This window comes from Malaclemys terrapin, chromosome 13 (genome assembly GCF_027887155.1).
Source record: "Malaclemys terrapin pileata isolate rMalTer1 chromosome 13, rMalTer1.hap1, whole genome shotgun sequence".
NCBI lineage: Eukaryota > Metazoa > Chordata > Testudines > Emydidae > Malaclemys > Malaclemys terrapin.
In genome coordinates, this window is record NC_071517.1 from 41,877,887 (window position 1) to 41,947,914 (window position 70,028).

Genomic DNA, 70,028 nt, shown 5'->3' on the forward strand with positions numbered 1-70,028 from the left:
ACTGGTCTGTGGCTGTCCTGACTGCCAATATCAAAATTAAGGCCACCTGACTTCTGAATGAGAGCGTCCACACAGGGGTTTAAAGTCCTGGAATTCATGTGCATTAACTTCACACCTTTAACATCACACCATGCAGACAAGCCCTGGAGAAGGAAAGGGAAGGGAATAAGAGAAATTGGTGAGGGGGGCTTGGGGTTGATTGCTATTTCTTTTAGTTTTAAAAGATTTAATTTGTTTTCCATGACACCTCCACACATGGGCGCAGACATTCAGATGCAGCGCCTGGCACAGGAGCAGAAGACACACCATCAGCATCAGAGTTTTCAGCCCATGAACAATAATGGGTCATTTAACATCAGAGTCAGCAGCATAGTCTGTGTCTATAAGAAAATGGGTGTTTTTCCCATGGGGTAACTAACCTGCATTAGCGAGCCCCCTGCGAAAACATAAACGAAAGGGTGAGGTCAGCACACTGCGTCCCCCGGCCTGACCAATGCGAAGGACACATAGAACAATTCATTTAAAAAAATTTTTGACTTTGGCCGTACAAATCAGTACATGTGTCAGAATGAAGAACATCCCTGAAGTGGATCACAACAAAAATTGTCAAACATAGGCCATTAGAAGTATAAACAATGTGGGAGAAAAATCCACATCAATGCATGCACTAAATGAAGTCATAGGAAAGTCAATTGGGCATTTCAGAGTGTGCCGGATGGGGGGTTACTTAGAGAAATATGGTTTTAAAATCAATTTTCAATTGCAAGTGGGGGAAGGAAATCATATGTTCCCAGAAATGTAAAATGGCATCAGCTGTTACAGGATTGTACAACCATTTTAGATGTATGGATCCGTTGGAAGGGGGAGCAGTAAACCTACGTAGCTAGTACACCCCAAAGGCTCAGACACAAAAAGGTAATAAAAAAAACCAAAAATTTATTTCTTTATTTCAATTCTAGACTTTTGGGTGCATAACTCATGGGATTTGAATTCTTGGGGTTGACAATCTATCTTGGGGATATATATCTGTCCTTAGTATAAAAAAAAAAACAACAACAACACAGAAATTTATTTTTGAGAAGTATTTTATACGAGACACTCTAAGGCCCTTAGGAACTGAGTTTTAAAATGATTGAGGCCACTAGTCACATATTTAAAAATATCTAGGTGCCTTCAACCTTGAAACTTCTGTCTGTTAGTGAATATTTGGGAACCAAGATCTACACACAAATGGAACATGAGGTAAAAACACCACAAAGACAAAAAACAGTTGGCTAAAGCAAAGGAAATTGAAGGAGTTTTGAGACCAGCCCATGAAATCAGTCAGCACTGTGCTCAAATTACACCATTGCAATAGAAACAGGAACTGTTACAGTGTCACCGTGAGATGCGATTTCTGAAGCTACTCGCAACTATTCATATTTCCCATGATGATTTGCTATTACAAATATAAATTCCATGGCAGAATGACATCCCTCCGCACAACGCTAATGAAGTTGAAGATGAAGAGCTCAGAGTAATAAAAATAATGTTTTTATAAGGAACTAATGTACAGGAGTGAAACTGCCCAGACTGGATTCCAAGAGGAGTGAAACTCAGGGGAACAGGGACAGTGGCTGGGACACACGGATGAAGCGCTGGGCGGCTTTACGCAGACACAGGAACTGAGACCCGGATTCTTTAAACACTCGAAGCAGGTGTGACAGTGAGATCTTTGTGGGGGGGACTGTAAATATTTCACTGGATCAAGTCTCCTTTAGCAGCTCAGTAACAACTTATACAGGGGGAGAGCGGCTCTGTCCGGGCTCTGCGATGCACTGGGCCTTTAAGGACACGGCCCTGGGAAATGGGAGCTGAGATCCTGGGAAAGGGGGGAGGAAAAGCCCCAATGCCCTATTTTTGCAACCACTGCAGCTGGCTCAGCTCATCAGGGGGGAACTTTTATCTCCTCTGCCCCTCTCTATTCCTGGGTTTCCCCGTCCGGCCTGCCTGGCAGGGCCTGTATCCCGGTTCTCCTCCCTCAGTTCCCCCACATGCCGCTGTCCCAGCCCCCAGCACTGCCCTGGCTGGCGCTCCCTGCCCCGCACACACCTGGAGCTGGCGGCAGCTTTCCTGGGCCCAAGGAGGGGAATCGCAGCCAGCTAGGCTGGGATGATTTACTTGGGAATTGGTCCTGCTTTGAGCAGGGGGTTGGACTAGATGACCTCCTGAGGTCCCTTCCAACTCTGATATTCTATGATTCTATGGAGCAGCCTGGGGCCAAACCTCCCCCTGCAGCCCGGGGGTGACGGGGGGCGGGTGTCTCGCTTACCTTCCCTCCGAGTGGGTCCCCCCTGGGGCAGGGGCCGGGCCGGGAAGGGGCCTGGCCGGGCTGGGGGCTCTGCCCTGGGAGAGGCTCCTGGGGAGCAGCGGGAAGGGCCCTGCTGGAGATTCCCCTCTCCCGGCTGCAGCCCGGGCTCCGGGCTCCCAGCACCAGCCGCCGGGGCTCGGGGATCTCGCCAGGAGCCTGGAGCCAGAGTCACCGCAGCGGCTGCGAGTCACTTCGTGCTGCCGGGCCTGAGCCCAGCGATCGCTCCCCCCAGAGCCGCCTCCCAGCTGCTCCTGGGTCCTAGCGATCAACCCACCGCGCTGCAGCATCTCTGGGCGCATGTTACCAGCACTTAGAGGGACCAGAGGGCAAGTGTGAAAAATCGGGACAGGGGATAGGGGGTAATAGGAGCCCATATAAGACAAAGCCCCAAATATTGGGACTGTCCCTATCCAATTGGGACATCTGGTCACCCTACCAGCACTGGTGCAAAAGTTGGAGCTGTCTGGGCTGTCTGAGCCGGACTTGTGGGAAAGAGAAGCAAAAGGAGAAAGAGCAGAAGTAAGGGGGGAAGGAAAATGATGCCTGAGGGGAAGGGTGACAGCAGAAACCCACCCTCATATCCACCAGGGTGCAGGGCCGGCCTCGGGGCCTTTTCCCTTGGCCCCGTGGGCTCCCCATCCTGCACCCCCTTGGCCACTAACCCTTGCCCCCTTCTGCACCCTAACTCCTACACTGTGCCCCAAGGCTGGGTTGCTTTAAGGGAGCTGGGCTTTGGCTTCTGTGTAGCAGTAAGGTATTGCAGAAGCTGTTTTGTTCCTGGCTTGGTGAATCTAAGGCCTGGTCTACACTAGTCTGTTATTTCGGAATTAGCCAAGTTAATTCGAAAAAAAAAAAAGATTCCGTCCACACGACCAAACCGTTTTTATTTATTTATTTAAAGGGCTCTTTAATCCGATTTCTGTACTCCACCTCGGCAAGTGGAGTAGCACTTAAATCGAGATTGCAATCCCGGGTTTTGTGGACGCAATTCAACGTTATTGGCCTCCGGGAGCTATCCCAGAATGCTCCCTTGTGACCGCTCTGGACAACACTTTCAACTCCGATGCACTAGCCAGGTGGGCAGGAAATTCATTTCCTGTTTGGTCACCATCAGCAGAGGTGATCATCAGCACAGTCCACCATCACAGGTGACCATGCAGAGTCCACCATCACAGGAGATCACGCAGTCCCGGATTCGCAGACGAGCTCCAGCATGGTCCGAATGCGAGGTCAGGAACTATTCTTAATGCTGGAGCCAATAGCCTCCCCCCACTCCCAAGGCAGGCTCCCGGACCATGACCCTGGAGAAGGTACTTCTGGTGAGTGAGAGCCTGATTGAAGCCACGCAGTGGGGTGGTGAGGGGGGGGGAAACCAGCCACGCTGGGCTGTTAGCGTTTAGTTTAAAGGTTTCATCCCTGCTCAGAGACTCATCAGAGCCACACGGTGGGTGCAGGTGTGTGTGTTGTGTGAAGCAATCATCCCAGAGAGCCCGCAGGCCCTCCTTTTATATGGCAAATCCACCAGGTATTGCTTGCTATGGGAAAGGGGGCCCAACAGTTTGAAAACATTGAAATGAATGTAGAAGAAGCATAACACCGCGTGCCCCTAGGCTGCCTGCAAGCTGAATTCTGTTGCACGGCCTTGTGTGATGGCTTACTCACACCAAAGTGTCTCCTTTGTTCTCTGAAAGGAATCTTTTAAACTACCACCCTCCGTTTTTCTCCTCCCGCAGGTGCAAATGTTTCAACGTGGCCCCTATCTACTCCGTCCCAGAGGCTGGTCCAGATTAGAAGCCGGAAAAAACGAACTCGGGACGACATGTTCGCCGAGCTCATGCAGTCCTCCCGCACTGATAGGGCTCAGCTGAATGCATGTAAGCAAACAATTGCGGAGTCCCGTAAAGCATTACAGGAACTCGAAGAGAGGCAGGACGTGTGCGATGAGAGCAGGCAGGACACTGTGGTCAAGCTCATGGGGAAGCAAACTGACTTGCTCCGTCGTATGGTGGATCTAATGGGGCAAGCGGCTCCCACCATCCCCCACATCCTTCTGTGCTGCGGAGTGTCTGGGCAGCTCTCCGGAACTCTGTCCGCCCCTGCAATCCCCATTGCTAACCTGGCTCCCAGCCCTTTAGCAAGGAACCACGGCCAATGAGACATGCAAGGGGAGGGGCCAGAGGTGCCTGGCCGCAACTCCACAGTAGAGAGGGGGATCTGCAGGCTGCAGCTCAGCCCTGGGCAGTGACTAGCCTGGCTCCAGCACTTCAGTGCTGCCCCCCACTGCACAGTCCCCCTCGGCCTAGCTCCAGCCCTTCAGTGCCACCCTCCCCCCACTGCACAGCCCCCCCTCAGCCTAGCTCCAGCCCTTGAGTGCCACCCTCCCCGCACTGCACAGCCCCGCCTCAGCCTAGCTCCAGCCCTTCAGTGCTGCCCCCCACTGCACAGCCCCCCTCAGCCTAGCTCCAGCCCTTCAGTGCTGCCCCCCACTGCACAGCCCCCCCTCAGCCTACCTCCAGCCCTTCAGTGCCTCCCCCCACTGCACAATCCCCCTCAGCCTAGCTCCAGCCCTTCAGTGCTACCTTCCCCCCACTGCACAGCCCCCCTCAGCCTAGCTCCAGCCCTTCAGTGCCCCCCACTGCACAGCCCCCCTCAGCCTAACTCCAGCCCTTCAGTGCCCCCCACTGCACAGCCCCCCTCAACCTAGCTCCAGCCCCTCAGTGCCGCTGTCAGCCCCAGGTGGGTGGGTCTCATGAGGAAGGGCCATGCACATCTGGGAGGTGCGGATAAAGGCTTGGGCTCTCCTTCCCTCCCCGCTCCCAATCCCTCAGGTGGAGACAGCGGGGCGCTGTGTCTGAACTGGTGTGTGTGTTTGGGAAACTTGGCTTGAGAGAACAAGGCTGTTGCCTGATCAGCCCCCTTTGACCAACTAATGATTGAGTTTGTCCAGCACAGTGACCCGACTGGGCAGTCCAAGACTCACGGTTCTGGGGTGCAAGGCCGGGAGTAGCGAACTGTGTGGTGTTGCTGTGCAGGTTACTTCATGGGTGGCTGGCTAGTGGCACTCAGTGCTATATACTGGGGGTGACTGAATGCTAGTGGCTGTGTGGGAGCAGAGCCTGGAGGGTCTCCTGGGACCCAGCATGGCTCTGTTGGGCTTTCATCATCCTGATCCTGAAAGACGACCTGAGCAGGGCGGGGGATCCAGCCGACACCCTCAACTCCACCAGCTTCAGCTAAATTCTGAACACACCCGGGCCGGGCCGGGCCTAGGGTTGGGCAAAGTAGGCCCATGCAAGGGCTTCACAAGGGGCTCAGGCTTCCCCTTGCTGGGGCTTCCTCTGCGGAGTCTGGCCCCTTTCCCGTGCTGGGCCAGCAGGCTTCTCCCTGCCCACTCCCTCCTCAGCTGGCCAGCTAAGGGCTCCGGCTCCACCCAACGGCCCCCTCACTCCCGGGAGCGCAGAGCTGTGCGGAGTCCCTCCCTGCCTGTGGCAGGGGCAGGACCCCATGAGACGAGCCAGAACCAGGAGCAAAAATTTGTAGCATGTGAGTGAGCAGAGCTGGGTGAGTCAGGCCCGGCAGGGGGATCGAGCAAGGCTGGGAACAGACTCTGGAGGCTGGGAAGAGGGGGGGTGGAGCTGAGCTCGGCATGGGACTTTGTGGGGCAGTGAGAAGGAGGAGGAGGAAACGGGCTGGGGATGGCTGGGAGAAAGGTGATCAGATGTCCTAATTTTATAGGGAGAGTCATGATATTTGGGACTTTCTCTTACATAGGCTCCTATTACCCCCCAGCCCTGTCTCTATTTTTCATACTTGTTATCTGGTCACCCTGCTGGGCTGGGAAGGGAAAAGAGCAAGGAGGGGGGCATCTTTGTGTGACTCAGTGAGCTAGCAGTGAATGTGCTGGGACTTCCTGGGGAGAAGGCTGGTGCCCCCGGGGACAGCAGCTGTTCCAAGCTGCCCCACACTGCACCTGCTTCTCTCCCCTCTTCTGCCCGTGCATCCTGCCCTGCCCTGCGGCAACTCCCTGCAATCTCCTTTTCACGCTGTATCCCTCTGCTCTGAAGTTTAAGCCCAGATGCCGAGGATCCCCTTTGGCCTTTTCCCTCCCCTACCCTCCCCAGCAGGGATCAGCAGCAGACGTGGCCTGGGAAGAGGGAGAGGTACACACACAACCTGACTGGGGAGGAGGGAAAGTTAAAGGAAAATAAAAGAAGGCGGTGTTTGCTTTTCCTGCCCATGATTAACAATATGCCTGTGTCAACAGGAAACTGACACTAAAACAAAAGGGGGGTGGGGGGGAGTTGTACCTGGAGCAGAAAAGCAACAATCAGGGCTGCAGAATGCAAGAGAGGGAGCGACCTCTTAGCTGGGGAAGAAGATGGACTCGCTCTTGACAAGGCTGGAGTAGCTGAACACTTTTATTTAGGGGAAAGGGACATGATTTTTTTTCTCTTGAGGATCCAAGTATCTGCAGGTCTGTCTCTCCAGCTGGAAGCAGTCTGAACGAGGGAGAGTTCTAAACAGTGTAGAGTCAAGTGGGATTTTAAAGGTCCCTTCAAGAATGCAGCACATGCTTCCTCACCTATGGGAGAGACCTTTAAAAACTGCCTTAAATCATCCTAAACAAGAGCCACTGTTCAAATCAGGCTTGGCTGTGTGCTGAGTTATACCCAGTACAGTCCCACAGAGCCGTGTGTGGCAACCAGGTATGGGCTTGTCTATGCTGCCAAGTTGCCGACAAAACTTTTGTCTTTCCTGGGTACTTTAAAAAGCTCCCCCATCCGAAAGACAAAAGTTTTGCTGCGGCAAGTGGCAGTGTGAACGCAGCTTTGTCAGCGGGAGCGCTCTCCTGCCGACAAAGCGAACGCCGCTTGCGAGGCTGGAAATATTTTGTCGGCAAAAGTGCCCACAAAGAGCATTTACACACGCCGGCTTTTAGCGACAAGGCTGTATGGACCCAGCCTTGTTGCTACAAGTCGGCGTGGTGTAGACAAGACCTCTGTAAATCAGGGCAGAAAAAAAGACGGGTGACTGAAGAGAATTCCTTTTCTTATTAAACTGCACATCCCAAGCACCTCTGTACTTTTCCGGCTTAGAGGGAAATGTTCCATTTTAGGGAGAATGAAAGGCCATTTGGGAGGTGATGGCCTAGAGCCCTGGCAGGCAAGGGCCTGGTGAGGGCTGGACTCAGCCATTGGGATCAGCTATTTCCTTTTAGTCATTCACATGGATTTTGGGTCCTGGCTGACCTGCCAGCCACCATGTGAAACGCCTCTCTGTTCCCTGTGGCCTTTTGACACACACACAGAGGAATCTCACTGCCAAGTCCCTCTCCTAGGAGGGGAGGGGGAAGGCTGCAGGGTGATCTCCCACCTCCATGCAGCCAGGGGCCAATGCTTGCCACTCCCATTCCGGAGCCTCCACGTGTATGGACTGACAAATAAAATTGACAGAATTGTAAAATATTGTGCACAGAATTTTTAATTTGTTGGTGCTGAAAGCCCTCGGGAATGTGGCGTGCTGGACAGTTGTGGGGGAGGGTGGCCTGTGAGGGGGTGCAGAGCAGTGTGGGGAGTCTGTGGGTGGGAGGCCACTGGGCATAGGGATCGATGGTGATCTCTGGGTGAGGGGCCACTGGGCATGGGGGTTGCTGGGCATAAGGGGCTGGGGGGACTTGGGCAGGGTTGTGGGGTGGCAGGCACAGGGGCAGCGCAGGGTGGGGTTGGGGGGCGCAGGTGGGAGGGAAGTGCAGGGGTTAGGATGAAGGTGGCACTGTGGAGAGGTTGGGGTGAAGGTGGCAAAATGTAGGGGTTCGGGGCACAGTGTAGGAGTTAGGGTACAAAAGGGGACAAGGGTTAGTGGCAAAAGGGGGTGCAAGATGGGGAGCCCATGGGGGCCAAGGGAAAAGGCCCCAAGGCCGGCCCTGCACCCTGGTGGATATGAGGGTGGGTTTCTGCTGTCACCCTTCCCCTCATGCATTATTTTCCTTCCCCCCTTACTTCTGCTCTTTCTCCTTTTGCTTCTCTTTCCCACAAGTCTGGCTCAGCCAGCCCAGACAGCTCCAACTTTTGCACCAGTGCTGGTAGGGTGACCAGATGTCCCAATTGAATAGGGACAGTCCCGATATTTGGGGCTTTGTCTTATATAGGTGCCTGTTACCCCCATCCCCTGTCCCGATTTTTCACACTTGCTGTCTGGTCCCTCTAAGTGCTGGTAACATGCGCCCAGAGATGCTGCAGCGCGGTGGGTTGATCGCTAGGACCCAGGAGCAGCTGGGAGGCGGCTCTGGGGGGAGCGATCGCGGGGGTCAGTCCCGGCAGCAGGAAGTGACTCGCAGCCGCTGCGGGGACTCTGGCTCCAGGCTCCTGGCGAGATCCCCGAGCCCCGGCGGCTGGTGCTGGGAGCCCGGAGCCCGGGCTGCAGCCGGGAGAGGGGAATCTCCAGCAGGGCCCTTCCCGCTGCTCCCCAGGAGCCTCTCCCAGGGCAGAGCCCCCAGCCCGGCCAGGCCCCTTCCCGGCCCGGCCCCTGCCCCAGGGGGCCCCGCTCGGAGGGAAGGTGAGAGAGACCCGCCCCCCCCCCCCGTCACCCCCGGGCTGCAGGGGGAGGTTTGGCCCCAGGCTGCTCCCAGCGGAGCTGGCTGCGAGTCCCGCCCTGGGCCCGGGAAAGCTGCCGCCAGCTCCCGGTGTGTGCGGGGCGGGGGGAGCCCGGGCCGTGCTGGGGGCTGGGACAGCGACACGTGGGGGGCAGAGGCGGGGGAGCCGGGAGGGGGGGGCAGGAGGGGATTGGGGGAGGAGCAGGGATGCGTTAGGGGACAGGTCCGGGATGGGGCTGCAGGTGCTGGGATGGGGCGATGCAGGGGGATCGGGGGAATTATGGGGCTGAGGGGAAAGAGGCTGGAATGGAGGAAAGATGTGGGGGGGTCACTGCGAGGGGATGGTGAGAGCAAGAGGAGACTGGCTGGGGAAGGGAGTGGGGAGGGGCAGGGAGAAGGCAAAGGGCAAGGAGAGGGGTGGGGAGAGACACAAAGCAGCTCCCCCACCCCGTGGCATAGGAGAGGTTGAGGAGCTGCCCCGTCCAGCAGCCAACTGGGAATGTTTTCCTGTAACTGGTCAAACAAACATGGGGGGCAGGCAGGGTGACCAGATGTCCTGATTTTATTGGGACAGTCCTGATATTTGGGGCTTTGTCTTACATAGGTGCCACCCCCTGTTCTGATTTTTCACCCTTGCTATCGAGTCAGGGGACTATCCCCTCAGGGCCCAGAAACGACACAGCAAATACCCAGCCCTCCTCCCCCCCCACCCAAAAAAATCTATTAAAGACAAACCCATGATTTTGGGGTCTGTTTCCTGAGTGTTGGAGCTGCCCAGGGTCCTGGTCTGATTTTCATGCAGGATTTAGATCTCAGCCACACCGGAGTCAGACCAGAGTCACTGCTGGTTCGGAGCCAATGGGATCAGCCTCTGCCAGACTCTCCCTCGGGGCTGCAGGGGCAGGACAGGGAGGCTCAGGCATTAGCTGCTGCCACCAAAGGGCTCCGGTTCTGGCCAAGGGGGAGGAGGAGGCGGGCGCGTGTCTCTCCCTGCTCATGTTATTACAGCCCCGGAGTGGAGCTTCCTGGTGGGTCAGATGTTGCTGCCCCCTGAATTCTGACCTGGGAGCCTAGACTGAGCCGCTGCTTCTTATGCAGCGGGGTCTGTGTGGGGGGGAACCTGCATTCACTCCCCGGGGAGGGGGACAGGCTCCAGTGTCTGGAACCAGCCCCTGGGGCAGCCCTGGGCTCTGCTCACACCCGCCCGTGAGCCGGAGTCTGCAGGTGATGGGGAGACCTGGGGGAAAGGGCTGGGGCCAGGCAGGAAACTGACGCTGCACAAAGGGCCCCTTTCAGGGACCTGCTGGTGAGCTTGTACCGGAGGGGAAGGGGGTTCCCCATGTGCTGCCCTTACAGACTTAGTCAGGATCAAACCCCTCTTAGCAGTGGCAGTGGGTGATCTAGCTAGTAAGTGCACAGGCCCACGACACTGGGGCAGTCACCAAGTCTCCCAGGGTGAGGGAAGAAGATAAAAATGGGGAGCGGAGAGACTGAAAGGGGTAGCAGGAGCAGGAAGCGGGGAGGGAGGTTCCCAGCCCTGCCCGGATCCATTCCCTGCACCCTTGGGGCAGACTGACTCTCCTGGGAACAAGGGGCGGAGCTGAGACAGGAGAAGCCAGTTGCTGACACTACATCAGGGGGGCGGGGGGGAGTTAGAGGGGCTGACACTACAGTACCAGGGGGAATTCCCCAAAATGCCTCCTTCGGTTCTGCTCTTTTTCCAGCATTTGGCTCAGAGATGCGGTTACTGGGAGGGTTTAATGGTGCCCCGGTGGGTTCAGTTCTGGCAGGAGGGGCCTGACCTGGGTGGTAATAAACTAAGTGGGTTTCTTGCCAGCGTGGCAGAGTCCAAAGTGTCTGTCTGTAGGGAGAGAGTCTGGGTGGAATCGGGGTGTGACAGGGACTCAAGCCCCTTCTGTAACCTCCCCCATCGCCCCGACAGGCTGAGGAATCACATCCACATTTCACTCCAGATCGTCCCGTTGTGCAGGAGACAGAGAAGCGAAATGGCTGTGATGGAGCCAGCTCAGGTAGGGGATTGTCAGGGAGTTGCTGGGCAGGGGGAGGGAGAGGCAGGGAGGAACAGGGTGCGATAAACATGCTGAGCAGGCCTATTGGCGGTGGGGAGGGGGGAACATTCCCCCATTTATCAAATATGAAACAATCCCCCTAGGCAGGGCTGGAAAAACTGACCAGACTCCCAGTGCTGGAGCCTGACCCCACTGGCCCGAGGCTGCTGTGAAATATGAGGGGAAGTTTCTGTGTTTCCTGTCCCTGTCCTCAGCTGAGAGCTCGGCTTCCTGTGCCAGCCTGTGGCTGGGAGGTGTGTGGTAAATGTGAAGATGCTGCCCTTCTCCATTTGCTGTGGGGGAACAAAGAGCTCTCACTTTAAAAGAGAACTGGATAAATTCATGGAGGTTATCTCCATTAATGGCTACTAGCCACGATAGGTAAGGAATGGTGTCCCTAGACTCTGTTTGTCAGAGGGTGGAGACGGATGGCAGGAGAGAGATCGCTTGATCATTACCTGTTAGTTTCACTTCCTCTGGGGCACTTGGTATTGGCCACTGTCGGGAGACAGGACACTGGGTTAGATGGACCTTTGGTCTGACCCAGTACGGCCGTTCTTATGTTCTTATGTACATTCTCTGACCCCATGAAGCCTCCTGGCTGCTCTGAGCAGAGTGCGGGTGGGAATCTGCTTCTCCGGCCCTCCCAGAGCTTCCGAGATTGTTTTCTTATTCTTTCTTCCTTTCCTGTGAATATTGGGATTGGGGCTGTGGCAGCAAGTGCTGAGTGGGGGACTCTTGTTGTTTCAGATGCCGGTGAGCTTCGAGGAGGTGGCTGTGTATTTCACCCAGGGGCAGGGGGCTCTGCTGGACCCCGCTCAGAGAGCCCTCTACAGGGACGTCATGCAGGAGAACTACGAGGCAGTGACCTCGCTGGGTAAGTGATTCCCATCCCCTCAGTTAGTCGAAACCGTGCAGCGCTTTAACAGGACAGCGTAGTCACACGTCAGCACTGGGACAGAGCTGGTAAACCACCTCCATGAGCAAGTTTCAGCGTGGTAACTTGCTATTGTAGACAAGGCCTTAATAGTGTATCTCATAAGTGTGCATCTGTACACACTGTGTGGCTAGTGCTGTTGTGCTGTTAATTTCAGACACACCAAATACATTTATATTGAGAGATGTTTTCAAGACTTGGGCTTGCTTTAATTGGAGCTCCACACTTCTTATTCCTTGCTTCAATAAGGTACCAAAAATATTGTGTCACGTGTCTGTGTAGCCCTCAAAATCTTACCCCAGGCTGACATTTCTCCTTGTAATGTCTCAATATCAGATGAATTTAAAACTCCAGTTCCAGCACCAATTGCCACCTACAATGTATTCTCTTATACCTCTTTTATTTTGTATAGTCCCATCCCCCCATGGTTGTCGCCAAGCATGTAATAGAGGTAAGGCATATGGGATACACAGCAGATGTTGTGCACTCATGTTTATTTGAGTTCTTTCCAACTGGATTGTTTGGTCCACAATAGTTGGGGCTTCAATTATTTCTCCCCTTCGATATGGGTGTTCATCTGCCATAATTCTTGGGGCAATCTTATATCCCTGAAAATATCCTCCCTCATTAATTTTCCTAAAGCAACTCAGTCTTATCATTATGGAAAAATCCACCATCATATCATATTCCCATAAGTTGAAAGCCATTGACTCATTCCATCCCACATGAATATTAGCCAGTTCTTGTTCAGGAGTCACGTCTAAGGTGACTACATCAAATCCCAAACTCCAAAAGATACAATTCAGAGTGCTCACGTTCAGACTATTTTCACCATAACTACATCAAAACATTACTCGACCTTCCTCTCTTAGTATGAACAAATATCTCCATTGCTCTTCCAAATTGGTTGTAGTATTTCCATCTCACATTTTTTCCATCTTCCCACCGTATTTTAAATTTTACCTCAAACGGTTTCTCTTCACATATGGTTTTGTTTGGTCCTGTTTTTTTCCATTCTGTCCCAGGAGTAGTCAAATGTGTTATCTCCTTTGCTCCATACCTCCATCCTAGAGGTGCTCCCATATGTATATCCACCTACCCCTAAATTCCCCCAAATATTCAAAAAATATATTTGTGAGGAAAAAAAGGTTGGGGGAGTGAGTGAGAGCATGTAGGGAGATACTGCACAGTGTTATTGTAACAATGTTTAGAACATTGTTTAAGACAGAGGTGGGCAAACTACGGCCCGCGGGAGAGTCCTGCCCGGCCCCCGAGCTCCTGGCGCAGGAGACTAGCCCCTGGCCCCACTCCTGCTGTTTCCCCTCCCCCACAGCCTCAGCTCACTCGCTCCGCTGCTGGCGCAATGCTCTGGGTGGTGGGGCTGTGAGCTCCTGGGGCAGCGCAGCTGCAGAGCCCGGCCTGACCCGGTGCTCTGTGCTGGGCGGTGGCGGCAGTGGCGTGGCCCATCTCCAGCCAGGTGGTGTGGCTGTAGCGCCGCCAACCACCGGGGCTTCAGGCAGCGCGGTAAGGGGGCAGGGGAGTTCAGTGAAATTGTCAGGGGGAGGGGGTGTGGATAGGGAGCGGGGTGGTTGAGGGAGGAAGAGGGGGTTGAATGGGGGCAGGGGTCCCGGGGGGGCAATTAGGAAGGGGGGTAGGATGGGTAGCAGAGGGCAGTCAGGGGACAGGGAGAAGGGGTGGTTGGAGTCCGTCAGGGAACCGGGGGTGGGGGTTGGATGGGGCAGGAGTCCTGGGGTTGGGGGCAGGTAGGAAGTGAGGGCCGGGCCATGACCCGCTCCCCTAACTGGCCCTCCATACAATTTACAAAACCCGATGCGGCCCTCAGGCCAGAAAGTTTGCCCGCCCCTGGTTTAAGAAGAGAAGTAAAGGGGTGGAGGAGGAGGCAGCCAAGTGGACTAAAGTTAAGCCCCTTCTCTCTTAGAAAAGCAGATTATTGCATTTGGGACATGCCCTGGGATGCAGTGGAACCCGATGTAACAATTGACACTTTAGAAAATATGTCTGAGAAATATGTACAGCTATGCAGGCCTAATGCAAGTAAAAAGCAAAGGGCTGTAGTGTGGCAGTTGTGGCAGACTGCAAAGAAGGCAATTGCATGTAAGGGGGAAATCTGTGCGGAGATACAGACATTACAAGAGAATTCTAAAACTCGCCAAGAAAATTTGGAGCGGGAAGTGAGGCCGCACAGCTAATGCAAACTCAAATAGAACAAATGGGGAAACAAAATAGGGAATTGGAAAAAAAAATGGTGGGTTGGGAAAAGATTCAGGCCGACAAAGATAAATGGGAAAATCAAGTGGTAGGGATGAAACAGTTAATTTGAGAACTGACTGAGGAAGAGGAGACTGCAAGCGCTTCTCACAGTTGGTGCCCGAAAACCATAGCAACCTGGAGGAACCAGGTGAGAATGAGGGAACTGCAAGTGGCATCTGTATGTCAAACAGAGAATGAAGATTTGGATTTTAATGGAGATATCCAGTATGGAGAGGATTCAGAGGACCAGCGTGGGGGTCAGAGAAAAGGGAACTTACCGTATATACTCGTTCATAAGCCGAATTTTTTTAGTAAAAAAGGGAAGCACCAGAGACGGGGGGTCGGCTTATGAATGAGTATAGAGAGGGAGAGGCAGCAGAGCCAGACGGGAAGAGGCAGGGCCAGAGTCTCTCCGCTTACTTATCCATCTTGAGGGGATCGGCTTATAAACGAACCAGCTTACGATCGAGTATATACGGTAATTAGCCCGCGAGCCCCTCGCAGCACCCCCGCCCTCCCCCAGTGTTTACCAGAGCAGCGGCCGGACGTGCACCGGGAGCAGGGCATGCTCCCTGACTGCCCGCCCTGGGCAGCTCTGGGAAGAGGCTGGAACGTGGGGAAGGGAGACGGAGGGTCTGTGTGTGGCTGTTGCTTTAGGCACCACCTCCAGCAGCTCCCATTGGCCGGGAACGGGGAACCGCGGCCAATGGGAGCTGCTGGAGGTGGTGCCTCAAGCAACAGAAACACACAGCCCCTCCGCCTGTTTTGGGGCAGGGCAGACAGGCAGGCAGGGAGCCTAGGCAGGGAGCCTGCCCTGCCCCTGGTACGCGCCGGGCCAGATCCTGCCCCCCTGAACCCCTCCTGCAGCCGAACCCCCTGCCCTGAGCCCCCTGCCGCACCCTGCGCCCTGACCCCCTGCCATACCCTGCACCCCGATCCCCTGCCTCACCCCACACCCCTCCTGCATCCTAACCCACTGCCCTGAGCCCCATGCCGCACCCCTCCTGCACCCCGACCCCCTGCCGTACCCTGCACCCCTCCTGCACCCTGACCCCTGCCCTGAGCCCCCTGCCACACCCTACACCCTGACCCCCTGCCCTGAACCCCCTGCTGCACCCTGCAGCCTCTTGCACCCCAACCCCCTGCCCTGACCCCTTGCTGTACCCCTCACCCCTCCTGCACCCCACCCTCCAACTCCCGGCCCTGAGCCCCCACCACACCCCGCACCCCTGGGGGCAGGGAGGGGGCAGAGTTGGGGTGGGGATTTCGGCGAAGGAGTTGGAATGGGGGCAGGGAAGGGGTGGGGCAGGGGCGGGGCCTCATGGAAGGGGTGGAGTGGGGGCAGGGGTGGGGGCAGGGGTGGGGCCAAGGGCGGCGAGGGGGGGAGGTGTCGGTAATGCAGCCCTCGAGCCAACGTACTAGTCCTCATGTGTCCCTCATGGTCATTTGAGTTTGAGACCCCTGCTCTAGGCCCTTCTACTCAAGGCCAGTAGTCTGGCAGGTATCCACTCTGCTTCCCTAAGCCTGCCCAGCACTGCACTCTCCTGGGTGCTGGTCTCCTACTCAGGAGACAGACCTTCCTCCCTGAAGGTCTGGGACAGACTGACTGCTCCCTCACTGAGCAGCCTTTTTATAGGGCTGAGCCTGGCCTTGATTGGCTGTCTCCAATCCGGGCCCTAATTGGCTCCTAATAAGCCCTTCTCTTATTGGCTGCTGGGCTGCACAGGCACACTGGCCTGCTGCAGCCCCCTCTAGCATGGGAGTGGGGCAGACACCCCACCACAGAGAAAATGGACCCAAAGATGCCCTATTGGATAGTGGGGCTGGTATAAATATTGTAAATAGAAATGGTGATTTGACTCGATATGTGTCTGAGATCATTAAAGCAGCCTCCTTTGCTGGGGAAGGACTGGCAGGAAAGATGTATCGTTCAGTAGAAATAACTATTATACCCAGAGGGAGAATAGGAGGTTTTTGTTGTAAAGAACAAATGCTTCAGATAAATCAGGCAACTTAGCCAGTGATATTAGGAACTCCTTGTTTGGAGAGGAATCGGTTGGTTTTGGATTTAACTCATGGAGTTCTGTGGCGTGTGCCCGACTGGACAGTAGACGCTCTGACAGCAGGACACATGCCAAGAATATGTGCTGCAGAAGCAGTGGAGGAGATTACACTGAATCCACGAGATGTGTGGGTAAAAGAGTTTCCCAATGTATGGACCAAGAATAAAGCAGAATGTGGTAAAATCAAAGCGTGTGTTAAAATCGCAGGGGATGATGTGCTACCACAGAGACAATATAAATATCCCCTGCAGGCAGAGGCAGGAATTGAGAAAATAGTTGAATCACTGGAACAACAGGGAGTGATTGGAAAGGGGAATTCCACACACAGTTGCCCAATTTGGCTGGTAGTAAAAAGCTTCAAGAGATTAGAGATTGACCGTGGATATTAGACATGCCCCTGCCATGGCACCTATAGTAGCAGATTTGCCTCAAGTCATGACCTCTACATGGTTCTCTGTCATAGATTTAGCAAAAAAAAAAAATTTGCCATCCCAATTCTTGGGCCTGCTTTGTGTTTACTTTCACGGGACAACGGTACTTATTCAAAAGAATTCCCCAGGGCCTGCGCTGTGCTCCAGCTATTGCACACCAACGTGTGGTGCAGATGCTGGATTAATTCTCCAAAGGGGATCGGGAGAATGTCACCTCATACGTAGATGACATATTAGTTTGGGGAGAGACTGAGGAGGTGCTGACTGGGTGGACTAAAAGTGGGTTGAGACTTATTCAGGGAACGGGTTTTAAGGCTAATGGAGAGAAAGCCCAATTAGTGCAACACAGGGTGAATTATTTGGGGGAGACCCTAGTGGAGCAGAGATTTCAGGTAGATAAACAAAAGGTGACATCATTGCTGAAATTACCCAGACCAGAGAATTCTCGTGCATTGAGAGTAATGTTAGGAGGGTTTAACTATTTAAGGAAGCACATTTGGAATTTCACCATTATAACTAGACCCTTGTGGTGTTTATTGAAAAAGAAAGTAGAATGGGAGTGGGGGCCTGAACAAGAAAAAGCTTTTTGTGACTTAAAACAGGCTTTGGTACAAGCCCCAGCATTGAAATTCCCTGAGATGAACAAGCTGTAGGTGGCTGGCAACCCAACAGGGATTAGCATCAGTGTTGATGCAGGAAACTGATAAGGGAAAGTTAATAGCAGTGGCGCACCCGTCTAGAAGATCATAGAATCATAGAATATCAGGGATGGAAGGGACCTCAAGAGGTCATCTAGTCCAACCCACTGCTCAAAGCAGGACCAATTCCCAGAAGATTAACCCCTACGGAGCAGCAGTTTGGAATTTGTGAAAGAATGTTTAGCTGCTGGGTGGGCCATTGAAGCTTTTGCTTTGACTACTGGCACAGCCCCTGTTGTAATACAGATACCTCACTCTCCCCTGACGTACATCTGATCAGGAAAACTGCAGGAGAAAGGAGTTCCCAATACCAGAATGGCCCAAAGGGCTTTGATGTTAACTAGCAGAGATGTTACCTATGAGAATAACAAACAAGCAAGGATGTTACCATATGTCCTCCTGACAGAAGGAGAAGAACATGAATGCCCACTTCCAGAAGCTGAACCAAAGTTAATAGAAGAAGTACCCCAGTAGATAAAGTGTTACACCTTGGAGAAAAAGAGGTTTGGTTCACAGATGGTCGTTCGTACCATGAAAGGTGTAAGCAATCTATGGGTTATGCTGCTGTGCGAGCTAATGGGGAGACGGGCAGGACTTCCGGTCAGGTAGCAGAGCTCAGAGCTCTTAGGCCATGTCTACACTGGCGCGTTACAGCGCAGTAACTTGCTCTCTCGGGTGTGAAAAATCACCCTTCCCCAAGTGCAGCAAGTTTGCGCCCTGTAACGCGCCAGTGTAGACAGGCTCCCAGCGCTCGGAGCTATTCCCGTCGTCGAGGTGGATTACATAGAGTGCTGGGAGAGCTCTCTCCCGAGCGCTAGCGGGTGGCCAGACTGTCAGATCAAAGCGCTGTCGCAGGAGCGCTTTGAGGTTTTTAGTGTAGACTTAGCCTTTGTGATCTGCTTAAACAGAAAAAATATTGTTGCACTTTGCCTTCACGTCTATATGGATTCAGACTTTGTGGTACAGGGCCTGTTACACTGGATTTGGATTTGGGAAAAGAACCACTGGGAAACAGCTGAGGGGGAAAATTTGGCCCAAAGGGAAAATTGGAAATGTATCTCTGATTGATTGAAAGAACACCTGGGAAAATTAAAAGTAAGACATACTAAAAGTCATCCAAAGGGAGAAGGGGATGAAAAATATCAGAATGATAAAGTGGCTGCTTTAGCTAAATTATCAAAAAAGGAACCTTTGGGGGTTATAGTAATTACTAGAGCTCACACTATAAAACAGGAGGCTGAACCTAAAGATGGGGAACCTGGAGTATGAAAGGAGGTTATGCAGTGAATAAGAAAACAGGAGAGGTAAAGTGAGTACCTGATAAACTTCAAAGAGAAGAGATCATTAAGCTGTGTCACTCTATGGCCCACTGAGGAATAGAAAATACTCTCTTTCAGGGAAAACCAGATTGGAATATGGTCTAAGGTGTGAGAGGACGTAGAAAATTTGGTTAAAAATTGCATAAGATATGCAGCAATTGAAAATAGACCAGCAAATTTGGGACCCTTGTGGCACTAAATAATTGTAGGGCCATGGAGTAGAATACAGGTTGCTTTTATTAAGACCCAAAGGGGGAATCAGTATTTATTAGTGATAGTAAAAAGAATGAGTACTTGTGGCACCTTAGAGAGTATCTGATAAAGTGGGCTCTAGCCCACAAAAGCTTCTGCTCAAATAAATGTGTTAGTCTCTAAGGTGCCACAAGTACTCCTGTTCTTTTTGTGGATACAGACTAACAAGGCTGCTACTCTGAAACTTATTAGTGATAGTAGTTTCTTTTTCTGGCTGGGTGGAGGCAATTCCCACCAGGAATCATACTGCAGAGACCACCCCCAAGAAGTTGTGGAAAGTACTGTTTAGTAGCTATGGGACTCCAAAAGTAATTGGTTCAGATGATAGACCACATTTTATAGGAAAAGTAATTAAAAAAAGTTATAAAAGCTTTAGGAGTAAAGCAACAACTACATATCCCCTACCATCCTCAATCGTCAGCGAAAGTAGAAAGGATGGATCAGACTATTAAGCAACCCCTACGCAAAGTAGTGTAAGAAACCGGCAAAGATTGGGACAATAAATTACCAATGGTGTTGGCAGCCATCCGGAGCAGTGATCGATTGGATACTGACTACCAGCCTTATCAAATTCTCTTTGGAAGGTCTATGAGAGTGTGGAACCCTTTATTATATGGAGGAGGAGGAGGAGTCTCTGTTGTCCTGGGCCTTCATCTGCAACTCCAAGGAGACAGTCTTGGGCAGGAAGCCAGGATCCAAGGGGTGCCATTTCCTCCAATTCTTACACAGTTTTAAAGCCATCCCGCTGGTGTCATTTCCTTTTTTGCTGATTCTTCATTTTTTTCCTAGGACATGACAAAATTGGGTTTTTTATAAACAGTTCTTTTTGACCAATTCAGCTTTCAGTTCTTGCTTCGGTTGCCAAAATGCAAATCATGCACTCATGTTGAAACACACTCCAGCCACACTAGGACCCAAGTCCTATAACATATTACATGGATATATGGTTATATATGTACATATCCCAACATTGCCTGCGTCTCCCAAGGGGGCTCAGTGACCCTGTTCCCATCCTCTGGAATTGAATTATCCCTCAGCATGGGGACAGGTTCCGCTCATGGAATGCCCTATGTGACAAATACTCCATGCATCCTGATCTGATCTGATTTCACCCCATGTATAGGATTTCCCATTCCCAAACCTGAGCTGATCGCACAGCTGGAACGAGGGGAAGAACCGTGGGTGCCCGATCTCTGGGTCTGCGAGGAAAGAGAGGTCCTGAGATGCACCCGCACAGGTGAGAATGGACACACAAACCATCTGGGGAATGAAGTAAAAAGTTGAGAATCCCCAAAATATGGTTTAAGTAAGAACTCACAGTTCTTCCTCATGTCAACAAAGGGGGGGCTGCAGTCAGCAGATATCGCTCACTGTTTTCCACCCATCCTGTTAGCTGCAGGAGTTTCCTTCACAGCTTTCTTCCCTGTGAGTGTTTGGGTGGGATCTGGAAGCAGAATCCAATTGCTGATTCTTCGCAACTTTCGTGTGGTGGGTTTTTCCTCTCTGCTATTCCTCTTTCTCCCCAGCACAATGACTCCTGTCTGGATTGTCTCTCTCTCCCAACAGGTGCTGAGAGAGTCAGTGATAAGGGGAATCATCATGAGGAAGTTCCTGGGGAAGTGGAACCACAGCGCACATTTGTGGGAAGAGCTGAAGGGAATTTTTCCCAGTGCTGGGAACAGGGAGAAGCCTGGAGAAATTGGCACAAGTCAGAGAGGCTGATGGGAAACCAGCCAGGGAAGAAAGTGGATGAATCTATTAACTGTGGGGGAGGAGACAAGGATCCCACAGCTCAGCGGACAAATCCCAAGGAAGAGAAACCCTACCACTGCCTCCAGTGTGGGAAAGGATTCATTGCGAGACCACACCGTGTTACGAATCAGACAATCCATACTGGAGAGAAACCCCTTCAATGCTTGGTCCCTGGGAAAATATTCAATATCTGCTCAGACTTTAATAACCATGGAAAAAGCCACATGGGAGAGAAATCCTATCAATGCCTTGAGTGTGGGAACTGTTTGAATTGGAATTCAGCACTAATTACACATCAGATAAACCACACAGGAGAGAGATCCCATAAGTGCTTAGAGTGTGGAAAAAGTTTCACACAGCGATCATATCTTGTAACACATCAGAGGAGGCACACAGGAGAGAGACCCTATAAGTGCTTGGACTGTGGGAAAAGTTTCATATGGAGGTCAGACCTTGTTAAACATCAGGCAATCCACACAGGAGAGAGACCCCATAAGTGCTTAGACTGTGGGAAAAGTTACACACGGAGATCAGACCTTGTTAGACATCAGGCATTGCACACAGGAGATAGACCTTATAAATGCTTGGCATGTGGGAAAAGCTTCATACGGAGGTCAATCCTTGTTAGACATCAGGCAATCCACACAGGAGAGAAATCCCATGAATGTGTGGACTATGGGAAATGTTTCATACAGAGGTCAGACCTTCTTAAACATCAGGATTTCCACATAGGAGACAGACCCCATAAGTGCTTAGAGTGTGGAAAAAGTTTCACACAGCGACCATATCTTGTAACACATCAGAGGAGGCACACAGGAGAGAGACCCTATAAGTGCTTGGACTGTGGGAAAAGTTTCATATGGAGGTCAGACCTTGTTAAACATCAGGCAATCCACACAGGAGAGAGACCCCATAAGTGCTTAGACTGTGGGAAAAGTTACACACGGAGGTCAGACCTTGTTAAACATCAGGCAATCCACATAGGAGACAGACCCCACAAGTGCTTGGACTGTGGGAAAAGTTTCAGAAACACATCTGACCTTGTTAAACATCAGGCATTCCACACAGGAGAGAGACCCCATAAGTGCTTAGACTGTGGGAAAAGTTACATACGGCGGTCAGACCTTGTTAGACATCAGGCAATCCACACAGGAGATAGACCCCATAAGTGCTTAGATTGTGGAAAGAGTTTCACACAGCGATCATATCTTGTAACACATCAGAGGATTCACACAGGAGAGAGACCCCATAAGTGCTTGGACTGTGAGAAAAGTTTCAGAAACATATCAGCCCTTGTTAAACATCAGGGAATCCACACAGGAGAGAGACTCCATAAATGCTTGGACTGTGGAAAGAGTTTCACACAGCGATCATATCTTGTAACACATCAGAGGATCCACACAGGAGGCAGACCCCATAAGTGCTTGGACTGTGGGAAAAGTTTCAGAAACACATCAGCACTTGTTAAACATCAGGCAATCCACACAGGAGAGAGACCCCATAAATGCTTGTACTGTGGAAAGTGTTTCACACAGCGATCATACCTCGTAACACATCAGAGGATCCACACAGCAGAGAGACCCCATAAGTGCTTGGACTGTGGGAAAAGTTTCATATGGAGGTCAGAGCTTGTTAAACATCAGGCAATCCACACAGGAGAGAGCCCCCATAAATGTTCTGACTGTGGGAAAAGTTACACACGGAGGTCAGACCTTGTTAGACATCACGCAATCCACACAGGAGATAGACCCCATAAGTGCTTAGACTGTGGAAAAAGCTTCATACGGAGGTCAATTCTTGTTAGACATCAGGCAATCCACACAGGAGAGAAATCCCATAAATGTGTGGACTATGGGAAATGTTTCATACAGAAGTCAGACCTTGTTAAACATCAGGATTTCCACATAGGAGACATATCCAACAAGTGCTTGGATTGTGGAAAGAGTTTCACACAGCGATCATATCTTATAACACATCAGAGGAGGCACACAGGAGAGAGACCCCATAAGTGCTTGGTCTGTGGGAAAAGTTTCATATGGAGGTCAGACCTTGTTAAACATCAGGCAATCCACACAGGAGGGAAATCCCATAAATATGTGGACTAAGGAAAATGTTTCATACAGAGGTCAATTTTTGTTAAACATCAGAGAATCCACACAGGAGAGAGACCCATAAGTACTTGGACTGTGGGAAAAGTTTCATATGGAGGTCAGATCTTGTTAGACATCATGCAATCCACACAGGAGATAGACCCCCATAAGTGTTTAGACTGTGGGGAAAGTTTCAGAAACACATCAGCCGTTGTTAAACATCAGGCAATTCACACAGGAGAGAGACCCCATAAATGCTTGGACTGTAGGAAAAGTTACACACAGAGATCGCACCTCATTAAACATGGGAGAATCCACACAGGATCTGAAGTTCTGTTACACAGGGACAGGAGTGTTAAAAAACTTGCCGGGTAATTGACCCGTATGTAACCATTAGAGACATGTTACATAAATTTGTAAATGGTAATTAGGGCCAAGCCATACGAGATAAGATAGTGGTTTGAGATGTAAACTTGTATTGTTAAATACTTGGATGAAGAGGGTAGCTGAAGTAGTCTGCAATTACCTTTATCTTGTTAGAGGTTAACAATGTAACCAAACAGTTCCTGTCCAGGGCTGTATTCTGTTAATTCAAAGATCAAAAGAAAATATTAACATTTAGATAAAACTTGGGTATAATAATGTCATTGTCTGTATGTCTGTGTAAAGTTTGTGGTAAACTATTAAGTGCATTATGGATAATTACCTTATGTTAATGCAGATAATTGATTACCAGTGATGTTAGGAAATAGAAGCTTACTTCAAAAACCTATTGTTCACCACAGGACTGCATGATGTTGAGATGGTGCAAAAATCTGTATTAGAACTCTTGGGACCTGATTCTTTTATCTCCAATCTTCTTAAACTTAATTTGGGGAGAGTTTGAGTCGTAAAATCTGAGATCTCCAGGCCCAGCTGGACCTGCCTTGTATTGACCATTTGGACATTGGACTATAACCTGATGAAATGATTCGCAATTCTAAAGCACCATCTTGACAGTGAACTTGACGTAAGGACTCCATTCATCTTTTGATGTGTAATGATCTTTTAGCCAATCATCTCTTTTCTCCTTTTAATAAATCTTAGGTGAATTGATAAGAATTTGCAGTAAGTGTGTATTTCGGTAAGGACTGAAAAATGAATGAACTTGATGAGTAATGTGTCTGATCCTTTTGGATCGGTAGAATTTTTTTGGATGATGTAATCAGTAATCCCCATATTTAACTGGGCTGTCTGTGAGGGAGCGCAATCCTGGCTCATAGGTCGGCACTGTGTCCATACATAGACGTATTGTGTCATATGGACCTAAAAATTTTTACCATGGGGCAAGTGGCTCCCACCATCCCCCACATCCTTCTATGCTGCGGAGATTCTGGGCAGCTCTTTGGAGCTCTGTCTGGCCCCCCAATCCCCATTGCTAACCTGGGTCCCAGCCCTTTAGCAAGGAACTGCGGCCAATGAGACCTGCAAGGGAAGGGGCCAGAGGTGCCTGGCCACGACTCCACTGTAGGGAGGGGGAGGGGGATCTGCAGGCCGCAGCTCAGCCCTGGGCAGTGACTAGCCTGGCTCCAGCGCTTCAGTGCCGCCCCCCACTGCACAGCCCCCCTCAGCCTAGCTCCTGTCCCTCAGTGTCCCCTCACTGCACAGCCCCCCTCAGCCTAGCTCCACCCCTTCAGTGCCACCCTCCCCCCACTGCACAGCCCCCCTCAGCCTAGCTCCTGTCCCTCAGTGCTGCCCCCCACTGCACAGCCCCCCTCAGCCTAGCTCCAGCCCCTCAGTGCCCCGCCACTGCACAGCCCCCCTCAGCCTAGCTCCTGTCCCTCAGTGCCTCCCCCCACTGCACAGCCCCCCTCAGCCTAGCTCCTGTCCCTCAGTGCTGCCCCCCACTGCACAGCCCCCCTCAGCCTAGCTCCTGTCCCTCAGTGCTTCCCACCCACTGCACAGCCCCCCTCAGCCTAGCTCCTGTCCCTCAGTGCCTCCCCCCACTGCACAGCCCCCCTCAGCCTAGCTCCTGTCCCTCAGTGCTGCCCCCCACTGCACAGCCCCCCTCAGCCTAGCTCCAGCCCTTCAGTGCCTCCCCCCACTGCACAGCCCCCCTCAGCCTAGCTCCAGCCCTTCAGTGCCTCCCCCCACTGCACAGCCCCCCTCAGCCTAGCTCCAGCCCTTCAATACCACCCCCCACTGCACAGCCCCCCTCAGCCTAGCTCCAGCCCCTCAGTGCCGCTGTCAGCCCCAGGTGGGTGGGTCTCATGAGGAAGGGCTGTGCACATCTGGGAGGTGCGGATAAAGGCTTGGGCTCTCCTTCCCTCCCTGCTCCCAATCCCTCAGGTGGAGACAGCGGGGCGTTGTGTCTGAACTGGTGTGTGTGTTTGGGAAACTTGGCTTGAGAGAACAAGGCTGTTGCCTGATCAGCCCCCTTTGACCAACTAATGATTGAGTTTGTCCAGCACAGTGACCCGACTGGGCAGTCCAAGACTCACGGTTCTGGGGTGCAAGGCCGGGAGTAGCGAACTGTGTGGTGTTGCTGTGCAGGTTACTTCATGGGTGGCTGGCTAGTGGCACTCAGTGCTCAGGGCCGGCTCTAGGTTTTTTGCTGCCCCAAGCAAAAAAAATTTTGGCTGTCCCCCACCCCAGCCCTGGGCTCTCCCTCTTGCCCCCCACCAGTGCCCTCCTCCACCCACACCCCCTGCCACCCCAGCCCTGGGCTCCCCCCCGCAAACGTGACCCCCTCATTCACCACAGCAATCCCCGTTTACACTTGCAGTGGGGATCAGTTTCTCCTAGTTTTATTTCACTTTAGTATAAATCTTGCCCCCCCCCCCATCCCCTGCAACCCCATCTTTACCCGGAAAGGGATGGGGAGCTAGTAAAGAGGGTTCAGGCAGAGGAGCGGGTGTGGGGGTGCTTGGGGGCTCTACACTGGCAGAGAGTCGGGGTGTGATGTACTGGTGGAGGACGAGAGGGGGTATCAGGAGGGTTGCGGGAGAAGAGGTGCAGGGGAAGGGGGAAGTGTGGGAGGGCTGGGGGAGGGTACAAGGGGAGAGGTGCGGGTGAAGGGAGAGTACAAGGGGAAGGGGTGCGGTGAAGGAGCGATGGGGGGAGGTACAAGTGGAGGGGCTGCGAGCAGGATGGGGGGTACAAGGGCTGAGAGGGGCAGGCGCTGACAGCTGCTTCCCCAGCCCCGTTCAGGCAGAGCCGAGAAGACAGACACTGACCCCCAGGTGCCCAAGCTGCGGGGGTCCCCCGGCAGGGCAGTATCCCCCGCTGCCCCGCTCAGAGCCGGGCTCTGCCTCTCCCCACCCAGGGCAGGCAGCGCGGGGCTGAGGCGGGGGAGGTGCGCGGCGAGCTGGGTCCGGGGGCAGGAGGGGGCGGCGGCAGCTCCCTGGCAGCTCGGGCTGCCCAGCCACTCGCCCTGTCAGCGCGCGAGCCGGGATCCGCCCCCTGCCCAGCCCGGCGGCGCCTGCACAGCCCCCTCGGGCGGGGAAACGCCGCGCCGCCCTGGGGAGACTCAGAGTAGCAGCGGCAGTAGGACCCCTCCTCCCTCCCAGCCCTGCTTCCCTCCCTCCCCGGCTCCTCACACACAGGCTGGATGCAGTTCAGGCTGCCCGATGCTGGAGAGCCAGAGCATCATCCCCCGGAGCAGGGCTGGCTTTAGCAAGAGTGGGGCCCGATTCCTGGGGCTGGGGCACCACCAGGCCGGGCCTAGGCCAGCGCATTCGGCCAGGGCCGGGGCCGGCACCCTGGAGCCTGAGCCGAGCCGGGCCGGAGCCGCTTGGGCCGGGGCCTGGGGTGCTCGGCTGGGCTGGAGCCACAGGGCTGGGGCCGGGCCGGAGCCGGGGCCAGTGCTCCGGGCCCCGAGCCAGGCCGGAGCCAGAGCCGCTGGGGCTGGACTAGGCCACGCATCCCTGGAGCCCTCCTCGCGCCCCCCGCTCCCCCCCCAGCTTACCGGCTGCCGCCTGCCCCTGCTTGTTTTCAGACTTCCCGCCAACATCTGATTTGCGGGAAGCAGGGGAGGGGGAGGAGCAGGGGACGGAGCGTTCAGGAGAGGGGCGGAGGGGGAAGTGAGCTGGGGGCAGGGTGGACAGCTGCGGGGCCCTCTTAGGCGCGGGCCCGATTCAGTGGAATCGGCTGAATCCGCCTAAAGCCGGCCCTGCCCCGGAGCTGAGCCCCTCTCGCCGCCGCAGCCGGGCTCAGCTCCGGGGATGACGCTCCGGCTCTCCAGCGGCCGGGCAGCCTGACCTGCCGTCCAGCCTGTGCGACTCCGGCTGCCCTGAGCGCCATCTAGTGACTGCAGCCAGAACTGCAGCGTCCGTTCCAGCGCAGCCTGAAAGCCTCAGTGACAGGGAACAGCTTGGTTCAGGGCCGGCTCCAGCTTTTTGCGCCCCAAGGGAAAAAAAAGGGGGGGGCTGGAGTGCCGCCCCTTGGACAGTGCTGCCCCAAGCACATGCTTGGAGCGCTGGTGCCTAGCGGGTCCTGTCAGTGCTATATACTGGGCGTGACTTTGAATGCTAGTGGCTGTGTGGGAGCAGAGCCTGGAGGGTCTCCTGGGACCCAGCATGGCTCTGTTGGGCTTTCATCATCCTGATCCTGAAAGACGACCTGAGCAAGGAGGGGGATCCAGCCGACACCCTCAACTCCAGTAGCTTCAGCTAAATCCTGAACACACCCTGGCCGGGCCGGGCAAATTGGGCCCACACCCAAGGTGCTGTAGCCAGGGCGTCGTCACAAGGGGCTCAGGCTTCCCCTCACCGGCTGGGCCACAGACTCCTCTGCGGAGTCCGGCCCCTTCCCCGTGCTGGGCCAGCAGGCTTCTCCCTGCCCACTCCCTCCTCAGCTAAGGGCTCCAGCTCCACCCAGCGCCCTCCTCACCCTCGGGAGCACAGAGCTGCGCGGAGTCCCTCCCTGCCTGTGGCTGGGGCAGGACCCCATGAGACCAGCCAGAGCCAGGAGCAAAAGTTTGTAGCATGTGAGTGAGCAGGGCCGGGGCAGTCAGGCCCAGCAGAGCAGTCGAGCAAGGCTGGAAACAGATTCTGGAGGCTGGGAAGAGGGGGGATGGAGCTGAGCTCCATAAAGCCCGGCACGGGACTTTGTGGGGCAGGGCAGAGGAGGAGGAGGAAACGGGCTGGGGATGGCTGGGGATAGAGTGACCAGATGTTCCAATTTTATAGGAACAGTCATGATATTTGGGGCTTTCTCTTATATAGGCACCTATTACCCCCCGGCCTCTGACCCTATTTTTCACACTTATCTGGTCACCCTGCTGGGCTGGGAAGGGAAAAGAGCAAGGGGGGGGCGTCTTTGTCTGACTCAGTGAGGTAGCAGTGAATGTGCTGGGGCTTCCTGGGGAGCAGGCTGGTGCCCAGGGCCGTCCTTAGGATTTATGGTGCCCTAGGTGGGATTATTAAACTGGTGCCCCTGTGCCTGACTTGCTCTTAACAACACAAACATAAGCTTACAGTATTGGAAAACTTGCCACATGCACGTTATTAAACCCAGTTTAACTTAATTAAGCCCACTGTGATGCTGATGGACTAGCACTAAACGAGTAGCGCTATAGAAAAAATTCTGATTTGCCAGAATGATGCAAATAATATAATTTTTTTAATTTGTCAACATTTGATTGGAAATTGATATGAAGAGGTATTGAAACAAGGAGTTGTTTTGAATTCAAAGCAATCTTTCTGGCTTTTTTGGGCTGCAAAAGCAGTAATAATGTCATTGTATGACAAAGACAAAGTGATGTCTTGTTCGATTGCAGGACTAGCAAGACCAGTCAAGCATTCCTGACTCACTGTAGAACGGAGAGAGTTTTTAATGAGCTTTAGTTTTGAGAAACTCCGTTCTCCTGATGCTGCTGTTACAGGAATTGTCGGTAGAATACGAGTGGCAACGTACACATTAGGATATATGTCAACACGTTTGCTGGTATGAATAAATTGTACAATGTCCATCACCGATTTTGCATGTGGCAACATTGGTGACAGTGTCCTCAATTCTTCGTCCAGTTCAAGTCCGTTTAAATCAAAACTATCACCGTGCTTCAGGAGGCTCTCTAGGTTCTTGCGCTGTGACCTTGAGCTAGTGTGAAGACACCTCACAAGGCGCTCCGCCCTGACTGAGACACAATAGAGTTGGAAACCCAGGTCATTTTTACAAAGCCACTTTTTAGTTTTAAATGTATCGTGGGCATCAGTCTTAATGTCAGTTACAACTCTAGATCAACCTTCTACTGTAAATAGATCAATGGCATTATCCAGTTTAATAAGCTGGGTTTCCAAGCAGTGGGGAAATATAACCCCTAGTTTTACTCCTAGGTAAAGCACAAAGTGACCGGAATGAAGTCAGCACAGAATCATCTCATCTAGATTAAGGCAGCACAGAAATGTTACAGAAATCCTATTGTGCCTTATTTTTGTTTGGAAAGACATTAGCAATAGCAGCACATTTTGGGCACTGCCAGAAATACATGATAAATCACTGCCTCTAAAGTTCCATCAAAACTTTTCACAGCTCTAGCATGATCTGCTACACAGATTCTTCACAAGGAAGTGTCCCTGGCCTTTTTAACTCGTATTAACCATGTATTGACTTTATGAAAGTTGGACAAAACATTGTGAAAACGTAGGACATTGGCTGCCCAACCTCTGGGCTGGCAAAAGCTATCCTGACTCACTGGGAAAAAAAGCAAGAGAATCTTAGTACAACAGATGGTCACTCTATACCAGGGGTCGGCAACCTTTCAGAAGTGGTGTGCCAAGTTCACTGTCATTTAAGGTTTCCCATGCCAGTAATACATTTTAACATTTGTAGAAGGTCTCTCTCTATGTCTATACTATATAAATAAACTATTGTTGTATTTAAAGTAAATAAGGTTTTTAAAATATTTAAGAAGCTTCATTTAAAATCAAATTAAAATGCAGATCTTATCAGTTTAGTGTGATCCTTGCCTGGGACCCTTGTCTGGGACCCTAACTTTTGTCCTTGATTTTTCATAGGGATATATCCTGGATGGCCTTGAAAAGCAGGTGATTCCCTTACTAGTGCTCAAAAAATCATGAGGCAAACCCCCGAAATATCCCGAGATTGGCTTAAAAATCACAAGATTTTAACAATATAATACAATTGGGGTTTTTTATTTGCCTTTTGGTTTTTGAGCTTTTAGGGTTCCTGTTTGCCCCTCTCCCATGAGGGCTAGTATCTTGTATTTGTTGTTAATGAAAGCTGAGATTCTCACATACTCACAGGCCTCTACGAGGTGAGTCTCTAAAAAGAATAATAAATGTCGCTAGATCAGTGCTTAATTCCTAATGAAAGGTGCCAGGGCTCAAGCAATTTTTTTACTTTCATAACTGCCGCAGCAAGCCCAAAGGTACCAGGGCTATGAATTGCCAAGCCTACAGGTGCTGGAACTCAACCTTGGCAAACCCTTGCCGGGAGAGAGAGAGAGAGAGGGAGAGAGAGTGTGTGTGTGTGCGTGCGTGCGTGCGTGTGTGTGTGGAGAGAGAGAGAGAGAGAGAATTGGTTAAAAACCCTAACTTTCAGTACTCAGTGTTTCACAAACGTTAGACTGCCAACCTGTGACATAGAGATGTCTTTTGTTTAAAAAAAAAACCCATGAATAAAGCTACTTTAAGGGAAATTACTGCTTTGTCCAACCCCGAAGAGCTATGAGCTCTTTGCTCACCAGTGCTCATAAAACTTGTATTTGTCATGCCTTTTTGGTGACTTGAGTATTATGGTCTGTTATAAATAAAGTGCATTTCATTGATTGATTTTTAAAATTAAATTAGTAACTGGAAAAAATAGCCAGTATTTTTTTTTAAACCTGTGACAATTATAAACTACTGTAATCTGTCATTTACTTTCTAGAATCTAAAGTATATCTAAGTATAATCTAAAGTTCTCCTGCGAAATGCCGGCTGTGCAAACCCTTCCATGGCTGGATCATTCTTGTGTTTTTATTGTAAGTACAAATAAATATATATTACCAATTTAAAAGTATGTAATTAGTAATTTGATATATCGGGTGGTGCCTTTTTTTATGTGTTCGCTCCCCCTGATGTTAGAACCTGGCTACGCCACTGCCTGCGAGTGAGGGAGGGTGGAATCCCCTGCAGCTTCCCAGCGTCCCCCCCTCCTCTCATGCTTTGGGAAATTCCCCGTGGCTCCCCAGGCCCTGCGGATGGGGGAAAATCCCCCCTAAACCTCCCCAGAGGCCAGGGGGTCGGGAATCCCCCTTGGGAATCCGCCCCCAGTGCAAGGTGCAGGGAGGAGATCCTTTGAAGCTTGTGTGGGGGAATCCAGTTTCTGCCGGCAATGATAAAAGAAATAGTATTTTTCAGTTCACCTCATACAAGGACAGTAGTGTGATCTCTTTATCATGAAAGAGCAATTTACAAATGTAGATTTTTGTTATTATATAACTGTGCTGAAAAACAAAACAATGTACAACTTTAGAGCCAAGAAGTTCACTCAGTCCTACTTCTTGTTCAGGCAATCACTTAGGGCTAGTCTACACTACCCGCCTGGATCGGCGGGTAGAAATCGATCTCTCGGGGATCAATTTATCGCATCTCATCTAGACGGATAAATCGATCCCCGAATCAACTCGCTTACTCCCACCTTGTCAGGAGGAGTAAGCGCCGTCGACGGAGGAGCCGCGGCAGTCGATTTGCTGCCGTCCTCACAGCGGGGTAAGTCAAATAGGATACGCCGAATTCCGCTACGCTATTCGCGTAGCTGAATTTGCATATCTTAAATCGACCCCCCCCTTAGTGTAGACCTAGCCTAAGAGAAACAAGTTTGTTTATATTTATGGGAGATAATGCTGCCCACTTCTTATTTACCATGTCACCTGAAAGTGAGAACAGATGTTTACAGCAGGGTGAGCTGTGGGAGATCCCCCACCTCCAGAGGACTGGGGAGCTCTGGGGGATTTCTTCCCCTAGACTGGGGAACTGTGGGGGTTACCCTGCTGCCTGCAAGGACTAGGGAGCACCAGGGGTCCCCCTCATCCTGGGGGACTGAAGAGCTCTGGGGCTAGCCCACACTGGCAGCGACTGGGGAGCTGTGGGAGTTCCCAATCTGCTGGGACTGGGGATCTGTGGGAATTCCCCCCCAGGCTGGAGAGCTGCAGGGGTTACCCTGCCACCTGTGGTGCCTAGCGAGCTCCATGGGTCCACCTCATCCACGGGCCCTGGGGAGCTTCAGGAGATCCCATGGAGACTGGGGAGCTGCAGGACAATGCCCCTGCCGGTGGTGGCTGGGGAGTCATAGGGCATTCCCCCATGTCCAGAGCTGCAGGGGTCCCACACCCTTACAGGCACTGGGCAGTGAGGGGGATTCCCCACCACCTGGGGAACTCTGGGGGATTCCTCCCCAAGCTGGGAGCTGCAGCGGTTGCTCAGGTACCTGCAGTGGCCAGGGAGCTCCCAGGGTCCCCCAAACCGTGGAGACTGCAAAGCTGCGGGGTATTTCCTCCACTTGCTGCAAGTGGGGAGTGCAGAGCCTTGGGGGGATCCCCTCTGCCCCCAGCAGCTGGGGAGCTGTGGGGCATTTCCCACCCCAGACTTGGTGGCTGGGGATGTGTGGGGGATTTCTCCCCCGCCCGCAGGAACTGGGGAGCTCCGGGATATTCCTCCTGCTTATCGGAGACTGCAGAGCCACAGGGGATAATGCAAGGCCTACAGACACTGGGCAGCCGCAAGAGACACCCCACTCTTGTCTGTGGGGTCAGGAGAGCCGCAGGTGGATCCCCAATGCCCACAGAGACTGGATTCCCCCACACCCATGGGGAATAGGGAGCTTCAAAAGATTTCCTCCCTGCACCTTGCGCTGGGGAGCTGGGGACAGATTCCCAAGGGGGATTCCCGACCCCGTTGCCTCTGGAGAGGTTTGGGGGTGATTCCTCCCCCATCCGCAGTGCCTGAGGAGCTGCAGGGAATTCCCCAAAGCCCTGGGGAAGTGTAAAAGTAGAATGGATTAAAGAAATGCTGTATGTTCCTTTTAGCAGGAATGAGGAATGTTGAGATAAAGTTGACAGGAAAAGAAACATTAAGGTATTGAACAATGAGTCCACTTAAGCTGATGGTGGGACATTAACAGGAGATCGGTAAGAGTTAATAAGGAAATAAGATGTGTGTCTAGCCGCAGTTAAACTTATCAGCTCTGTTCCCTTTGTCATCTTGTTAAGTTCGTGCCCTTTTTATCTGTATAAATAAGTTTGGGCCTTGCATGGCACTCACATTATCTGGGTGTATTAGCAGAGCGCTTTTACTAACAGAGTGGTCCGGCAAATTGTGAGTCCTGAGTTCTGACTTTGACAGGAGCAACAGGGGATTCCCGCACACACACTCGTGGGGACTGGGGAGCCATTTCCTCCCTGCCCCCGGGGAAATTCCCCAACACCTCAGGATTCCCCCTGCATCCACAGGCCCTTGGGAACTCCAGAGGTCCCAGGCACTCACGGGGACTGGGGAACTGAGGGATCCCACAAGGCCCATGGGTAGTGGGGAACCACGGAGCATTCCCCAGTGCCCAGGAAGAGTGGGGAGCTGTGGGCCTGCAAGAACTGGGGACCATTGGCAGACTCCCTGCCACCCTCTGTTGGTGGCAGCTTGCGAGCTGCAGGGGTGTTTCCCCGCCAGCAGAAGCGACTGCAGAGCCACAGGGGATTTTTCCCCCTAACACCGTGGGCTGGGGAAATGCAGGGCATCCCCCCATCAGCTGGGGCTATGGAGATACGATGGCTGAATGAAACTTTCCCCACAGGCCAGGCATTTATGAAGTTGTGACCGGGTCCTGGGGGGCCACCCTGAGATTGCGCAATTAGGGCAAACTACAAAGAATGGGGCCGACAATCCTCAAAACTGGTGGATATTCCAATACTTAGATTCACCAAACCAGCCACAAAACAGCTTCTACAGTACCTTACTGCTACACAGAGGGAAAAAGAACATCTCCCTTAGAGCAACCCAGCCTTGGGCTCCCTCCCAGATATCCCCAAGATGTTTAAATGGGCTAACAGAAATTCTTATTCATCACATTAAAAAGTTCCACCAATCCCAAAGGATCCTATACATTATCCACCAAGTTAAAGAATACTTCAGTTCTGACCCAAATACACGCTTACAACCAATTCTTATTAACTCAACTAAGATTTATTAAAAGAAGAAAAGAGAGAGAGTTGGTTGAACGATCATTATACATACAGACTGGCAGAGTCCTTAGGTCAGTTTCACTGTAGAGATGATGCTTTAGAATTGCAAAGAGTCCTTTACAGAATCATTTCATCACATTCTAGTCCAATGCCCAATTTCAATGTCAGGGCGGTCCAGATGGGACTGGAGATCTCCGTCTTCCGACTCACACTCCCCCTCCCTCCCGCCCCGAATAACGCTTCGGCAGATCAGAGAAGAACGGATCATTTTTGCAGCGTCTCGACAGCTCACAGTCCTTGGCTGAACAACAAGCTTTTGAAGTAACCTATTTCCTAAACATCACTGGTAATTAATTACATGGATTAACATGAGGTGATTCTCCATAAAGCAGTTCATAGACAGTTTACCACAAATTTTCAGGAGACAAACAATGACATTATTACAACCAAGTTTTATCTAAATGTTAATATTCCCTTTTAATCTCTGAATTCACAGAATACAGCCCTAGACAAGAACTGTTTATTTCCATTGTTAACCTCTAACAAGATACAACTAAACAAAGACTACTACAGTTACCAGCTTCTTCCATGTCTTTAACAATACACATTTACCTCTTGAAGCTCTAGTTTATCTGAGGACACAATTTTCTAACATGTTTCTAAAGGTTGAATCTAGGTCAATTACATGCAATTTCCTTAACACTTTCTGTCTGTGTCAGAGAAGTTTAAATCCTGTGTGGATTCTCTCATATTTAATGAGGTGTGATATCTGCGTGAATTTCCCCACGGTCCAATCACCTGTGGGGTGTCTCTCCTGTGTGGATTCTCTCATGTCTAACAAGGTGTGACCTACATATGAAACATTTTCCACAGACTAAACACTTGTGGGATTTCTCTCCTGTGTGGGTTGCCTGATGTTTAAGAAGGTCTGACCTCCGTATTAAACTTTTCCCACAGTCCACATATTTATGGGATTTCTCTCTTGTGTGGATTGCCTGATGTCTAACAAGGTCTGACCGCCGTGTGTAACTTTTCCCACAGTGTAAGCACTTATGAGGTCTTGCTCCTGTGTGGGTGGCCTGATGTTTAACAAGGTCTGACCTACATATGAAACTTTTCCCACAGTCCAAGCACTTATGGGGTCTCTCTCCTGTGTGGATCCTCTGATGCGTTACAAGATATGATCGCTGTGTGTAACTCTTTCCACAGTCTAAGCACTTATGGGGTCTCTCTCCTGTGTGGATTGCCTGATGTCTAACAAGCTCTGACCTCCTTATATAACTTTTCCCACAGTCTAAGCACTTATGGGGTCTCTCTCCTGTGTGGAATGCCTGATGTTTACCAAGGGCTGATGTGTTTCTGAAACTTCTTCCACAGTCTAAACACTTATGGGGTCTCTCTCCTATGTGGATTGCCTGACGTGTAACAAGGTCTGACCTCTGTATGAAACCTTTCCCATAGTCCACACATTCATGGGATTTCTCTCCTGTGTGGATTGCCTGATGTCTAACAAGGATTGACCTCCGTATGAAGCTTTTTCCACAGTCTAAGCACTTATGGGGTCTCTCTCCTGTGTGGAATGCCTGATGCCTAACAAGGTCTGATCGCCGTGTGTAACATTTCCCACAATCTAAGCACTTATGGGGTCTCTCTCCTGTGTGGATTGCCTGATGTTTAACAAGCTCTGACCTCCATATGAAACTTTTCCCACAATCCAAGCACTTATGGGGTCTCTCTCCTGTATGGATCCTCTGATGTGTTAAAAGATATGATCGCTGTGTGAAACTCTTTCCACAGTCTAAGCACTTATGGGGTCTCTCTCCTGTGTGGATTGCCTGATGTCTAACAAGCTCTGACCTCCATATGTAACTTTTCCCACAGTCTAAGCACTTATGGGGTCTCTCTCCAGTGTGGACTGCCTGATGTTTAGCAAGGTCTGAACTCTGTATGTAACTTTTCCCACAGTCTAAGCACTTATGGGGTCTCTCTCCTGTGTGGATCCTCTGATGTATTACAAGATATGATCGCTGCGTGAAACTCTTTCCACAGTCTAAGCACTTATGGGGTCTGTTTCCTGTGTGGATTGCCTGATGATTAACAAGGTCTGACCTGCGTATGAAACTTTTTCCACAGTCTAAGCACTTAAGGGATCTCTCTCCTGTGTGGTTTATCTGATGTGTAATTAGTGCTGAATTCAAACAGTTCCCGCACTCGAGGCATTGATAGGATTTATCTCCCATGTGGCTTTTTCCATGGTTATTAAAGTCTGAGCAGATATTGAAGATTTTTCCAGGGGCCACGTATTGAAGGGGTTTCTCTCCAGTATGGATTGTCTGATTTGTAACACGGTGTGGTCTCACAATGAATCCTTTCCCACACTGGAGGCAGTGGTAGGGTTTCTCTTGCTTGGGATTTGTCCGCTGGGCTGTGGGATCATTGTCTCCTCCCCCACAGTTAATAGATTCATCCACTTTCTTCCCTGGGTGGTTTCCCATCAGCCTCTCTGACCTCTGCCAATTTCCACAGGCTTCTCCCTGTTCCCAGCACTGGGAAAAATTCCCTTCAGCTCTTCCCATAAATGTGCGCTGTGGTTCCACATCCCCAGGAACTTCCTCATGATGATTCCCTTTCTCCTTCTCACTGACTCTCTCAGCACCTGCTGGGAGAGAGAGACAATCCAGACAGGAGTCATTGTGCTGGGGAGAAAGAGGAATAGCACAGAGGAAAAACCCACCACACAAAAGTTGCGAAGAATCAGCAATTGGATTCTGCTTCCAGATCCCACCCAAACACTCACAGGGAAGAAAGCTGTGAAGGAAACTCCTGCAGCTAACAGGACGGGTGGAAAACAGTGAGCGATATCTGCTGACTGCAGCCCTCTCTTTGTTGACATGAGGAAGAACTGTGGGCTCTTACACCATATTTTGGGGATTCTCAACTTTTTCCTTCATTCCCCAGATGGTTTCTGTGTCCATTCTCACCTGTGCGGGTGCATCTCAGGACCTCTGTTTCCTCGCAGACCTGGAGATCGGGCACCCACGGCTCTTCCCCTCGTTCCAGCTGTGCGATCAGCTCAGGTTTGGGAATGGGAAATCCTATACACGGGGTGAAATCAGACCAGATCAGGATGCATGGAGTATTGAGAGTGTATTTGTTACAAAGGGCAAATTCCAGAAGATGGGAACAGGGTCACTGAGCCCCCTTGGGAGACGCAGGGTATGTTGGGATATGTATATATATAACCCATATATCCATTTAATATGTTATAGGACTAAGGGGCCACAAGTACTCATTCTTTTTACTATCACTAATAAATACTGATGCCCCCTTTGGGTCTTAATATAATCAACCTGTATTCTACTCCACAGCTCTTTGGTGCCACATGGGTCCCAAATTCAGTGGTTTATTTTAAACTGCTGCACATCTTATGCAAATTTTAACCAAATTTTCTACATCCTCTTGCACCTTAGACCATATTCCAATCTGTTTTTACCTTAAAGAGAGTATTTTCTATTCCTCGGTGGGCCATAGAGTGACACAGGTTAATGATCTCTTCTCTTTGAAGTTTATCAGGTACTCACTTTACCTCTCCTGTTTTCTTATTCACTGAATAACCCCCTTTCATACTCCAGGTTCCCCATCTTTAGGTTCAGCCTCCTGTTTCATGGCGTGAGCTCTAGTAATTATCATAACCCCCAAAGGTTCCTTTATTTGCTAATTTAGCTAAAGCAGCCACTTTATCTTTTGATATATTTCATCCCCTTCTCCCTTTGGATGACTTTTAGTATGTCTTACCTTTAATTTTCCCAGGTGTTCTTTCAATCAATCAGAGATACATTTCCAATTTTCCTTTTGGGCCAAATTTTCCCCCTCAGCTGTTTCCCAATGGTTCTTTTTCCAAATCCAAATCCAGTGTAACAGGCCCTGTACCACAAAGTCTGAATCCATATAGACATAAAGGCAAAGTGCCACATTATTTTTTCTGTTTAAGCAGATCACAAAGGCTAAGTCTACACTAAAAACCTCAAAGACAAGGGGAATTGCTCCGAGCGCTGGGAGCCTGTCTACACTGGTGCGTTACAGGGCGCAAATGTGCTGCACTTGGGGAAGGGTGATTTTTCACACCCGAGCGAGCAAGTTACTGCGCTGTAACACGCCAGTGTAGACATGGCCTAAGAGCTCTGAGCTCTGCTACCTGACCGGAAGTCCTGCCCATCTCCCCATTAGCTCGCACAGCAGCATAACCCATAGATTGCTTACGCCTTTCATGGTACGAACGACCATCTGTGAACCAAACCTCTTTTTCTCCAAGGCCTAACACTTCATCTACTGAGGTGCTTCTTCTATTAACTTTGGTTCAGTTTCTGGAAGTGGGCATTCATGCTCTTCTCCTTCTGTCAGGAGGACATATGGTAACAACACTGCTTGTTTGTTATTCTCATAGGTAACATCTCTGCTAGTTAACATCAAAGCCCGTTGGGCCATTCTGGTATTGGGAACTCCTTTCTCCTGCAGTTTTCCTGATCAGATGTACGTCAGGGGAGAGTGAGGTATCTGTATTACAACAGGGGCTGTGCCAGTAGTCAAAGCAAAAGCTTCAATGGCCCACACAGCAGCTAAATATTCTCTTTCACAAATTCCAAACTGCGGCTCCATAGGGGTTAATCTTCTAGACGGGTGCACCACTGCTATTAACTTTCCCTTATCAGTTTCCTGCATCAACACTGATGCTAATCCCTGTTGGGTTGCTGGCCACCTACGGCTTGTTCATCTCAGGGAATTTCAATGCTGGGGCTTGTACCAAAGCCTGTTTTAAGTCACAAAAAGCTTTTTCTTGTTCAGGCCCCCACTCCCATTCTACTTTCTTTTTCAATAAACACCACAAGGGTCTAGTTATAATGGTGAAATTCCAAATGTGCTTCCTTAAATAGTTAAACCCTTCTAACATTACTCTCAATGCACGAGAATTCTCTGGTCTGGGTAATTTCAGCAATGATGTCACCTTTTGTTGATCTACCTGAATTCCCTGCTCCCTTAGGGTCACCCCCAAATAATTCACCCTCTTTTGCACTAATTGGGCTTTCTCTCAAATAGCCTTAAACCCGTTCCCTGAATAAGTCTCAACACACTTTTAGTCCACCCAGTCAGCACCTCCTCAGTCTCTCCCCAACTAATATGTCATCTACGTATGAGGTGACATTCTCCCGATCCCCTTTGGAGAATTAATCCAGCATCTGCACCACATGTTGGTGTGCAATAGCTGGAGCACAGCGCAGGCCCTGGGGAATTCTTTTGAATAAGTACCGTTGTCCCGTGAAGGTAAACATAAAGCAGGCCCAAGAATCGGGATGGCGAAAAAACAATTTGCCAAATCTATGACAGAGAACCATTTAGAGGCCCCCTATATTCTTGTCATGACTTGAAGCAAATCTGCTACTATTGGTGCCATGGCAGGGGTAGCTTTATTAATTTGTCTAATATCCACGGTCAATCTCTAATCTCCTGAAGCTTTTTACTACCAGCCAAATTGGGCAACTGTGTGTGGAATTCCCCTTTCCAATCACTCCCTGTTGTTCCAGTGATTCAACTATTTTCTCAATTCCTGCCTCTGCCTGCAGGGGATATTTATATTGTCTCTGTGGTAGTACATCATCCCCTGCGTTTTTAACACACGCTTTGATTTTACCACATTCTGCTTTATTCTTGGTCCATACATTGGGAAACTCTTTTACCCACACATCTCGTGGATTCAGTGTAATCTCCTCCACTGCTTCTGCAGCACATATTCTTGGCATGTGTCCTGCTGTCAGAGCGTCTACTGTCCAGTCGGGCACACGCCACAGAACTCCGTGAGTTAAATCCAAAACCAATCGATTCCTCTCCAAACAAGGAGTTTCTAATATCATTGGCTAAGTCGCCTGATTTATCTGAAGCATTTGTTCTTTACAACAAAAACCTCCTATTCTCCCTCTGGGTATAATAGTTATTTCTACTGAACGATGCATCTTTCCTGCCAGTCCTTCCCCAGCAAAGGAGGCTGCTGTAATGATCTCAGACACATATCGAGTCAAATCACAATTTCTATTTACAATATTTACACCAGCCCCACTATCCAATAGGGCATTTTTGGGTCCATTGTCTCCCACAATGACTGTTGTTCTAGGTCTCCCATTCGAGTCCTATCTTCATCTCATTACCATCGCTCACTCCTGGGGACCCATTTCCAGTGGGAGCAACTTGTCATCAGGGCTTCCCCATAAAATAGGTTTCTAGGAATCCTCAGCTTGCACAGCTGCAACTCTTTTCTGCTCCTTAGACATTTCTTCTTCCATCCTTTGCATTGCTTTAATCAATTCATCAGCACATCTCCCATTCCGCTTATCCATATTTACTCCCCTCAATTTCAAATACCTCCAAGCAATATTTCAAATCACATCTCCTCCCTTCTGGGGCTCATTTTGATTATTCCACCTTCTACCTCCTTGTGGTGGTGCGTCTTCTCCTCTACCACGGCCCCTTCCTCTCTCACGGTGTCCTGATCTATAAGCATTCTCATCTGAATGTTATTGCTTCAACAAAAGCTACTCTGGGTTTCAATCCTTCTACCTGGCTTCCCCCTTTCATCATTCGTTGGCACGTTATCCAGTGAATCCATAACAGTTAACCCCTCATCCTGGGCTGCTTGGTTCACCAAATTAGTAGACATTGCTACTAAACTCCTGTCCAATCCTTCAAACACATCATTCCAAAATTCTCTCTGATTCAAATCAATGGCCATCAAAGAATCCGCTGTGATATGTCCGGCAATCTCTGCCGTGGAGTTAGTCACCGGTTGCATTTCTCCAGCCAATAACCCCAATGTTATTCTCTTTAACAGGAATCCCTGGGCGAATCCCCAGGCTTCACGTAATCTGCACTGGATAATTCCTTCAAGGGTCTTTGACCTCTCTCTTTCCCTAACAGCACAATAAATCGCGGCACCAGCCAGCATGCTTCTGGCTGCCTTTCCAAAGCATTTTTCGCTCAATCTACTCCTTGTCTACTCTCTCCAGTGGCAGCTGCCCTGATCAATTTATAACATTTGCTCATATTTAAATTCTCCATTCTTCCTAATTCTGCCCTCTATACCAGCCATGCAGCTAGATTTTTCATATTCACTGGGCCTAATGACTTCGCCCTCAACTGTAAATCTGACGAACTCGCCGGAATTATTCATGTCTGTTCTGACTGTATTTCTCCCGCTGCATCGTTAATAGTTGATCTCCGTTCTAACACTGCTACAGACTTTACTGGCTTAGGCTCTCCCGGCCAATTTTTTATTTCTTCCCTCAGTTTAGGATAAAACCCATCTCAAGGCCAATTACCGTATATACTTGATCATAAGCTGGTTCGTTTATAAGCCGATCCCCCCCAAGATGGATAAGTCAAAACAGAAAATTTTTATGACCCATTCATAAGCCGACCCTATAATTCAGGGGTGAGCAAACTTTGGCTCCCGGGCCATCAGGATAAGCCACCTGTAGTAAGTGAAGGCAACATAGTAAAGGCCTAATGAAGGCCCAGTATGAGGCCTGAACCAAACTAAAGTAATGGTCAAGGCTTTGCTAGCATAGAAAGCAAAGTTAAGCTGTGAGCAAAAGGCAGGCCCTGCTCACAGAAGTTGGCAAGGAAAGGGCTGATGTTGCAGAAATACATATTCATTTAGCATAGTTATAGTATAAACATGGTACCAAGACATACCATACGGGAACATTCCACAGATAACATGGAACAGACCGACCCATCCCAATGACAGGGGCAAAAGGGTAAAATGATGGATAGAGATGTTTTGATCGAACCAACAGGTACAAGGTGCAAGGCGGCCCCTTACTGCATAGAGGGGTTGTACCTTGCTACGTAGAGGGGTTGCACCTCAATACGTCAGGAGTGATGTGTAACTTGTTTGTACTGGTGTATAAGAATGTGTCCCTGGGGTGGTGTCTTTGTCCGGCCACGGGGGCAGTGGAAAGTCCCGCCACTGAGCCGGGTCCTTGCCAAGAGGCATCTATTAGTAGTATGCCCGGTAGACTAAGTAATCTACGGGGAACTGCAATTGTGTCCGAGATCGCAATAAACCTGGCCGAGGTGCCTTTGTATCTTAGTAGACTCTGTGGTTATTGGGGATTCTCGTCGGGTCTGCTGTGTCAGCTATCTGCGCAGAGCTGGGGCAGCACACAGAGGGAACACACGCACGCAGCCGAGTGATATCAACAGGAGAAAGCAGAAGCACCACACCGGTAGCCTCTAACAACACCACCGGCGGGCCGAGATGGTTTGTTTACCTCAAGCATCCGCAGGCATGAAGGTAAACCTAAGTAACCAAAGTGTCCCGGCACGCCAGCTGCTTACCCTGACGGGCCGGGACAGCAACTGGTGGGGAAATTTGGGGGGGGAGGAGAAGCTGGAGGTCAGCGGAGAAACCCCTATGACCACCCCCTACATGACCCCACCCCTAGCCTGGGACTCCCACACTCTCCCCATCCCATCCCTTCCTACCTTATCTGGAGAGGGCCAGGGGAGGATGTCTCTGGCCTGGCTGGAGCTGCTTCAGAGGTTGGGGGGAGAGAGGCGTGGCCAGAAGCAGAGAGACTCTGGCCCCGCCTCTTCCCTTCTGGCTCTGCTGCCTCTCCTTGCTGTCTCTGTCGGGGGAGGGGCTGTGTCCCACCTCCCCCTCTCTATACTCATTCATAAGCCGACCCCCCGTCTCTGGTGCTTCCCTTTTTTACTAAAAAAATTCGGCTTATGAACGAGTATATACGGTAAGTTCCTTTTCTCTTGACACCCACGTTGGTCCCCCAAATCCTCTCCATACTGGATATCTCCATTAAAATCCAAATCCAAATCTCCATTCTCTGTTTGACATACAGACGCCACTTGCAGTTCCCTCATTCTCACCTGATTCCTCCAGGTTGCTATGGTTTTCGGGCACCAACTGTGAGAAGCGCTTGCAGTCTCCTCTTCCTCAGTCGGTTCTCAAATTAACTGTTTCATCCCTACCACTTGATTTTCCAATTTATCTTTGTCGGCCTGAATCTTTTCCCAATCCACCATTTTCTTTTCCAATTCCCTATTTTGTTTCCCCATTTGTTCTATTTGAGTTTGCATTAGCTGTGCGGCCTCACTTCCCGCTCCAAATGTTCTTGGCGAGTTTTAGAATTCTCTTGTAATGTCTGTATCACCGCAGAGATTTCCCCCTTACATGCAATTGCCTTCTTTGCAGCCTGCCACAACTGCCACACTACAGCCCTTTGCTTTTTACTTGCATTAGGCCTGCATAGCTGTACATATTTCTCAAACATATTTTCTGAAGTGTCAATTGTTACATCGGGTTCCACTGCATCCCAGGGCATGTCCCAAATACAATCATCTGCTTTTCTAACACAGAAGGGGCTTAACTTTAGTCCACTTGGCTGCCTCCTCCTCCACCCCTTTACTTCTCTTCTTAAACCAGGGGCCGTATTGGGTTTCGTAAATTGAATGGAGGGCCGGTTAGGGGAGCGTGTCATGGCTTGGCCCTCACCTCCTATCTGCCCCCCCCCCCAGGACTCCTGCCCCATCCAAGCCCCCCGTTCCCTAACGGCCCCTCTGGGACCCCTGCCCCATCCAACCACCCCTTCTCCCTGTCCCGACTGCCCCCGGAACCCCTGCCCCTGACTGCCCCCTGCTACCCCATCCAACCCCCCCTCCTTCCTGACTGCCCCCCTGGGACCCCTGCCCCCATTCAACCCCTTGTTTCTCCCCCGACCACCCCGCCCCCTATCCACACCCCTGCCCCCTGACCACCACACCGAACTCCCCTGCCCTCTATCCAACCCCCCCTTCTCCCTGCCCCCTTACCGCGCTGCTTGGAGCACCGGTGGCTGGCAGCGCTACAGCCGCGCCACCCGGCTGGAGCCGGGCCACACCGCCGCTGCCACCGCGCAGCACAGAGCACCGGGTCAGGCCGGGCTCTGCAGCTGCGCTGCCCCAGGAGCTCACAGCCCCGCCGCCCAGAGTATTGCACCGGCGGCGGAGTGAGCGAGCTGAGGCTGCGGGGGAGGGACCGGGGGCTAGCCAGGAGCTCGGGGGCCGGGCAGGATGGTCCCGTGGGCCGTAGTTTGCCCACCTCTGTCTTAAACAGTGTTCTAAACATTGTTACAATAACACTGTGCAGTATCTCCCTACATGCTCTCACTCACTCCCCCCACCTTTTTTTCCTCACTAATATATATTTTGAATATTTGGGGGAATTTAGGGGTAAGTGGATATACATATGGGAGCACCTCTAGGATGGAGGTATGGAGCAAAGGAGATAACACATTTGACTACTCGTGGGACAGAATAGGAAAAAACAGGACCAAACAAAACCATATGTGAAGAGAAACCGTTTGAGGTAAAATTTAAAATACGGTGGGAAGATGGAAAAAATGTGAGATGGAAATACATACAACCAATTTGGAAGAGCAATGGAGATATTTGTTCATACTAAGAGAGGAAGGTCGACTAATGTTTAGATTTAGTTATGATGAAAATAGTCTGAACGTGAGCACTCTGAATTGTACCGTTTGGAGTTTGGGATTTGATGTAGTCACCTTAGACATGACTCCTGAACAAGAACTGGCTAATATTCATGCGGGATGGAATGAGTCAATGGCTCTCAAATTATGGGAATGTGATATGATGGTGGATTCTTCCATAATGATAAGACTGAGTTGCTTTAGGAAAATTAATGAGGGAGGATATTTTCAGGGATATAAGATTGAACCAAGAATTATGGCAGATGAACACCCATATAGAAGGGGAGAAATAATTGAAGCCCCAACTATTGTGGACCAAACAATCCGGTTGGAAAGAACTCAAATAAACATGAGTGCACAACATCTGCTGTGTATGCCATATGCCTTACCTCTATTACAAGCTTGGCGACAACCATGGGGGGATGGGACTATACAAAATAAAAGAGGCATAAGAGAATACATTGTAGGTGGCAATTGGTGCTGGAACTGGAGTTTTAAGTGATCTGATATTCAGGCGTTACAAGGCTGACATTTTCCCTTGGGTAAGATTTTGAGGGCTACAGAGGCACATGTGACACAACATTTTTGGTACATTATTGAAGCAAGGAATAAGAAACGTGGAGCTCCAATTAAAGCAAGCCCAATTCTTGAAAACATCTCTAAATATGAATGTATTTGGTATGCCTGAAATTAACAACAGGACAGCACTAGCCACACAGTGTGTACAGATGCACACTTATGAGATACATTACTAAGGCCTTGTCTACAGTAGCAAGTTACTGCGCTGAAACTTGCTCATGGAGGTGGTTTACCAGCTCTGTCCCAGTGCTGGCGCGCAACCACACTGTCCTCTTAAAGCACTGCACGGTTTCGACTAACTGAGGGGATGGGAATCACTTACCCAGCGAGGTCACTGCCTCGTAGTTCTCCTGCATGACGTCCCTGTAGAGGGCTCTCTGAGCGGGGTCCAGCAGAGCCCCCTGCGCTTGGGTGAAATACACAGCCACCTCCTCGAAGGTCACCGGCATCTGAAACAACAAGAGTCCCCCACTCAGCACCTGCTGCTACAGCCACAGTCATGGGAAAGGAAGAAAGAATAAGAAAACAATCTCGGAAGCTCTGGGAGGGCTGGAGAAGCAGATTCCCACCCGCACTCTGCTCAGAGCAGCCGGGAGGCTTCATGGGAGTAAGTGAGAGCTCCTTGCCCCCCCACAGCAGATGGAGAAGGGCAGCATCTTCTCATTTACCACACACCTCCCAGCCACAGGAAGCGAGCTCGGAGCTGGGGACAGGGACAGGAATCCCAACAGCTTCCCTTCGTATTTCACAGCAGCCTTGGGCCAGTGGGGTCAGGCTTCAGCACTGGGAAGCTGGTCAGTTTTTCCAGCCCTTCCCAGGGGGGTTGTTTCAGATTTGAGAAATGGGGGAATGTTCCCCCCTCCCCACCGCCAATAAGCCTGCTCAGCATGTTTATGGCACCCTGTTCCTCCCTGCCTCTCCCTCCCCCTGCCCAGCAACTCCCTGACAATCCCCTACCTGAGCTGGCTCCATCACAGCCATTTCGCTTCTCTGTCTCCTGCACGACGGGACGATCTGGAGTGAAATGTGGATGTGATTCCTCAGCCTGTCAGGGCGAGAGGGGCGATGGAAGAGGTTACAGAAGGGGCTTGAGTCCCTGTCACACCCAGATTCCGCCCAGGCTCTCTCCCTGCAGACAGACACTTTGGACTCTGCCACGCTGGCAAGAAACCCACTTAGTTTATTACCACCCAGGCCAGGCCCCTCCTGCCAGAACTGAACCCACCGGGGCAACATTAAACCCTCCCAGTAACCGCATCTCTGAGCCAAATGCTGGAAAAAGAGCAGAACCGAAGGAGCCACTTTGGGGGATTCCCCCGGCACTGTAGTGTCAGCCCCTCTAACTCCCTCTCTGCCTTCCCGCCCCTCCTGAAGTAGTGCGGTGCTTCAGCAATGTCAGCAACTGGCTTCTCCTGTCTCAGCTCCGCCCCTTGTTCCCAAGAGGGTCAAGTCTGCCCCGAGGGTGCAGGGGCCTGGACCTGGGAACCTCCCTCCCCGCTTCCTGCTCCTGCTGCCCCTTTCAGTCTCTCCGCTCCCCCTTTTTATCTTCTTCCCTCGCCGTGGGAGACTTGGTGACTGCCCCAGTGTAGTGGGCCTGTGCACTTACTAGCTAGATCACCCACTGCCACTGCTAAGAGGGGTTTGATCCTGACTGAGTTTGTGAGGGCAGCAGCTCTGGGACCCACTGACACACAGGGAACCCCCTTCCCGTCCAGTACAAGCTCACCAGCTGGTCCCTGAAAGGGGCCCTTTGTGCAGTGTCATTTTCCTGCCCAGCCCCAGCCCTTTCCCCCCAGGTCTCTCCCAGTCACCTGCAGGCTCAGAGCCTGGGGCTGCCCCAGGGGCTGGTTCCAGACACTGGAACCTGTTCCCTCTCCCCTCCCAGGGCTGGGCACAGAGGGGGGTGAATGCAGGTTCCCCCCCACACAGACCCCGCTGCATAAGAAGCAGTGGCTAAGTCTGGGCTCCCAGGGGGCAGCAACATCTGGCCCACCAGGAAGCTCCACTCCGGGGCTGTAATAACATGAGCAGGGAGAGACACGCGCCCGCCTCCTCCTCCCCCTTGGCCAGAACCGGAGCCCTTTGGTGGCAGCAGCTAATGCCTGAGCCTCCCTGTCCTGCCCCTGCAGCCCCCAGGGACAGGCAGGCAGAGGCTGATCCCATTGGCCCAGAACCAGCAGTGACTCCGGTCTGACTCCGGTGTGGCTGAGATCTGAATCCTGCCTGGACATCAGACCAGGGCCGTGGGCAGCCCCCACACTCAGGAGAGACAGACCCCACCAGCATGGGTGGGTCATTAGCACATGGGGGCGGCAGGGAAGGTGGCGGGGGGGGGGGCATCTGGATATTTGCCTTGTAGTTTCTGAGCCCTGTAGCGATAGTCCCCAGCACCCCCCCCCATGCCCCCTGCCCCCTGGTTCTCCCTTCCCCAGCCGGTCTCCTCTTGCTCTCACAGTCTCCCCCCGGTCTCCCCTCCCCACACACCCCCTTTCCCTCCATTCCAGCCTCGTTCCCATCAGCCCCATCATTCCCCCCTGAAGCCTGATCCCCCTGCATCGCCCCATCGCCCTGCCCCCCAGCCTGTCTCCCACAGCCCCATCACCCACCTTCTGTCCGTCCCCCCATCCCCCCATCCCTGTTCCCCCCACACATCCCTGTCCCTCTTACGCCGCGTCCCGCTCCCAGGGCGGGAATCGCAGCCAGCTCCGCTGGGAGCAGCCTGGGGCCAAACCTCCCCCTGCAGCCCGGGGGTGACGGGGGGGGGGGGCGGGTCTCTCACCTTCCCTCCGAGCGGGGCCGGGCCCAGGCCCGTGTAGTGCATTAAAGCGCTCTCCGTAGCAATGTGCTACTTAGGGTGTACTGAGCATGCTCAGTACATCTGCTGAAGCCACTGCCCTTCACCCTGCCCTTATTAGCCGAAAGAATCCGCGCTTTGCTTTTGACAGGGGTTAAAAAGTGGCAAAGGGGCGAATCGGAGCAGGGGGGTGACCAGGGTCTGAGCAGGGGGTGGAAATTTACTGGTCTGGGGGGTCAAGCAGCTGGAGGCAGCAGTAGGAACAGGGCCGCCCAGAAGATTCAGGGGGCCCGGGGTCTTCGGCGGTGGGGGTCCTTCCGCTCTGGGTCTTTGGGGCACTTCGGCAGCGGGTCCCGGAGCGGATGAAGGACCTGCCGCCGAAGACCGGAGCGGAAGGAACCCTCGCCGCCGAATTGCCGCCGAAGAGCCGGAGCGGAAGGAACCCTCGCCGCCGAACTGCCGCCGAAGAGCCGGAGCGGAAGGAACCCTCGCCGCCGAATTGCCGCCGAAGAGCCGGAGCGGAAGGAACCCTCGCCGCCGAACTGCCGCCGAAGAGCCGGAGCGGAAGGAACCCTCGCCGCCGAACTGCCGCCGAAGAGCCGGAGCGGAAGGAACCCTCGCCGCCGAACTGCCGCCGAAGAGCCGGAGCGGAAGGAACCCTCGCCGCCGAACTGCCGCCGAAGAGCCGGAGCGGAAGGAACCCTCGCCGCCGAATTGCCGCCGAAGAGCCGGAGCGGAAGGAACCCTCGCCGCCGAACTGCCGCCGAAGAGCCGGAGCGGAAGGAACCCTCGCCGCCGAATTGCCGCCGAAGAGCCGGAGCGGAAGGAACCCTCGCCGCCGAACTGCCGCCGAAGAGCCGGAGCGGAAGGAACCCTCGCCGCCGAACTGCCGCCGAAGACCCGGAGCGGAAGGAACCCTCGCCGCCGAATTGCCGCCTAAGACCCGGAGCGGAAGAAGCGGTCTTTGCTCCGGGCGTGTTCGGCGGCACTGAAGGACATGCTAACGAAGACCTGGGAAGCCTGCCAAAAAGTCTTGTGGGGGCCCCTGAAAACTCTCGTGCCTCACTCCCCCCCCACCCCCCGGGCAGCCCTGAGTAGAAAAGGGGCTAAAGGGAAAATCAGGAAGGGGGGGGAGGCGTTGGAGTTAAGACCAGGAGTGAGGTGCTGGCAGAGGGTGTCAGAGGGCAAAACCCAGCACAGGCAGGGGCAGAGGGGGCAGCAGTTACCCCAGTGGGACTGAGATACCACTGCTTGGCAAACTTGTTTGTTGGGGTGCGAGAGGCTTTTTTATTTGAGCAAAGTGGCTTTTTTTGTATGGTCACACGAATTGAGCATGCTCTGCTGAAGCCACTGCTCTTCACCCTGCCCTTATTAACTGTAAAAATCGGCTGACCGCTTTTTACAGGGGGTAAAAAGGGGCAAAGGGGGCGAATCGGAGCAGGGGGGTGCCCAGGGTCTGAGCAGGGGGCAGAAATTGACTCGTCAGGGGGGTCAAGCAGCTGGAGGCAGCATTAGGAGAAGGGGTAAAGGGCAAAATCAGGGCTGGGGGGGAGGAGCAGGAGTTAAGCTCGGGGTGAGGCGCTGGCAGAGGGTGACAGAGGGCAAAACCCGGCACAGGCGGGGCACAGTGGGTAACAGTTACCCCAGTGGGATTGAGACACCCGTGCTTGCAAAAATGGTGGGGGGCAAAACAGCTTTTTTTCTTTCCTTTCTCACAGACAGCACCTCTCAGCATTGGCTTCCCAGAGCTGGGTTCTTAAAGGCACAGGCATCCCAATGCCTAGTCAATGCAGCTCCTCTTTGTCTGATCTAACCTACTGTGGCTATGTCTACACTACAAATTTCAAAGCGCTGCCACGGGCAGAGCCAGCTTTAGGCCGATTCGCCCAATTCTCCTCAATTGGGCCCCATGCCTAAGAGGGCCCCGCGCCCAATGGTGAGCTGGAGCCAGTTCCCAAGCTCCCGTAGCTCTCCACCCCGGCCCCAGCTCACCTCCCCCTCCCCCCCGAACACTCCACCCCCCTTCTCCGCCTCTGCTTCCTGCTAGTCAGATGTTTGGGGGGGAAGCCTGGAAACAAGCAGGGCAGGTAAGCTGGGGTAGGGGGGCGTGAGGAGGGCTCCACGGAGGCGCGGCGCGGCCCAGTCCGGCTCTGGCCGAGCGGCTCCGGCACGGTGGCACGGCTCCAGGTGGCGCGGCTCCGGCCGGGTGATGCGGCCCCGGGCCTGGCCCGGCTCCGGTGTGGGTAAGCAGCATTGTAAGAGATCGGGGTGGGGAGGGGGGAATTGGATAAGGCAGGGACAGGGAGTCCCGGGGACAGGGAGTGGGTGGGGGGTTGGATCGGGCAGAGGTTTTGGGGGGGTGGTCAGGAGATGCGGAAGGGGGGGTTCGGGTAGGCGTGGGAGTTCCGGGGGTCTGTTGGGGTGGTGGTGGATGGGGTCAGGACAGGGAGCAGGGCGAGTTGGATAGGGGGTGGGGTCCTGGGGGGCAGTTAGGGTGGGGGGTCTTGGGAAGGAGTGGTCAGGGGACAAGGAGCGGGGGGGGTTGATGGGTTGCGGTTTCTGAGGGGGGCAGTCAGGGGGAGGACATGGGTGGGGGTCAGATGGGGCGGGGGATGTACTCATCGGGTGGTTCACTACCAGGTCTTCGGTGGCGGGTCCTTCAGTGCCGCGGAAGACCCGGAGCGCCGCCGGGTGAGTCATCCCTGCCGGGGTCCCGTCGAATCGAGCCCCGCACTTCCCAAAGCCGGCCTTGGCCGCGGGTGCCAGTGCTCCTGGTAATCCACCTCAACGAGGGGATTAGCTCCAAGCACTGGGATCCAACCCTGTCCACACTAGTGCTTTAAAGCGCTCAAACTTGCTGCGTTCCGGGGGCTGATTTTTCACATCCCTGAGCCAGCGAGCTAGAGCACTTTAACTTGCCAGTATAGATAATCCCTGAGAATGAATTCAGTGAAACATTTTACACATATCCCCTCAGAAACAAAGAATCCCTCATCACTGTATCTGACTGCATAGAGTCTCCAAGCAGTTGCCAAGTTGTCTTATCTGCTGCTGGGATTCCCTGAATTCCCTGAATTTTTAGATTTAATTTTTTCTTCTCATTTTAGAGCTGACTGAATTTCTGGCCTAGTGTCAAAACTGTGTTTTGAGTCAATCCACCAATGGGGATTGCATTTTTGCAACTGTTATTTTGCCTCTCAGTCCAGCCCTTAGTGTTTTTCCGCATGCCATTGTATACATCTTGATTCTCAAATATTCAATAAAGGCAGGATACTATCTCCTATAACGTCTTTCTCCCTGGAAAAAAAATCTATTGTAATTTTTGCAGAAAATTAGAACTGCCATCGTGGGTCAGACCAATAGTCCGCCTAATCTAGTATCCTGTCTTGTGACAGTGGCCAAGGCCAGGTGCTTCTAAGGGAATGATCAGACCAGGCAATGACTCAGTGAACCATCCCATTGTCCACTCCCAGCATCTGGCAGTCAAAGCAGTGATGAGCTGCCAAAATCGTAACAACTGGTTCCCTCCTCACCGCACGAGGGGGTCATGGCCCACCCCCCGGGACTCCTGCCCCATCCAACCCCCCGCGTTCCTTGACGCTCCCCTTGCCCCAGGGACCCCTGCCCCATCCAACCACCCCTTCTCTCTGTCCCCTGACTGCCCCTGGACCCCCTGCCCCTGCCTTCCACCACCCCATCCAACCCCTGCTCCTTCCTGACTGCCCTCCCGGGACCCTTGCCCCTATTCAATCCCCGTTCCCTGTCCTCTGACTGCCCCAACCCCTATCCACCTCCCCACCACCCCCCAAACTCCCCTGCCCTCTCTCCAACACCCCCTCCCTGCCTCCTTACCGTGCTGCCTGGAGTGGCTGGTGGCACTAAGTCTGGCTGCGGACGGAGCCAGGAGCCTGGGGACATGGGACCAGAGGACGCAGTGGGAGCCGGGTGGCCGGAGCCGGGGAGGGCCATGGCCGGAGCCGGGGAGGGCCATGGCCGGAGCCGGGGAGGGCCATGGCCGTCGCCGCGCCCGGACCCGCGCTGCCAGAGCCCGGCCGCGTCGCACCACAGCAGGAGCCGGGTGGCTGGAGCCATGGGGCCAGGCTGGAGCCGCGGAGGGCGGCCGGAGCCAGGGAGGGCAGCGGCCAAAGACGGGCAGCCGGGGAGGGCCGCTGCCGGAGCCGGGGATGCGGCAATTTCTTACATGTGTATGTGTGAAAATGCTATCTGTAGGACTGGTCTATCTTGCCTTTAGTAAGGCTTTTGATACTGTCTCCCATGACCTTCTCATAAACAAACTATGGAAATGCAACCTAGATGGAGCTAAAATAAGATGGGTGCAAAACTAGTTGGAAAACAGTTCCGACGGTAGTTATCAGTGATTCACAGGCTGAAAGGGCTGAGTCAGGCTGAAAGGGCAGAACGAGTGGGGTTCTCCAGGGATCAGTTCTGGATAAGTTTCTATTCCAAATCTGAATCAATGATTGAGCTAATGGCATACAGAGCACAATTATAAAGTTTGTGAATGATAAGCTGCACGCACACAAAATGGGAAACGACTGCCTAGGAAGGAGCACTGCGGAAAGGGATCTGGACCACAAGCTGAATACGAATATTCTGGAAAGGGATCTATGCAAAAAACAGAACATCACTCTGGGATATCCGCTCTACTCTGCGCTGATTAGGCCTCATCTGGCATATTGTGTCCAGTTCTGGGCACCACATTTCAGGAAAGATGTGGACAAATTGGAGAGACTCCAGAGAAGAGGGGAAAAAATTAAGGTCTAGAAAACATGACCCATGAGGGAAGTAACATCTTTTTACAAAAGCTGTTTCTTACAATCTATACCTATAAATAACTGCTACAGATAGCACATTTCTACATGTAGCAATTTCACATATAATATAGTGCAAGAAACTGCTACCCGTAGGCATTTGCTACATCAGGTAGCAGTTTACTACAATAGCAGTTTCTTACAATCCATTATGTATCAGTAACTGCTACCAGTAGCACATTCCTACGCGGAGCAGTTTAATACACTACAATCAGGATGATGAAAACTCAACAGTGCCATGCTAGGTCGCAGGAGACAGTTGGTGTGAGACATACCCCAGGGTACAATCTGGACTGTTGAACTGCTTAATTCTCCATCCCAGGGCATCTTTTACACTGCTTTCCTGTGTGAACAACAAACCCCTCCACGCTCTGCTCACACACAGCCACCAGCATTCAAAGTCACTCCTGGCTGCACTATACTGAGTGCAACTAGCCAGACACTCAGGAATGTACCAAACGACACAGCAACATCAGCCAGTTTTCTACTCCCAGCCTTGCACCCCGGGAATGTGCATCTTGGACTGCTCAGTCTGTTCACTGTGATGGACAAACTCAATAATTAGTGGGTCATCCCCACAAAGGGGCCTGATTAGGCCACAGCCTTGTTCTCTCAAGTCCCCCAAACATTTCAATGAAAACACACAGTCCAGACAAAACACTAAACTGGAACAAGAGGGTTTTCAGGGATTACAAGGGAGAAAGATGTAAAAGGTCAGAAGGGGTTAAAAAAATAAAAATGCATTTTAAATCCTAAATTTTACCAAACTAAGGAAGATACAAAACAAACAGGATTTCCCACCCCACCCGATGTTGCAGGCAGTTCACAGTTCTTAGTACCCAGGCTGAATTTTCTTCTAGCCTTGGTCCGTCCTCCCCAGTCCAAGGCCCCTGTTGCCTTTCAAGGCATATTGTTGACTTCTGTAAAGATGGGAGAGGAGAGGTAAAAATGGAGGCAATTCTCCCTTGTGCTTTTATACCCCTCTCCTCTTTGAGGTTCACCCCCCAGCCGAGGGGCAGGCGACAATCAGTTTGTGGCCTAAGTGAGCGTCCAGCCATCCTTCCGGTGAAGTGTAACTCTCCTGTTCCCAGCTCCACAGCTGGTGAATGGCCAGCTGAGTAATTAATGGCAACTTAGCACCTAGCTGGTGTGCAGGTACCATTGTCTCTGAGGAGCGCGTCTGTGGGCGTTTTCCAGCTTCACAGCATGTAACAAACATACAGCAAACTCTCAGAGCTCCATGGACAGTGCTGATAGACATATTTCAAAGGGACAATAATATTCAGCAGACGCTGACTTTTCCTATGATACCTCACAAGACATACTTTGGAGAAGATTTATCATTTTATAAACGTGGTGCCCATAATAGTGTAGACCAGTGGTTCTCAAATGTGTTTCATCAGCCCCCCTTCCGCCCCCATCCCTTCTTTATGTCTTTGGTCATTTACTCCCCCACCCTCACAAGCACATATATCGGAACCCAGCTCTAACGGCAGAGTAGTTGCTGGTGAGGTGCCCAGCTCTGAAGGACTCCAATAGCAGCACAGAAGTTAGGGTGGCCACGTGAAAAGTGATATTCACCAATATCACTGTTCACAGCAGATTTATCACCCCATTGACACCCTTACTTCTCCCATCTTCAGGTGAAGAGCATGAACATCTATCCCCACCTCCCAGCTAGGCCTGTTATAGAATAGAATATCAGGGTAGGAAGGGACCTCAGAAAGTCATCTAGTCCAACTCACAGACAGATTTTTGACCCAGCTCCCTAAATGGCCCTCTCAAGGATTGAACTCACAACGCTGGGTTTAGCAGACCAATGCTCAAAGCACTGAGCTATCCCTCCTTCTTCACAAGTCCCAACCACCTGGAGCTAACAGCCAGTGCTCTTTAAAAAAAACCCAAACAACGCACAGAGGTCACACTTCTCTTGACACATTCCTGTGCCTCCCTTGGGAGGCCTGCCCTGCAGTTTGAGAATTCCTAGTTTTGTCACCCTTAGGATTGGTAGCCAAGATGGTAACACCTACTCATTTCTATCTCCGGGATCCTCAGAGAAAATGTCCGAGCACGAGAGCGGAACAGATCCGATTAACACTAACCTTGCAAAACACATTTTGGTGATTTCAGCTATAAACATTCCCTCCATCCTTCAGCCCCTAACCCCAGCTATTTCAATGAGACTGAGCTAGAATTGGGCAGGTGGCAGGGGCAATGGGTATAATCTCTGAATTATTGATCCCTGAATTAACAGAATACAGGAACCCTTGGGATAAATTGTTAACCTCTAACAAGATATAGCTAAACATAGACCACTACAGTTACCCCTCTTCTTCCAAGTCTTTAATAATACATGTTTACATTTCAAACTCTAGCTTATCTAAGATGGACACACTTTTAAAATCTCTCTCTAAAGGTTGAATCTGAATCAATTACATGCAAAATGCTTTACCCTTTCTTGCCATGAAATACAGAAGTTTAGATCCTGTGTGGATTCTCCCATGTTTAATGAGGTGTAATCTCCGTGTGAAATTTTTTCCACAGTCCAAGCACTTATAGGATCACTCTCCTGTGTGGATTACCTGATGTTTAGCAAGGTCTAACCTCCGTATGAAACTTTTCCCACAGTCCAAGCACTTATGGGGTCTCTCTCCAGTGTGGATTGCCTGATGATTAACAAGGGATAATCGCCAAGTGAAACTTTTCCCACAGTCCAAGCACCTGTGGGGTCTCTCTCCCGTGTGGATTACCTGATGTTTAGCAAGGTCTGACCTCCGTATGAAACTTTTACCACAGTCCAAGCACTTATGGGGTCTCTCTCCAGTGTGGATTGCCTGATGATTAACAAGGGATGATCGCCAAGTGAAACTTTTCCCACAGTCCAAGCACTTATGGGGTCTCTCTCCTGTATGGATTGCCTGATGATTAAGAAGGGATGCTCTCCAAGTGAAACTTTTCCCACAGTCCAAGCACTTGTGGGGTCTCTCTCCTGTATGGATTGTCTGATGATTAACAAGGTTTGACCTCTGTATGAAACTTTTCCCACAGTCCAAGCACTTGTGAGGTCTCTCTCCTGTGTGGATTGCCTTATGATTAACAAGGTTTGACCTTCGTAGGAAACTTTTCCCACAGTCCAAACACTTGTGGGGTCTCTCTCCTGTGTGGCCTTTCTCATGTGAAATTAGTGCTGATTTTGAACTGAAATATTTCCTGCACTCAAGGCATTGAATGGGTTTCTCTCCAGTGTGGCTTCTCCCATGGTTATTAACATATGAGAGGTTACTGAAGATTTCCCCACGGTCCAAGCATTGAAGGAGTTTCTCTCCAGTATGGATTGTCTGATGTGTCACAAGCTGTGATCTCACAATGAATCCTTTCCCACACTGCAGGCAGTGACAGGGTGTCTCTTCCTCGGGATTTGTCTGCTGAGTTCTGGGATCCTTGTCTCCTCCCAAACCATTAATAGATTCATCCACTTTTTTCCATGGATGGTTTCCCAGAAGCGTCTCTGACCTGTGCCATTTTCCCCAGGATTCTCCCTCATCCCAGCACTGGGAAAAAATCCCTTCAGTTCTTCCCACAAAGGTCCCCTGTGGTTCCACTTCCTCAGGAACTTCCTCAATATGATTCCCCTCCTCATTCTCACTCCCTCGCTCAGCACCTGTTGGGAGAGAGACAATCCGGACAGGAGTCATTGTGCTGGGGAGAAAGAGGAATAGCACAGAGGGAAAACCCAACACAAAGACTGAGCAATTGGATTCTGCCTCCACATCCCACCCAAATACTCACAGGAAAGGAGAAACGGGAAGGAAACTCCTGTAGCTAAGAGGCTTGGGTGGCATGGTGAGAGTGATATCTGCTGACTACAGCTCTGCGCTGGTTGAGATGAGGAAGAACTGAGGGCGCTTTCTCACACCATATTTTGGTATTCTCAACTTTTTCCTTCATTCCCCAAATGGTTTCTGTGTCAGTCCTCACCTATGTGGGCACCACTTGGGATCTCTCTTTCCTCGCAGGCCTGGAGATTGGGCACCCACGGCTCTTCCCCTCGTTCCAGGAGGGAGATCAGCTCAGGTTTGGGAATGGGAAATCCTGTGCAGAGGGGGAAATCAGACCAGATCAGGGTGCATGGAGCATTGGTGGAGTATTTGTGAGAAAGGACATTCCGTGAGTGGAACCTGTCCCTGTGCTCTGATGGAGGAACGTGGAATCCAAGAGGATGTGAAAATTGTCACTGAGCCCCCTTGAGCAGAGGAGGTTGTCTGGGGAGGTGAGTTGAATTATTACTACACCCTCACTAGGCATTCCCAGGATCTGTATGCTCTGGGGGCCTTGCTGACTCTCACACAACTCTGCACTTAAACCCCTGCCTCTTTCTAAACCTGCAGAGCCCAGAGCCCTCCCCATGGCTGGAGCTAGTCCCAAGGAGGGAGGTGAACAGGGATTTTTTCTGCAGCCGAGAAACAACACACAGGACAATGCTGGATTTATGCCCCTTTGAAAGCTGGAGGGGTGGGGATGGTTTATCTTGTCCATTAGGTTTTGACACCGCGTCCCACTAGAGAGGGCACAGAGATGCAAGTCTCTCTCACACGGCAGTTATGCATTAGGGAACCCACTCGCCTCTAATCTTATTGACCAGGGAAAAACATGACCAAATAAAGACTCGCAGACCCCACGGCTTCCAATAACCGAGGGAATGGGAATCCCTTACCCAGCGAGGTCACCGTCTCATAGTTCTCCTGCATGACGTCCCTGTAGAGGGCTCTCTGAGCAGGGTCCAGCAGAGCCCCCTGCCCCTGGGTGAAATACACAGCCACCTCCTCGAAGGTCACCGGCATCTGATAGAACAAGAGTCCCCCACTCAGCGCCTGCTGACCCAGCCACAATCCCAGTAGTCATATGGGAGGAAGGATAAAGAAATGGAAGCCGTGGGAGAGCCAGAATAGCAGAATCCCACCCCCACCCTGCTCAGAGCAGCCAGGAGGCTTCAGGGGGTGGGGAGAAGGTGAGAGCTCCTTGTCCCCCCCAGCACACGGAGCAGGGCAGGGTCTTCTCTTTTCCCACATGCCTGCCAGCCACAGGCTGATACGGGAAGCAGAGCTCTGAGCCGGGGACAGGGACAGGAATCCCAACAGCTTTCCTTCGTATTTCACAGCAGCCTCGGGCCAGTGGATTCAGGCTCCAGCACTGGAAGCCTGGAAAATGTTCCCAGCCCTGCCGAGGGGGTTATATACTGTTTGAGAAATGGGGGAATGTCCCCTCCCCCACCAGCAATGGGCCTACTCAGAAAATCATCAGGTTCATCACACCCTCTCTCCTCCCTGCTTCTCCCTCCTGCCCGGCCAGCAGCTCCCTGAAAATCCCCTACCTGAGCTGGCTCCATCACAGCCATTTCCCTTCCCTGTCTCCTGCACAATGGGACGATCTGGAGCAAAACATGGATGTGATTCCTCAGCCTGTCAGGGCGAGAGGGGCGATGGGGGAGGTTACAGAAGGGGCTTCAGTCCATGTCACTCCCCGATTTCCCCCAGGCTCTTCAGACCCTCCCAGTAACAGCATCTCTGAGCTAAATACTAGAAAAAGAGCAGAATCAAAACGGCCACTTTGGGGGATTGCCCCCCATTGCAGTGTAAACCCCTCTCCCTTAGCAACAGCCGGAGCCCTCTGGTGGCAACACCTGAAGAATGAGCTGCCCTGGACTCCCCCGGCAGCTCCCAGGGACAGGCAGGGAGAGGCTGATCCCATTGGCCCATCTGCACTCCCCCTGCCAGAGCCCGCAGTGACTCCGGCCTGACACCGGTATGGTTGAGATCTGAAACCTGCAGGGAAATCAGACCAGGGCCCCGGGCTGCTCCCAAAACTCAGGACACACAGACCCCACCAGCACGGGTGTGTGACAATAACATACTGGGAGCAGGGTGTCTGCGGGAGGGAGGGGATCAATGTTTTTGCCTTGTAGCTTCTGCGCCCTGAGGGGTTTGTCCCCTGATCCCTCCCAAAGCCGGTTTGACCAGTTCCAGGAGGAGAAGGGCTTCTCTCCGCCCCTCCCCTCTCGGGTCCCATGGGGCAGAGAAGCTGCCTTGGCATCTCCCCCGCTTCCTCCGCCAGCCTCCCCACATCCCCCTTCCCTCGCTGTGCCCCACACTCACATCTTCCCCCATTCCAGCCTCGCTCCCCTCAGCCCCACAATCCCCTCGCATCGCCCCATGTTCCCTTCAGTGCGCCCCCATCCCAGCCTGCCCCCCGCATCCCCAGCACACGCCTCTTGCCCCCATCGCGCTCCCCCCACCTGCCCCTCTTTATCCTCCTCCCCCTGCAGCCCGGGGGTGACGGGGGGCGGGTCTCTCTCACCTTCCCTCCGAGCGGGGCCCCCTGGGGCAGGGGCCGGGCCGGGAAGAGGCCTGGCCGGGCTGGGGGCTCTGCCCTGGGAGAGGCTCCTGGGGAGCAGCGGGAAGGGCCCTGCTGGAGATTCCCCTCTCCCGGCTGCAGCCCGGGCTCCGGGCTCCCAGCACCAGCCGCCGGGGCTCGGGGATCTCGCCAGGAGCCTGGAGCCAGAGTCCCCGCAGCGGCTGCGAGTCACTTCCTGCTGCCGGGCCTGAGCCCAGCGATCGCTCCCCCGAGAGCCGCCTCCCAGCTGCTCCTGGGTCCTAGCGATCAACCCACCGCGCTGCAGCATCTCTGTGTCCGGCTCCTGTTCCACTCACAAGCTCTACGGTCAGAAGGGCCCATCATGAGCATCTAGCCCAGGGATTCTCACAACCAAATTTGGTGGCCTCAGAGTGTGGCCAGCAACTCTCACTGCTGCCGGCTCTGACACTTCCCCCATAAACCTAACGAACTTTAGGAGAAACCCATAAATATGCACAGAGGTCAGATGGAGAGCCGTCCTACTAGTGTGGGGAACTTTTCTGACTTATTCACCACGCCAACGGAATTGAATAGCAGAAAGATCTGAGTCTTCGCTCCCACTCCTCTTACTCATAGGCCTGCCTGACCTCGAGGACTCCCCTTCCACTCTAGTCCCTGAAACCCCGACAAGGCTGGGCCCAGGATTCCTGAGGGGGCTTCACCCCCAATCTTGTTGCTATCACTCAGACGGAGGACAGGGTGTGATATCCCCAGTCTGGGGTGCTCTCTTCACTCCGGACGCTTCCCTGATTGCATAGAGTTCAGAAGAATTACAATTTATTAAACAGCAAGTAATAAAAAAAAAAAAAAGGAATAAAGGGGAAAGGAAAACATGATGTCATCCCACGCTGCCCAGGGTCTCCCATCGCTCTCCCCAGTAGGGTGACCAGACAGCAAGTGGGAGAAATTGGGACAGGGGGTGGGGGGTAATAGGAGCCTATATAAGAAAAAGACCCAAACATTGGGACCCTATAAAAGTGGGACATCTGGTCACCCTACTCCCCAGCTGTTCACGGCACCCAGCTCCGGACTGCTCCAGCCCCAACTTCCCTCTGCCTCAGCACTGCTGCTGGTCTGCCTCCAACCCAGCTCGGGCTGCTGCTCTCCCCTTAGCTCTGCCCTTCTCTGGCAGGCAGCTCCAGCTCACCCAGAGAACGGGCACCTGACTCCCTCATTGGCCTGCCTGTCCTGTCAACGAGGCTGACCTAGAGCCTTGGCCTCTCCCCATTGGCCCTGGGGACTAGTCTCAGGGACTTTATTTCTCATTGGCCTTTCCTGTCTTTTGGTACTACACTGGCAAGTTTGTGCACAGTAAAGCAGCTTTCTGTGCTGTAACTCCTGAGGTGCACACACTGCCAAGCCACTTAGTGCGCAGAAACTGCACCATCGTAGCACTTTAAGAAAACCACCTCGACGAGAGGCGTAGAGCTTTCTGCGCCATGGCTACAGCGCTGCGGTGCCAGTGTAGACACCGTGGTGATTACAGTGCTGCGATTGGCCTCCGGGAGGTGTCCCACAATGCCTGTTCTCATCTCTCGGGCCATCGGTTTGAACTTTAGTGCCCTGCCCTCAGATGACCATCAGCCCCACCCCAGACATTCCTTTGTAAATTTAAAAGTCCCCATCCTATTTGCTTGGTGATGCATGCAGTGGTCTAAGTGCATCTTTCCAGGTGGCCATGCCTGCTCCATGCACCAGGCGATTCCCCACTTGGAGTAATGCTGAGCCTCATATGAACCTCATAGATATTTGGGGAGAGGAGGCAGTGCCGTCACAGCTGTGCTCCAGCCGTTGGAATTTTGATACCTATGGACAGATTTCTAAATGCATGATAGAAAAGGGCCATGACAGAGACACATTGCACTGAAGGGTCAGAGTGCAGGAGCTGTGAAACACCTACCACAAGACATGGGAGGCAATGCACCGCTCCAGAGCTGCACCCAGGAGCTGCAGGTTCTACAAAGGCTGGACACGATACTCAGTGGTGATCCCACCTCCTCTGCGAAGTCCCCTGTGGATACTTCATTGGCTTTGTTGCCAGTCGAGAGTGGACCGAGCCAGGAGGAGGCAATCTTGGATGAAGGGGGGGGCGGGGAAACCAGAGGCAGAGGACGACTTGGAGGCCAGAGATGCATGCAGTCAGGAGCTCTTTTTGTAGAACTGAAGAATGAAATTGTTTGTTTTAAATTACTATTATTATTAAGACTCCATATTGTAACCAAAACCCCATTTTGAAATGCTTACTCCATTTTGCAAAACCCTGCAGTAACCTTATTAACTTAGTTCAGATGGGTGAATGAGGGATGCGTGGATAATGGACGCAACCTCCAGCCTGTCCTGACACAGTGAAGTGCAAACACCAACGGCTGAAGATGCAGACAACAGCCCTGACAAAGTGAGAAGAGTCCACCCTAAAAGAAAAGAACAAAGGTACAAATGAAGCAAGTTCAAAGTCAGGTCCAAGGTTGAAAGTTATGTCTGCAATTGACGGGTGATCAATCACACAGATTGCTGTCAGAGCAAGACCTATAGACTCCTGATTCAAACTAAAGCCTATAAAATAGATGGGTGAGATGGAAGACTTTGGGTAACGTTCTTTTGCCAACATCAAAGGGGCTTGGTGCCTGCCCTACAGAGACTCAGCCCTTCCTTGTGCCCGGTTTTCCTGGCCAGTTAGCCGCCATGAGCTACGAATCCAAGCTGTGAAATCAGGCCATGGACTCAAGCTACATTCAGGACTGGTAACTATACAGCAGCTGCAGAACATTTGATGTGTGTGTATGTGTGTAGGTATTAGATATTACCTATTGGTTATAAATCAAATTGTGTTATCATAATAATTGTGGCATTTTGCCTTGTCCCCTGAAAAGATCCTGTGTAGTTTTATCTGCATAGCATTTTCTACCCCGGAGGAGCCTAGCCAGTCACAGGTGTCAGAGCTTGGCGAAGCGCAAGCAGAAGAGGAGGCCCCTGGTAAGTGGATCTGCTTTGGGGAATTGCTGAAGCGAGTTGTTGGAAAAAGGAGGGTTGCAGAAAGCAGGCTTGTCTCCCACCTCATGCCTAGCTTGAGCAGTGGAACAGGCTGTTGATACATTCCCTCACTTCATGGGAATCTCCCTCAGATCTCCAAGAAACTCTCATGGAGATACCGGGCAATCCGCTCCCATGGGTTCCTTGGCAGAGTTGCTTTGTTTCTTGCCCCATTAACGGTAACTTTCCCGCACCACTGTGCCATCACGGGGGGAGAGGGGACCATAGCTGCACACAGGCGAGCCGCATAGGGGCCAGGGCGGAAGCTGCAGGCTTGGAGAAGACCCTCCCTTGATTCCCTGCTCACCATCAGCAGCGACTTATCTTCCAAAATTATCACCTCCTATGGAAAGTCTGGGGACAGGAATGATTATCAGGCCCACCCTACAGTGCTGGCTCTTCCCAAGTCCCCAAGAGCCACGTGCCCAGTGTACAGCAGGGTCCAGGAACAGTGATTTACCCTGCCTCTGTGGCTACACAATATTATTGGGGTCTTGTGGCTTATGTGTGCTTGCCTGGGGTCAGCCAGTTAGTGTCAGGTGTGTGAGTACTGGCTGTGTTTTACACAGGAAATATCATCGGCCATGTCCAGCTTCCCATAGAGGCATCACCAGCGGGCTTTTAAACAGCCGAATGCACACTCCACAGTCCTTCTGCACTTGCTCAGCCTGTTGTTGAACCGCTCCTTGCTGCTGTCAAGTTGCCCTGTGTATGGCTTCATGAGCCACGGCATTAAGAGGTAGGCAGGGTCTCCCAGGATCACAATAGGCATTTCACCTTTCCTCACAGTGATCTTCTGGTCCGGGAAGAAAGTCCCTGCTTGCAGCTTCTTGAACAGGCCAACGTTCCGAAAGATGCGTGCATCATGCACCTTTCCGGACCAGCCTGCGTTAATGTCTGTGAAACTCCCACGGTGATCCACAAGTGCCTGGAGAACCATTGAGAAATACCCTTTGCGATTAATGTACTTGGTGGCTAGGTGGTCTGGTGCCAGAATTGGAATGTGCGTGCCATCTATTGCCCCTTTGCAGTTAGGGAACCTATTTGTGCAAAGCCATCCACAATGTCACACACATTGCCCAGATTCATGGTTCTTCTGAGCAGGATGTGATTAATGGCCCTGCAAACTTGAGTCCAACGGTCGACTTTTCCACTCCGAACTGGTTAGTGACCGATCAGTAGCAGTCTGGAGTAGCCAGCTTCCATAGTGCAATCGCCACGTGCTTCTCCAGTGACAGGGCAGCTCTCATTCTCATTCTCAATTTCCATCCCACCATCAACCTCAGCCTAGATCAATCCACACAAGCGGTCCATTTCCTGGACACTACTGTGCTAATAAGCGATGGTCACATCAATACCACCCTATACCGGAAACCTACTGACCGCTACACTTACCTACATGCCTCCAGCTTCCATCCAGGACACACCACACGATCCATTGTCTACAGCCAAGCTCTAAGATATAACCGCATTTGCTCCAATCCCTCGGATAGAGACAAGCACCTACAAGATCTCTATCAAGCATTCTTAAAACTACAATACCCACCTGCTGAAGTGAAAAAACAGATTGACAGAGCCAGACGGGTACCCAGAAGTCACCTCCTACAAGACAGGCCCAACAAAGAAAATAACAGAACACCACTAGCTGTCACCTTCAGCCCCCAACTAAAACCTCTCCAGCGCATCATCAGAGATCTACAACCTATCCTGAAAGATGATCCTTTACTCTCACAGATCTTGGGAGACAGACCTGTCCTCGCTTACAGACAACCCCCCAACCTAAAGCAAATACTCACCAGCAACCACACATCACTGAACAAAACCACTAACCCAGGAACCTATCCTTGTAACAAACCCCGATGCCAACTCTGTCCACATATCTATTCAAGTGACATCATCATAGGACCTAATCACATCAGCCATACCATCAGGGGCTCGTTCACCTGCACATCTACCAATGTGATCTATGCCATCATGTGCCAGCAATGCCCCTCTGCCATGTACATTGGCCAAACCGGACAGTCTCTACGCAAAAGAATTAATGGACACAAATCTGACATCAGGAATCAAAATACTCAAAAACCAGTGGGAGAACACTTTAACCTGTCTGGTCATTCAGTGACAGACCTGCGGGTGGCTATATTACAACAGAAAAACTTCAAAAACAGACTCCAAAGAGAGACTGCAGAGCTAGAATTGATATGCAAACTAGACACAATCAACTCCGGTTTGAATAAGGACTGGGAATGGCTGAGCCATTACAAACGTTGACTATCTCCCCTTGTAAGTACTCTCACACTTCTTATCACACTGTCTGTACTCGGCTAGCTTGATTATCACTTCAAAAGTTTTTTTTTTTTTTTTTTTTCTCTTAATTAATTGGCCTCTCAGAGTTAGTAAGACAACTCCCACCTGTTTATGCTCTCTGTATGTGTGTATATATATCTCCTCAATATATGTTCCATTCTATATGCATCCGAAGAAGTGGGCTGTAGTCCACGAAAGCTTATGCTCTAATAAATTTGTTAGTCTCTAAGGTGCCACAAGTACTCTCATTCTCATGTCCTTGCACCGCAGGGCTGGAGTGAGCTCATCACCCAGTCCCATGAAGTGACTTTCCTCATGCAAAAGTTCTGCAGCCACTGCTCATCATCCCAGACGTGCATCACGATGTGGTCCCACCACTCAGTGTTTGTTTCCCAAGCCCAAAAGCGGTATTCCACAGTGGTCAGCACCTCGGTGAATGCCACAAGAAATCTTGTGTCATAGCTACTACGCGTGGCGAGATCAATGTCGCACTCCTCTTGCCTTTGTAGTTTAAGGAATAACTCCACTGCCACTCGTGACGTGTTGGTCAGTGCGAACAGCATTCTTGTCAACAGCTCGGGATCCATTCCTGCAGCCAGAAAGAGGCAGGACTGGGCGCGCCGTACACAAACCATTGAAAGATGGCGCCAAATGCGGATGGAAGCACAGGGATTGCTGGGATGCGAAGCAATGCATCATGGGACATTGGGACAGGACCCAGGATGCCCTGCGACCCCTTCCGCCTTGCCACAAGTCTTAGCGGCAAAAGAGAAAGAGGCGCTCTGTGGGATAGCTCCCCAGAGTGCACCGCTCCGAATAGCGCCGCAAGTGAACACGCTATTGTGCAGGCAGCTGTCAGTGTGAACACAGTTCAGCGGCGGGGGACCCCTGCCGCCGAAGACCCCAGACCCCCTGAATCCTCTGGGCGGCCCTGCCACATCCACCTGAAATAGCACAGAATCCCAAAGACCACATTTTGTACAGACAGTAAATGCTTTTCAGCCTGGCCTGGAAAAACGTGAGTCTATCTGAGAACGAGACAATCCAGCCCCAAAGGAGGAACTCAGGGACTAGCAATCACTGTGCTAATGAGAGAGGGTCAGAGCACATAAGTAAGGCTACAATTTTACTATGGTGCTTGCAGAAGTCATGAAATCTGTGACTTCAGACCATGGCAGGTAGGAGCTACGGGGTCCTCCTGCCACCCGCTGCAGTCCAGAGCTGCCCACCAGAGCTCTGAACTGTTGCAGGCCATAGGGGTCCTGCAGTTCCTAGCTGTCATGAGCAGTGTTGGGGGCCTCTGCAGCTCTGAGCCACGGGTGGTATGGGGCCTCTGCAGCTCTCTACCAGACCCTCACAGCTGCCCAGCCACCATGGGACCCCAGAGCCCCAGCAGCCATGGGTGCTGGAGCCTTCTCCCTCCCCATTTTGTCCTGGATATTATTAGTAAATGTCACAGACAGGTCACGGGCTTCCGCAAATTTAGCTTTATTGCCCATAACCTGTCCCTGATTTTACTAAAAACATCCAGGACAAAATCTTAGCCTTACACGCAAGATGCTCACGGTGCGTTTATACTCGGAAACCCGGTTCAGGGTCACAGAGATGCGCCTGCTAATCCCGACCATATTTCCTGTCTCTTTCCCTCCCCCCCTCTGCCTGGGAGAACTGGGGATTGTCCTGTTCCCATGGGCGTTTGCTCTCCAGGGTGAGCCTGGCTGTGTCACTGAGGGCAGCAGCTCTGGGACCTGCAGACCCATGAGGAGCCCCCTCCCCCTCTGGTACAAACTCACTACAGGTCCCTGAAAGGGGCCCTTTGTGCAGAGTCACTTTCCTGCCCAGACCCAGCCCTTCCCCCAGGTCTCCTCATCACCTGCAGGAATCCGCTCAGGGGCTGGTGTGAGCAGAGCCCGGGGCTGCCCCAGGGGCTGGTTCTAGGCATGGTGAAAGTCCCCACCCGGGCTGGACACATGGGGGGTGTGTGTGAATACAGTTCTCTGCCCGGTACAGACCCCGCTACATAAGAAGCAGCGTCTCACTCTGGGCTCCCAGTTTAAACTTCAGGAGGAAGCAGCTTCTGACCCAGAGAGCTCCACTCCAGGGCTGTAAAATCATGAGCAGGGAGACACACAAACCGGCCTCCTCCTCTCCCTTAGCCAGAACTGGAGCCCTCTGGTGGCAGCAGCTAATGCCTGAGCCTCCCTGTCCTGCCCCGGCAGTCCCCAGGGACTGATCCCATTGGCCCATCCGCACTCCCCCGTGCCAGAGCCCACAGTGACTGTTGAGTTGCTTAATTCTCCATCCCAGGACACGTTTTACACTGCTTCCCTGTGTGAACAACAAACCCCTCCACGCTCTGCTCACACAGTCACCAGCCTTCAAAGTCACTCCTGTTGCCGACACAGTGTGCCCGAGGGGGCAACAGCGGGGTTTGTTGCCCGGTGTGCGCCACGCCAATAAACACACCAGGGTGGGGAAGCAATCAAAGTTTATTTGAGATCTCAAAGCGATGCAAGGAGACTGCCACGTCTCAGATCAAGCACACCAACATAAGCAATTTTTCTCTTTTTATACTTTACTTTAGCTAAGCTCTTCCCTTCCCCCCCTTCCCCCTCCCTTCTCCTATAGCAGTTACCTTAAGCAGTTAAGTCATCTCAGCGGCTATAAGTCTAGCTCGTTAGTAACTTTTCTTTTGAACCGTTATCTTGTCCTTTTCCCTTTGATCTGTTATCTTGCCCTTCAGCCAGAAGCATGCAGGCCTTATTACTACCGCTTTGAGCGGTGTTGCAACTGATAACTGACTGTTACACATTCCATTTTCTGTTGCTGGCTTTTTAGGTCAATTAAAGTTCAACCATGGAGGAGCTTTGGTTCATTTAGGCCTAGAGCAGGAAGGCTTTATCGACACTCATGGTCTTCCACCCTCCTGAGTTACCTAGGCTTATGCCTAGTGACACCAACACTCCTGGCTGCACTGTACTGAGTGCGACTAGCCAGACACTCAGGAACTTACCAATCGACAAAGCAACATCAGCCAGTTTTCTACTCCCAGCCTTGCACCCCAGGAATGTGCATCTTGGACTGCTCAGTCTGTCATCTCCACAAAGGGGCCTGATTAGGTCACAGCCTTGTTCTCTCAAGTCAAATCCCCCAAACACTTCAATGAAAACACACAGCCCAGACAAAACACTAAAACCAGTTTATTAACTGAAGGAAGGGGGTTTTCAGGGTTTTCAAGTGAGAAAGATGTAAAAGGTCAGAACTAGTTACAAAAATAAAATTAAAACATGTATTTTAAATCTTAAATTTTACCAAGCTAAGGAAGATGCGAAGCAAACAGGATTTCCGACCCCACCCGCTGTTGCAGGCAGTTCACAGTTCTTAGTACCCAGGCTGGATTTCCTTCCAGCCTTGGTCCGCCCTCCCCAGTGCAAAGCCCTTGTTGCCTTTAAAGCCACCTTGTTGCCTTCTGTAAAGATGGGGGAGATGTAAAAATGGAGACAATTCTCACTTATGTTTTTATACCACTCTCCTCTTTGAAGCTCACGCCTCAGCTGAGGGGCAGGCGACAGTCAGTCTGTGGCATAAGTGAGCGTCCAGCCGTCCTTCAGGTCAGGGGTTCTCAACCTTTTTCTTGCTGACGCCCCCTTCTGCATCCTATAAAAACACCAGGGCCCAAGCAGGGGGGAGGGGCGGCAGAGTGTGAGGCTCTGGGCCGGGGGACACCCTTGGGCATAGGCATAGTTTTACTTCTATTTGGGGGGGGGGGGAAGGGCAAGGGCTGGCAGGGCTCAAGCCAGTTCCACATAACAAGGTCCAGGGAGGGCACGGCACCCCCACCCCCTGACTCACTCAGGAGGCCACCTACCTGTCTGGGTAGTGGGGGGATGCAACCAAAAAATATAATTCAAAGGGGGGGACTCAGTTCAAAAAGTTTGAAAACCGCTTTGGGTGCGGGCAGGGGGGTAGCTAAGGACTGTGTATGAGCGGGGGGGATGCTCAGGGTGCAGGCGGCAGGGGGGCTCCCAGTACAACTCACAGCTTCGGGGGAAGGGCATTGGAGCTCCCAGCTTAAGCCTCCCGACTGCTCCGGGATTTGGGGATGGGGGGGGCCACGCCGCCTTCTGACTGCCCGCTGCTCCCGGCTTTGGGGATGGGGGGAACTGCCAGCTTCAGTTCCATGGCACTCCCGGCCATGGCGGGGGGGCCCCTGGATTCAGCTCTGCGACGCTCCCGAGAGACACATTTTAACCAGACAATAATATTCAGCAGATGATGACTTCTTCTATGATATCTCACAAGACATACTTTGTACATTTATCATTTTCTAAACGTGATCATAATAGTGTAGACCAGTGGCTCTCAAATGTGTTTCATCACCCCCCCCTTCCATGTGTCTGTGGTCATTTATGCCCCCATCCTCACAAGCACATATATCGCCACCCAGCTCTAACGGCAGAATAGTTGCTGGTGATGCGCCCAGCTCTGAAGGACTCCAATAGCAGCACAGAAGTTGGGGTGGCCACGTGAAAAGACTTATCACCCCATTGCCACCCTTCTGTGCTGCTGCTCCACCTGGGTTTGAGAGCCTGAGCATTTATTCCCACCTCCCAGCTAGGCCTGTTCCTTCTTCATGAGCCGCAGCCACCCAGGGCCGACAGCCAGTGCTCTTTAAAAAAACCCAACCAACCCACACTGATCACGCCTCCCCTGACACATTCCTGTGCCTCCACTGGGATGCTCTGCCCACACTTTGAGAATTGCTAGTGTAGAGAGTCACCAGGGGGACTGGTAGCCAAGATGGTAACACCTGCTCCTTTCCGTCTCCGGGATCCCCAGAGAAAATGTCCGAGCAGGAGAGTGGAACAGATCCCATTGACATTAACCTTGTAAAACACATTTTGGTAATTTCAGCTATAAACATTCCCTCCATCCTTCAGCCCCTACCCCCAGCGAATTCAATGAGACTGAGCTAGAATTGGGCAGGTGGCATGGGAAACGGGTATAATCTCTGACTTACTGATCCCTGAATTAACAGAACACAGGAACCCTTGGGATAAATTGTTAACCTCTAACAAGATATAGCTAAACATAGACCACTACAATTACCCCTCTTCTTCCAAATCTTTAACAATACATGTTTACATTTCAAAATCTAGATTGTCTAAGGTGGGGACACTTTTAAAATATCTGTCTAAAGGTTGAATTTGAGTCAATTACACGCAAGTTGCTTAACACTTTTTCGCCATGTCTCACAGAGGTTTACATCTTGTGTGGCTTCTTCCATGTTTCATGAGGTCTGACCTCCGTATGAAACCTTTCCCACACTCGAAGCACTTATGGGGTCTCTCTCCTGTATGGATTGCCTGATGATTAACAAGGTCTGACCTCTGTATGAAACCTTTCCCACAGTCCAAGCACTTGTGGGGTCTCTCTCCTGTATGGATTGCCTGATGTTTTCCAAGTTTTGACCTCCGTATGAAACTTTTACCACAGTCCAAACACTTGTGCGGTCTTTCTCCTGTGTGGATTGCCTGATGTTCAACAAGGCCTATTCT

The 70,028-nt window shown here is 51.8% G+C and overlaps 4 protein-coding genes and 1 pseudogene across 5 annotated transcripts in view; 1 reads left to right on the top strand and 4 right to left on the bottom strand.

Annotated features, from left to right (window-relative positions):
- The window catches only part of LOC128847520 (zinc finger protein OZF-like), a 9,654-nt gene extending 7,110 nt beyond the window's left edge, over positions 1–2,544 (bottom strand). For both annotated transcript variants that reach the window (XM_054047009.1, XM_054047008.1), the window contains exon 1: positions 2,312–2,544. The gene's annotated coding sequence lies outside the window, so the exon portion shown is untranslated. The remainder of the gene's footprint in view (positions 1–2,311) is intronic.
- Positions 2,545–8,669: 6,125 nt separating this feature from the next.
- On the top strand, positions 8,670–23,919 carry LOC128847824 (zinc finger protein 585B-like). Its single transcript, XM_054047546.1, has 5 exons — positions 8,670–8,905; positions 10,885–10,972; positions 11,762–11,888; positions 20,106–20,219; positions 20,549–23,919. Exons 2-5 carry the CDS (start codon positions 10,949–10,951, stop codon positions 22,837–22,839), a joined length of 2,556 nt encoding a protein of 851 aa, XP_053903521.1. The 5' UTR covers positions 8,670–8,905; positions 10,885–10,948; the 3' UTR covers positions 22,840–23,919.
- A 10,042-nt stretch (positions 23,920–33,961) lies between these two features.
- Positions 33,962–59,310, bottom strand: LOC128847826 (zinc finger protein 420-like). Its single transcript, XM_054047548.1, has 6 exons — positions 59,077–59,310; positions 46,054–46,141; positions 45,419–45,545; positions 44,907–44,945; positions 36,964–37,077; positions 33,962–36,641 (listed from the first exon to the last, which is right to left on the bottom strand). Exons 2-6 carry the CDS (start codon positions 46,075–46,077, stop codon positions 34,777–34,779), a joined length of 2,169 nt encoding a protein of 722 aa, XP_053903523.1. The 5' UTR covers positions 46,078–46,141; positions 59,077–59,310; the 3' UTR covers positions 33,962–34,776.
- LOC128847830 (zinc finger protein 501-like) lies at positions 55,051–58,813 on the bottom strand (annotated as a pseudogene).
- An 8,344-nt stretch (positions 59,311–67,654) lies between the features above and the next one.
- LOC128847829 (zinc finger protein OZF-like) overlaps positions 67,655–70,028 on the bottom strand; it is a 7,158-nt gene continuing 4,784 nt past the window's right edge. The window contains exon 5 of the mRNA XM_054047551.1: positions 67,655–70,028. This exon is cut by the window's right edge and continues 1,055 nt beyond it. Within this exon, the coding sequence (XP_053903526.1) occupies positions 69,723–70,028 (306 nt within the window). The 3' untranslated portion in view covers positions 67,655–69,722.

Bases quoted from the DNA above. Each gene is read 5' to 3' on its own strand.
- LOC128847824 (XM_054047546.1), top strand. From the start codon at position 10,949: ATGGCTGTGATGGAGCCAGCTCAG. The intron at 10,973-11,761 runs GTAGGGGATTGT...TTGTTGTTTCAG, and splicing joins CTGTGATGGAGCCAGCTCAG to ATGCCGGTGAGCTTCGAGGA. The intron at 20,220-20,548 runs GTGAGAATGGAC...CTCTCCCAACAG, and splicing joins CCTGAGATGCACCCGCACAG to GTGCTGAGAGAGTCAGTGAT.
- LOC128847826 (XM_054047548.1), bottom strand. From the start codon at position 46,077: ATGGCTGTGATGGAGCCAGCTCAG. The intron at 45,546-46,053 runs GTAGGGGATTGT...TTGTTGTTTCAG, and splicing joins CTGTGATGGAGCCAGCTCAG to ATGCCGGTGACCTTCGAGGA. The intron at 36,642-36,963 runs GTGAGAATGGAC...TCTCTCTCCCAG, and splicing joins CCTGAGATGCACCCGCACAG to CAGGTGCTGAGAGAGTCAGT.